At 33.9% G+C, this 72,089-nt stretch overlaps 2 protein-coding genes across 3 annotated transcripts; one reads left to right on the top strand and one right to left on the bottom strand.

Moving 5' to 3' along the window:
* The first annotated feature begins 13,301 nt into the window (after positions 1-13,301).
* Positions 13,302-36,557, top strand: LOC120075366. 2 transcript variants are annotated; one of them, XR_005481323.1, is made up of 13 exons: positions 13,302-13,534; positions 16,513-16,561; positions 16,686-16,734; positions 17,592-17,662; positions 17,804-17,862; positions 18,040-18,126; positions 18,588-18,645; positions 19,240-19,376; positions 19,465-19,521; positions 32,197-32,294; positions 32,803-33,017; positions 33,106-33,227; positions 36,427-36,557. XR_005481323.1 is itself a non-coding variant. In XM_039028689.1 (12 exons), exons 1-12 carry the CDS (start codon positions 13,460-13,462, stop codon positions 33,174-33,176), a joined length of 1,026 nt encoding a protein of 341 aa, XP_038884617.1. In that variant the 5' UTR covers positions 13,303-13,459; the 3' UTR covers positions 33,177-33,587. The 2 variants fall into 2 exon arrangements, 1 of the variants encoding a protein (XP_038884617.1); XM_039028689.1 differs by lacking the exon at positions 36,427-36,557 and having other exon boundaries at positions 13,303-13,534; positions 33,106-33,587.
* Positions 33,948-42,699, bottom strand: LOC120075365 (plasma membrane ATPase 4-like). The gene is made up of 16 exons (XM_039028688.1): positions 42,640-42,699; positions 38,718-38,837; positions 38,374-38,610; positions 37,518-38,279; positions 37,307-37,429; positions 36,979-37,083; positions 36,755-36,899; positions 36,507-36,671; positions 36,033-36,271; positions 35,841-35,873; positions 35,662-35,743; positions 35,417-35,577; positions 35,156-35,329; positions 34,843-35,025; positions 34,444-34,625; positions 33,948-34,325 (listed from the first exon to the last, which is right to left on the bottom strand). Exons 1-16 carry the CDS (start codon positions 42,697-42,699, stop codon positions 34,229-34,231), a joined length of 2,868 nt encoding a protein of 955 aa, XP_038884616.1. The 3' UTR covers positions 33,948-34,228.
* Between the last annotated feature and the right edge of the window lie 29,390 nt (positions 42,700-72,089).

Below are 72,089 nucleotides of genomic sequence, written 5' to 3'. Positions count from 1 at the left end.
AATAAGGTGCTTGGTTAGAAAGTGGAAAAATCCCACTTTTGGTGGGTTTTTCCATTTTCAAAATTTTAATTTCTCTATTAATTTTGAATTCATTTTCAAAATCAAATGTCATTTTCAGTTTTTTTATTTCATAATAAAACTGCAAATTTATTAATTTACAAAAATTAGTTCAAAATTAATTTTTCTAATAAGATTAATAATTAATTAAATTAATTCTAATTAATTTAATATCAAATAATAAATTAATTAATCACCAATTCATCTACCAAGAATCCCTACTCATGAAATTAATATTTAAATCATATTTAAATATTAATCAATTTTCCAATTCTGTTTAATTCCAAAATTAAACGTGTAACTATATCACATATATTTACTCATTCTCTTAATTCAAATTTAAACGTTTCATATCAACTTATCACACGATTCTAAAGCTTATCGTTTATGAGCTAGTAGGGGGACCTAATGGACCTACAGATCATGGATTCCAACGATCCGGGATTAATTGGCTAAACTCTTTACACCAAATTAACCCCCATTCGTTAACTACTGGATCACTCCACTAAAGCCCAATTGTTGCACTTCCTTCACTGTAGATATGTCGTGTCCACTCGATATAGCCATGATTAGTAAGTTAACCCTTCACAGGTTGTTCGTAATAACGACTGGGTCAAAAGGCTATTTTACTCCCATGATTACCTCTAGTTTCTTAAATCCCACTGATTCTCTAATAAAAAATTGGTTTGTGATCCGATCATCAAACGTCCCTCTCGAGCCAATGAGAGGGTGGGGCCCCTTGTTCAAGACATGGAGTCAGTACTTAAGAGAACAACTTCTCTATTATCCCTGAACGCGGGTAGGAGTGAATTCCATCTTACACCCTATGTCCCCACCTATCTACCCGGTCTTACCCCTAAAATGGAAGGTTTATTGAGCTGGCGCTGTTGAGCCAACTCTCACTCATACAAATCTAAGGACAATCTCGAATAAACAGAAGTTCATAGTTAGCTCAGGATTAAGATCAAGTTATATAGGCCATCATTGTGAAATAGTCAGTCTTAAATAGTAAACAACGTTATAAAATAAGAGTGACTTATTTCTTGGTCTGATTTTGCGCAAACTCATTGCACATGACGTCCCCACTCCTCATGTCACTACATGTACGGACTAGGATCACTTCGTCTGAAGCACTTTACAACTCCTTGTAACGACAACAGAGTAGGCCGCATCCGATAGTGTTACTAAAATAAGGCACCCAACCTTATTCATATACTATAGATCATTTGGACTATTTGCTCGAACCTGATCCGCTCTTATGTCTCCACATAAAGTTCAAGTACTCATGTAATAGTTATGGATCTTTTAGTTTATTGGATTTATTTCTAAAACGAAATAAGCAATTCATATATTCAATAACAACTTTATTGAATCAAACTTCAATAACAAATTTGTTGAATTTCATAATAAGTTTATTGTTTACAAACCACGAGTTTTAGGACATAAAACCCAACGAATAAAGTGTTTTTATTTTTAGGAATGGAATGGAGCTAGGCTTTGGTTCAATGAAAAGTAGCTTGTATGTACTAAGGTCGTTAGTTACAAAAGTCGTGCTAAATATTGAAATGTTCAAAATGGCAAAAACTGTTAAAAGACTGAGAATTTCTCCTAAAGAAAATGCCCATTTTTGGCATCTAAGGTTAGGTCACATTAATCTTCATAGGATTGAGTGATTGGTGAAAAGTGAACTTCTAAATGGTTTAGAAGAAAACTCTTTACCTGCATTTGAGTCATGCTTTGAAGGTAAAATGACAAAATGACATTTTACTATAAAAGGTTATAGAGCCAAAGAGACTTTGGAGCTTATACATTCAGATCTCTACGATCCGATGAATGTAAGAGCACGATGAGGATATGAATATTTCATCTCTTTCATAGATGATTATTCTACATATGGGTATCTATACCTAATGCAACACAAGTTTGAAGCACTTGAAAAGTTCGAGGAGTACATGATTAAGGTTGAAAACTTATTAGGTAAAAAGATAAATTAAAGGATTGCCCTCATAAGTAGAAGTTCACAACTCACTCAGGATTAAGGTCAAATTACCTATAGTCATCCTGGTGAAATGTAAGTCTCTTCTAGTAACAACGTTATATGGAGAAACTTAACATTTTGTGGTCCGGTCTTTATGCAAACTCTTTTGTATAAGACACTCTTGCTCACATGTCTCCACAAGAATGATCAAGATCAAATCATTTGTAGTACTTTACTGTCACATCCCGCCCCGAACACGCCTCCTGTGCCCGGAGGGGAGGCGTGAAGGACCACAAATACCATCCTTTTGTGATACCTACTGGCCACCTGAACCTCTTTACTCTCATAAAACTTTAAGTCAAAGATGTAAATAACAACTGTTTGATTAAGCTCATTTTATTTCCAACAGTACAATGTTTATACAACTCTTAGGCTTAACTACAAAGTTTATAATAAAAACTCTAAAACCCGAAAGTGTGCATGTGGCTGTGGCAGACCTTGACCTTAGCAGCACCCTGAAACTTCTCACCTTTCGCTACCTAGGAAGAAAACATGAAAAGAAATGAATGAGCTTCAAGAAGCTCAGTGAGTGATACGCAATTTCTAAAGTCTATTTCAACTCATAAAATAACAAACATATCACAATACGAGGTTAATATTTAAACCTTAGCTTTGAATATGTTCTTAACTCTATCTACACGTACTGTAGATAGTTAAACTGATACTACTTAGAATGAGTCTGTTCTCAACTCTACCTACGCACATGGTAGATAGTTAAACTGATAAATCATAAACGCTTACTCTCTTGTGTTCCCTATGTTTCCTATGTGCACATAGATCCCCGCTTATGGGCTCAAAAGCTAGGCCTATCGGCCCTTTGACCATCCCATACGAGTTTCTTCTCACAGGCTGAGGAACTAGACCTCCCGATCCCCTGACCATCCCATGAGGTTCTACTCCTGGTCTCAGTAACTAGGTCTATTGACCCCCTGACCATCTCGTTCACATATCTCTTCTCATTTTAATTATTCATTCACAACATAAGCATAAACATATACTCTATAAGATATGCTTAAGACTTAAAGGAAATTACCATTCACCTTGGTAAGGTAGGAACCTTTCTCTCTAGAAATTCCTTGGTTTCCTCGGGCTCTCTTTTACCATTCACCTTGGTAAGATAAGAATCTTTCTCTCTAGAAATTCCTTGGTTTCCTCGGGCTCAGATTACTCATAGTTCCAAATCTTAGTTCGAGATACTTCATTCTACAAACATGTTCTAAAATTTCTTAGAAAGCTTACGTTAAAATCTTAGCTCATAACTTCTCGTGATTTGGTTGGAATCCTTAAAACATCAAGACTGACTCAAGCTTACCCGAGAGCTTGACCCTTCTGCCTTTTCCTCACTCTCTAGCATGATTCCCTAGAGCTTCTTTGGCGGCCCTGCCTTGAAAACTAGACTCTCTGAGCTTTCAAGTGGCTTTAGAATCACTCAAAATGCACGAGTATTCTGGGATAAATCCTCGTCCCAAGTTGATGCTACTTCTAGACCTCACTGTCTGACAACATCTCTTCCTCTTGGAACCGCTTGATCTTCCTCTGAATCTGCTCTCAGACCCTCTTCCTACTGTTCTTTGAAGAGAATTTATGTTATGAGCTGAAGAGACACCTTGTGGTGGTATTTATAGGCCAAAGGAACCGATCTTTCTCATTTTTTAAAGCTTCCAATGCAAGACACCTCCTTCTTTAACAACTTTTGGAGTTTGCACCAAGCTTTGCCACCACCTACTTGAAGGAGGTGGTGGCTAAGTGTGAAGTCAAAAAGAAATCATGCATTTGGTGTTAAGAAACATTAACGCATGAGGCTCTAATGAGGCTAAATTTGTAGAGGTTATTAAAGCCTTAAAGCCAAGGACAACCATGCATTGAGCTTATGAAGATTGCCCAACCGTTGGCATGACAAGGGATGTATTTTGGTCGAAGTGTTAGCAAAGAGGCATTGCCCAAAGGTTACTCATGCGTTGGTCTGATGTGATGATGCGTGAGCGGGAGCGAGAGGGCTAGACAAGGAGCGCAAGACGCTGGGCATTTGAGCACGATCGCATAGTTGCATGCAGTGCTAAACGATAGCACTAGACGATAGCGCTAAACGATGGACTTGGGCATTACATGATCAACATAAGCACTAGACGATAGCACTAGATGATAAGCGTGAGCGTTACACGATAGGCAAAGCGTTAGATGATGGGCGTTGCATGATAGACGCAGTGCTAGACGATAAGCGGACTTGCTAAACGATGGGCGTGATGCGTTAGATGATAGGCATCAGCGCTATACGATGAGCGACAACGAGATCGTTAACAGCGAGAGCTACACAATGAGCGACAGATCGTTGATAGCGAGAGCTACGGGATGAGCGACAGTGAGAGCTACATGATGAGGGCAGCGAGAGATCACTAAACGATGGAGCTATGCGATGGGTGCAAGAGCTACACGATGAACTAAACGATGGGCCAAGTGTTTATGTGATGTTGAGGCTTGCGTTACGCAAGGCTGATGAATTCACTCGGATAAGTAGCTGTACTGAGAGGAGGTTGAGAGAGAAAGTACAGCTACTTATCCGAGTGAATTCATCAGCCTTGCGTAACGCAAGCCTCAACATCACATAAACACTTGNCAAGTGTTTATGTGATGTTGAGGCTTGCGTTACGCAAGGCTGATGAATTCACTCGGATAAGTAGCTGTACTTTCTCTCTCAACCTCCTCTCAGTACAGCTACTTATCCGAGTGAATTCATCAGCCTTGCGTAACGCAAGCCTCAACATCACATAAACACTTGGCCCATCGTTTAGTTCATCGTGTAGCTCTTGCACCCATCGCATAGCTCCATCGTTTAGTGATCTCTCGCTGCCCTCATCATGTAGCTCTCACTGTCGCTCATCCCGTAGCTCTCGCTATCAACGATCTGTCGCTCATTGTGTAGCTCTCGCTGTTAACGATCTCGTTGTCGCTCATCGTATAGCGCTGATGCCTATCATCTAACGCATCACACCCATCGTCTAGCAAGTCCGCTTATCGTCTAGCACTGCGTCTATCATGCAACGCCCATCATCTAGCGCTTCGCCTATCGTGTAACGCCCATGCTTATCATCTAGTGCTATCGTCTAGTGCTTATGTTGATCATGTAATGCCCAAGTCCATCGTTTAGCGCTATCGTCTAGTGCTATCGTTTAGCACCGCATGCAACTACGCGATCATGCTCAAATGCCCAGCGCCTTGCGCTCCTTGTATAGCCCTCTCGCTCCCCCTCACGCATCATCACATCAGACCAACGCATGAGTAACCCTTGGGCAATGCCTCTTTGCTAACACTTCGACCAAAATACATCCCTTGTCATGCCAACGGTTGGGCAATCTTCATAAGCTCAATGCATGGTTGTCCTTGGCTTTAATAACCTCTACAAATTTAGCCTCATTAGAGCCTCATGCGTTAATGTTTCCTAACACCAAATGCATGATTTCTTTTTGACTTCACACTTAGCCACCACCTACTTGAAGGAGTTCAAATATATTAATTGAATATGAATTTGATTCAAATTAAAACTATAGGTTAAAATTAATGTGTATTAGATGCACATTAAAACTATGGGTTATGAGAGAAATTCAATTGAATACGACTCAAATGTAGGCTAAATTAAATATTTGATATTTAATTTGATAATTATTTAATTGGAGAATTAAATAGTTATTTAATTTAATTTGATTTGATTAAATTAATTGAATTAAAAGTATAAGTTATGTGAGAGATGTTTCATGCAAATATGATTTAAATGAAATTATTAACTAAATTATATTTAATTAATTATTAAATAGTTTAATTAATTTAATTAATTAATTAATTAAATCATATAACTAGGGGAGTTATCTGAAATGTGGGCTATCTCATTTTTCCTCACTCTTCCTCATTTGGTTGAAAAACCTTCAAAACTTTTTTACATGTTATAAGGATTCTCTTCTCATAATTGTTTTGTGCCATAGAGAGCTCTAAAAAAAGTCTCATTTCCTTCTCCCTATTATTATTTTGGTTCTCACAAACCAATACCCAATAACTCCCAGTGAATAAGAAGGTTGCCCATTGGTGGTGTTCGAGAAATCCTAAGGAGAATTAACATTCAAGTCTTTAAACGAAGATATACTGGTATTTCACATTTTCTAAATTAATTTCGTGTAAGGTCCTAATATTTTCTGCTACATTAGAGCTTTTACCCTACAGATATAATCCTCAAGTATCGAATAGAAGTGTAGTGGAACCTCATAAATAGTCATAGTATGATCTATCCATGGTTGAACTCTATCGAATAACGGTATGCTATTGTGAAAAGAAATTAACCTATATAATAGTTAGATAGATGGATGACTACTTTAGGGGAGGCTCAGTTGGTCATTTGTTCGAGGAGAGGATTGTTGGGAATGCGACCAGGGTTCCACATTGGTTAAACAAGGAGATGATAGTGGGTACATAGGTGTATATATATGTAATTTCAATTGATTGAAAGTATAAAGTCTTTATTTTATTGAACCTATCTAGGATCTTGAAAAGAGAAAATGAATTTTGATCTTTATGGATTTAGTAGAATTTTAGTAGAATTTCTCAAAGGAAATAAACCAGTGGATCTTCACATATTTTGGTGCATATTCTCATATGATTAAACTATTTGAAATAACTACTATAAAGCCTTGATAGCATTTCTATAATACATCAAAAAGATGAACTACCAAATAATGGTGTAAGAACTTTAATAGTACTTTAGTAAATATCCCTTGATACATGTTTACTCAAATTTATTTGAGCTAGTCGTGTGATTATTTGTTTGTATGTTGATGACATACTGATCTTTAGTACAAACATAGATGTAAGTTATAATACTAAGTTATTTATGTCCTCACAATTTGAAATGAAAGATTTAGCTAAGGTTAATGTGATTCTTGGTGTTACTAAAAATGGATTTTCTTTATATCAATCACACATTGAAAAATGTTAAAGAGATTTGATTGATTTGATGAGAACACCTTATGATGCTAGTATGAGTATTAAGAAAAATAAGGGAGATAGTATTTGTCGATCTGAATATGCAAATATTATAGGAAGTATCATGTTTTTTACGAATTATATTAGACCTATTATTGCATATGTTGTGAGAGGATTGAGTAGATATATACATAATCATAGAGATCACTGGGTTGCTATTATCATTCATCAAGACATCTTAAGGGTACTATAGATTGTTGTTTGCGTTTTAATATTTTTTACCATATTAGAAGGGTATTATATCCAAACTAGATAACTTAGAATGGCGAAGTAAACTTTATTAGTGGATATGTGTTCTTATTGGGTAGAGGAGTTACTTCATGGAAGTGTGAATTTATTGCTCTAGAATTAGCAGGCATTAGTATGAGTGACTTAAAAGCCTACTGGGAGATGTACCATTGTGGGGGGCATTATACTAGTCCAAGAATAATGCATGTATTGGCAAAGGAAGCATATACGCCTCAGATATGGAGCTATGAAACAGTTGTTTAAAGGAGGAGTTATCTCCTTGAAGTTTGTGAGGTTTGAGAGGAATTTGGAGATCTTCTAACCAAAAGCCTAACAAGAAGAATAATTCAAGAATCATTGGACTCAAACCCTTATAGTAGTCCATAGCCCTTTATTTAGGTGGTCTTTTGTGATATACTTGATGATCCATAGCTCTTTATTTTGGTAGTTATAGTGTGGACTTGATGGATAGAACTAAACTCTTAAAATTCCACAACCATTTCTTTGGGTGGTCTTGGTATGGACTTGATGGATAATTATAAAATCTTCATAGCTTAGTTTTTTTAGTAGTTTGTCTATAACAGACTTGATGAAGTTGGTTCTAGTACGGACTAGATGATGGAAGTCTTCATAGCTCAGTTTTTAGGTGGTTTATCTCTAACAAATTTGATGAAGCAATTGACGTGATTGTGAAGGTGTGACAACCTTTTATGTAAGAGTTTAAGGGTCTCTTTCTAGAGCTTTCACAATGACCTAAGGTTTTAAGTGTATGGCCTTAACTAGCACATGGTTTACTATTGTTATCGTGGAATCAAGAAAAATACGAGGATTGAAATGTGTTGTGGGGGTTTCATTCATAACTATGGAAAGTTCGAAAGGTAACTTACTTTCTCTAGTCAGATTGTTGCCCTACCTCACTAAGCATTAATTCAAATTGATAAATATTGATGTTTAAGTTTATACTCCTTTCTTTGCTCAGATAAAATATTTTATTAATGTTTTCATTAAAATGCTAGTCATTAGTGGGGAATTGTTGGGAATGATTTATCATTGTAATGACTTCTACATTTAAGTTTGTGACCGTTTTAATGTTACAATTTGAAAATTGCATTTACAATTATTGTAACTTTTTTGTAGTTACAATTCGGACGTTTTAAATAAGCTTAACCGTTGTAGATCTAAAATTAATTTTGGATCTAATATGTTTTCCTACAAATTGAGAAGAAAGATTTTGGTTTTGTAAGATAGTTTTCTTCTTCTTCCAATTTTATATCTATTTGATTTTCTCTAAGAAAGTTATTCTTTGATTCCATTCCTTATTTCAATGAGTGCACGTCTGAGATTGGAGGTTGTGTAAACTGTGGGGAGCAACTGACGATTGCGATTTGACACCAAGGTCGAACCGAATTTTGCTTTTCAATGCAGTAGATCTTCTACTACACAACAATAATCGACATTTGATACCAACATTAAGAACACAGGAAAAAACAAGAATCGAAAAATACCGGAAAATGCTAGTTGGGTGGAGGAACCAATACAAATCCATCATTCTTTGAACAAAATTCGCAAGCTTAGAAGTTCGAAAGATGAAATTTTGAAGGCAAAGAAAGAGATCAGTGAGTTGTGCGAAGTTGAGTAGAGTGAACAAAGCATAAATCCAGAGATATTAAGCACATTGAATCTCGTCAACTAAGCTCAACAACATTTGAACAACAGAGACATAGTGATTGCTTCAACTCTGACCTTTGACGAACTTGACGAATTGAAGAGAAATTGAAGCTAAATGGCTTGGCCTGAATCTTCGGGGCTTTGAACTTTCATTTGCTTTCTCTATGTCCTTCAACCTCTGTCTCTACTCCGTGTCTTTCCTTTTCTTTTTTTTTGTTTGTTTAAATTCTATTTTGGTATATGAATTTTGAATCTGGTTCTATATTGGTCTTTAACTTTAAAAAACATCTATTTTAGTCCCTAATTTTTTTTAAAAAGCGAGTATTTTGATCCTTATTATTAAGATTAGATAAAATATGTTTAAGGATGATATTACATTTAGCATGAGTTGAGCAAAATAAAAATGAAAACCACCAACATGCCAAAAATGTTGAACAACCAAAATCTTGGACGCAAAATTACTTGAAATCTCTAAAGAAAATTGTTTTACCACCTAATTCAAAATTGAAACCCTAGATTTTTTAAAATGACTAATTTATTTGGTAGGCTAGTCATTTAAAAGTACAAGTCATCACACCATTATGTTTAGGAGTTAATAAAATCTTAATAACATAGACCAAAATAAACACTCTTTAAAAGTTCAAGGACTAAAATAAACATTTTTTAAGTTTAGAGACATAATAAGATTCAAAATTTATGAAGCATTTAAACCTTTTTCTCTCTCTTATAATTTAGTTTTTATTTTAAGATTGCTCTTTTTTCTAAAAAAGGAGAAAATTACTGTTCGAGGTTTGTTTCTTCGTAGCTATCTATAATCTGCATTCAATCTCAACTTCACCATTCTTCTTCTTCGGCAGCTCTTCAAAAAAAGGTTTCTCTTTCTTCGTTTTATTTTTTCAATATGCAATTGAAAATCTGCTTCTCTCTTAATTTTAAGTTGTTAATAATTTTATTATGAACCCTCTTCCAACCATTTGGAAAATTATCTTTTGGATTTGATTTTAGTTGGTTTGATAATTGATTTTGTGTTCTTTGAGCATGTTTTTTTTATGTATATATTTTGCATATAATTTATTAATTATTATATATAAAAATCATTTTCACCCTTTAAGGTAAAAACCGCCTTTTTTTTCTTTTAAATTTTTCGAGCGTTAATTTTTTTATCCTATATTGAATTTTGTATTTATAAAGTATGTTATGCATCATTATAACAAGTATAGTTTAGTGGATAAATGAAATACTAATATGAGTGTAAATTTGTACTACAGATCTCGAGTTTTGAGATTTGATCTCCCCATTCGATGCTTTTTTAAAATAGATAAATGAATCCATATTTTTTTTTAAGAAAATAATGTTTTTTAATAAATAATGACAAAAATAGGGTTGGGGGAAGTATTTTAAAAAATAGGTGTTTTGGGAAAGTATCGACAGATTTAGGGTAGTGAAATCGTGTACTCGATACATGATTTCTATGTGGCATATTCGTGTACTGGGTACACGCGTACCATTTAATCCAATCAGCTGATCATTGACCGGTCAAGCGAACTTGTGTACCCGGTACACGAGTTCGCTTATAAATTTTTTTTCTTTTTTTTTTTTAAGTTAATTGTTAAAACTTAATTCCTTCATTGTTGCTTATAATTTTTTTTTAATTGTTAAACTTAATTCTTTCAATATTAAACTTAATTATATATTTAATCTACAATGAAAATATCTTGCACTCATATTAAAAAAAAATACCATGATATTAAATAATATTTACAATTAGTTCTTTTGAGACTTGCAATTTGAAAATGATACAATTTGGGATTTAAAAACGACCCCCTGGCCCTTACTCCTCATGGGGTTGTCTTCGTGTCCCTCTAAATTAGGTTCACTACACTGTCATCGTCGTCTACGACGAATACGTCTTCGATCGGTGTTAGCAACATTGAGTCGTCTTGTTTGTTGAATAATACTTTCTACGTTCGTCAATGTTTGCTGACACATTGAACCTAATTCTGGTAGGTTGTTCTGCACTGAATATTGTTGAACATCGCCGATAAAATTATTATGTAGAATAAAAAAATATATTAAACAATATTCATATTATATATATGGAAAATGTCTGATTTGAAATCTCTTACCATGCAGTAATAGTAAGCGCCGTTTGGTGAGATAAATCGCCTCGTGATCGAATTGTACCAGGAAAAGTAGTCGTCTAATACAGCTGGCTCATCTGTTAATTCTCCTTGTGCACAACGATCACGTCGTCCATGCCAGTAGGATAAATACTCCACATGGATTCGACGTCATTGGTCGTGCTTACCTCTTAAATCGATCTGGTGTAGTTCTGGAAGTGTATAGGACAACGAAGGTATCGTTTGTTGCATCCCGACTTATCTCAGCACACGATCTGGATGATGCCATTCTACTATATGGAAGCATATAAGAGGGCTAACAGTCAACCAGATGTCTTCATCATCACGACAATAATCAGGTAAGGATGACCAAATCTGTGAGTATGACGTCCAAATAACCTGACAAAATATATATATATACATATAAATTTTTTTAAATATTCATTTATATACATATATACTACCTGATTGGGCGTCAGTATGTCAAATGTTTTTCTGTACACGAGCAACATATTTGCTAACTGTTTAGAGGCAGCTAATACACCACTCCATCTAAAATTATAAAAAAATACAATTAATTTATATTCTTACATAAAATGGTAACGAAATAAATATATAAATAAAATAATACCTGACACTAAGTGGTAAATGATATGGAGTTTGTAGTTGGACTTGTGGTGCTACAATTGGAAATTGATTATAAGCCCACATTTGTAATAGTATCAGTGGCCCTGCTATTTCCAACGCTTGTGCATTGGAAGCCCGACAAAGTTCTATGTACAACCATGCAAGATATGCACCACCCCACGAGTACGTACCAACGTGCTCGAAATTAGACAATAATGGGAGGAACATGATATGCACCAGAGTATTTGACTTGTCGGCAAATAAAAATCCTCCAATAAGCTGCAGGATGTATGCTCGTGCGTACCTACGTATGCTGATGAGTCGGCATCGGGAGGTAATTCGGGAAACTGGGATGCCAACCAAGGGATACTCAATCTTGATCCCTTCAGATCCTCTGGTAGAACGCCTAATAGCTCTTCACAGACGTTCTTCCAGTCATACTGTAGTGAGTCTGTCAGTGGTTGCCCGTCCACTATTAACCCAAATTGTACGGCAACATCCTGCAGCGTAATAGTGCATTCCCCACAGGGCAGGTGAAACGTGTGGGTCTCTGGTATCCAGCGCTCAACTAGAGCAGTAATCAGGTGCCATCAAGCTGGATGAAACCAATTTATGCAACCACAAGAAAACCTGCCTCCTAAACGTATGAAATAATGCGATTATCAATGGGATAGTACTTTGTGCAGTCGCCTCCCTCCTCCAACAACTCAACACTATAGTGGCGAACTATCCCATACTGTTGTGAACGATGCATGTTTTGTTGGTACAATTGGACAAGACTAGAAGGACTAGGCTTCATTACCTAAAAAGTTCAAATTATATTATATAATAGAATCGATAACATAAAAGATACATAAAAAGTACATAAGAACAACCGCACTCAGCCAATACAGAAGCTCTGAATATGATTTCTCCCAATCGTCAAACACGACAATTAACGCTTTTCCCTTGTCTTGCCACACCCATCTATAATTGACACTATAGCCACATTGTCTTTAATGACTATTTGAAGTAGAGCCACAGGTACTCCGGGATCAGCTCTAACCAAATTTTGCAAATCAGTCAAACTAGAGAAAGAAATATACCAAGCAAAATTCGCAACAAAAAATGTAGGAAAATCGAGCAACACGACCGCTACAATGAGGTATCGGTAAGGATCAAATGGAGGACTGAAAATCGAGCAAAATTGAAATTTTGAAAGATTTCGGTGAGGAAAAACGCGCGGGAGGGAATAACAATTGACGTTTCAGTGAGGAAGAAGAAGGGTTGGGCGGAAGTTTTAATGCGAGGGAATCGTGTACCCGGTACATGACTTCAATCAAAACAATGATTATTTTCTATACACTAAATCTTATCATAATTATTTTTTAATTGATAGAACTTAACAAACATTATTTGAATTGATTTTTTTCACCTAAAAATACTTTATTAAACATTTTAAAAGCAAGACTTTTAGATGTAATTTGGTCGCGTGTGTCTTAAAGTATTGACCATTTGTATATTTGAATTTTCGTTTTCATATTGAAATTGAAATTACAAGGGAAAAAAAAAAAGAAAAAAAGAAAACAGCGGGCATATTTCAAAGCCCTAATTTATGTGCCGGGAAAACCCGCCTAAATTTCACTGCAGTTCACTGGGCGCCAACGGCGAAGCTTGTCTTCTCAATTTCGGTGCGATTTTGATTCGGATTTGAGAAATGGAGAGCGACATCGAAGAATCAATCAGGAAGAAAGTCAGAAAGAATCCACACCCTGGCGAATCTTCTCGCAAGGTATGTTTATGGTCTCTCTGCTGATTGTTTTGTTCATTCGATAACGCGATGACTCCAAAACTACGTCCATGAAGTAGACATTGAGAGCGTAAGTTTCTGGATGGAATTTGGCATTACGAGAGTCTAATTCTTATGAATTATGATTTCTTCATGTGGCACTAGGAATTAGGATAGGACGTTTAGTAAGTGTCGCGGTGATTTATATTACAAACTTGATGGTGAATATTGAATAATGCTCAATGCTTGAGGTTCTGTTCACTTCTAGAATTGATTCTGTAATTATTTTAGTAATCTGAAGTCTCCAGTAGGGGATCATGCAGCGATTTCCCAGGGGACGACAGTAGTCAGTGATGTGCGAAAATGTAGTCATTTTACTTATAGGAGTTAATTAGTAAAGGTATATTGACTGGTTTATTATTATTTATCATTTTTTTATTTTTGGGGAACGATCATTGATGAAATGAAAAGAGGCTAATGCTTGGAGTACAATGAGACACAATAAGTAAGATAACCAAAAACAATCAAATACAGCCCAATGCTGGACTTGCCTAGGAAATTAAAGCAAATACAATCAAATATAACCAAAATGGAACAAATTGGCTCTTTAAACAAAAGCTCCAAATTCCTCTTCAATTTCATGCTCAGTAAACGTCCTTTTATGACTTACTGTTACTATGCTGTAGTTTGAGAAGTTTGAGTGGTGTTGAAACAAAAGGATTTGAGATGTATATGCATTAGTGCTAAAACACTAAAGTCTGTTTTCACGAGCAATTTATGGTTGAACAATTAAAATTACCTTAAGATATTGTGAAGAATCACCAATTGAAATGGACACGGTTAAATGAGTCAAACTAACTATATTTAGTTTGCAATGCTTTCTGTAGAGTTGTGGTTATTTGATCTGACAAAATGAAATAAAATACTAAATCTATTAGACTGGAACTGAAGATTTTTGCTGAGAACTACCCTCGTGTACTTTTAAATGTAAGTGGAGCTCTATCAGTGTTGTTGTTGTTGTTGTTTCTTTTTTTGTTTTTTGTTTTTTGTTTTATTTTTTTGTTTTTTTGTTTTTAAATAATTCTCTACACACCTCAACATCTTCAGAAGTACCGTCTAAAATTCCATTTTCCCATTTTCCTGGTACTAATTTATTGTCAAGGTACAAGGCATACTGTAACACAATTATTTTATGCCAAATGAGAACAAATGTGGCTATTTCTAGTGAATTAATTGTGCTTACATTCGAGCCAAGGAACAAAAATACATTAGTTTGGGTAATATGTTTTTGTTTGACATGTGTGACAATCGAACAGGTATTGGACACGTATTGTATTCTTGTTAGCACAGTAGACATATGTCAAAGACTCGATGCACAAAACTTAAATATGATGACACTTGTCTTGCACTTATTGAACACTTGTTAAGTCCATTAAATAAACATTCACAGTATTATAGTAATATAAGACAAGAATAATAAAGTTTGAGAGCATAATACATCAAACTCACTTTTTAAGCAATATGTGCATGAACTTATTGATTTTAGATTTCCTTCTTGTACAAAAATAAGGTGTATTCAAAGAAAAATATTTAGCATCATTTCCATGCACGTCTTAGATTTTAAAAAAATGTGCCACCATGTTGTGTCGTGTTGTATATGTGATTTACCTCTTGTTTGTATTCATGCTTCTTTACATTAGAGATTTGTGGATATTGATGAGAAATATTGGTGCCATGCATCTTCCTTTTATTAATTGGTATTTAGGTGTTCTATTGTAGATGACAATGCTGAAATTTAATGGACGTTAAATTGAAGAAAATTTGGTGTAGTCGAGGAGTTGTTTTATGATGAGCTTATTGTTGTTTATAGTTTTTTACTTTTGGGTATAGAGGATTTTTGTAAGTTCTACCAGTAACATGAGGCCTTGTGGAAGAAGGCCATGCTTGTGTAAGACCCCTAGTTATGGAGATAGTAGGATTATTAGAATAATATTAATATGGTTATTAGAAGGGGCATATTAGTAATTATATAGTGAGCTTGTTAGGGCCTTTGGTTATAAATAGTGGGAGTAGGTTGAGAGGAAGGGTGTGAAGAATTTTGCAGTGATTTCCTATGAGAAATATTGGGAGAGAGTAGCCCTCTCGAAAGGCTATGGATATATTGTAGTTTTTCCATTGATATTGCAATATATATCTATCTTTTAGTGTTCTTTGTTTGTTCTTTGTATTTTTGAGTATTCTTGTTAGGAGGTGTATCCTAACATCTTGCTCACTCAATCTTATGCCACAAGAATTGGGTTATAAGGATTAGGGGGCGCACACTAACTAAGTAAGAGGAGCAATGTGCAATGTCAACAACTTTGCTGCTCTAAGTTCTTTTTCTTGGCTCTTGTTCTAGTTACTTTTATGTCAAGAGTGAACACTAATTATCTCAGAAGTACCAACCTCACATTAGTATTGTATTAGAGTTGTTGAGGCAACACCCACTCCTTTCTTTCTTTTCTTTATATGTGTAAGTGAGGCCCATGGTTAACATGTGTTGCACATATTATGATGGTTTTTTGGCCAATGTCTATATTAGGATCCGTTCATAACTCATTGTTGTAGGTTGTGTTGTTTAGTTGTATTATGAAAATGTTTGCCCTACTACATATGTTCTAAATTTATATGGATTGGGGTATTCTTGTTATTTATGCCATCTTTATGAAGCTTTGGTTGGCCCTTGGATCAGTGGTATTGACATGTGTTTCGATCCAAGAGGGTGGAGGTTCAATCCCCCACCCTATAATTGTTGTACTAAAAAAAAAATATTCTTTTCATTGGACAACTGGCATCGTGTTGTAATTCTTCTTTTGTGATGTTTGGTTTTGAGTTTTGTTTATCTTCAATGCGCCTTTCCCTTTTTTTAAAACAAGGTAAAATTTTTTGTCATGGGTTGAATATTACCTTAAATTATTTTAATGTCTCTTTCTCTATGACAGAGTGGACTGGTAGATGAAGATATTAGAATAGAGACTACACGAGCAAGATGTACTTTGTTTTCTTCTATTCTTTTTGAAATTTCATTTACTTAATTTTACTGTTTAATGAAGTAGTGAAGTTTCTAGTTTCTCTCTACAACTTACTACGATACTTAGTAGTAGCTTTTTTGCAGTTTCAAATGTCCTCAAAAGGCACAGTGAATTAACTGAGCGTCTCTCCAGGTGGGCCATCTTTGAAGTAGTTATGTTTGTCTCAGCTTAATTTTGAACATGGTTGAACTTTGTGGGGGTTTATTTATTTATGATTATTTACTTTTAGAATGTTTGGAATTTGGATGGAAATAACATGACTAGACTTTGACCTCTTGTTCCTTTTAATAAAGGTGTAGTGATGCTCTTGAAATTCTTCACATGTTACTCCTTAATGGCATCATATATTTATTTCTAACTCACACATTTTATGACTTGTAAATTGATGCATAGCTGCTTTTTATTTTCCAGGTTTAAATTTGTTTTGTTAATATCTGTTGTTTTTTATTATGAAAGTTAGGGTTTTTCCCTATGGGTTCCTGTTCTCCCTGTTTATGGTGGAGTGTCTTCCTTTTTTGTGGGGCTCCCTTTATTCTGTGTTCTTCAACTTGCTGTAAGTTGGTTTCCATTAAAAAACGAATCAAATGACTTGTAAGTAGGCCGAGTATGGAAAATATATATATGTATATATATCTGGAAAAATTAATTATTGTTTTGCTTTTTTGTTACAATCCTGGTGTGGAGAAAATAATAGCTGCACATGACTCGATTTCTCTGATAAAATTTGCAGCTTATGTACATGCTATCTAGAACTCCCAGTATTTTGCCGTTGCATGCATGATGCATGACCATGTATATAAACTATGTTAGTTGATTCCCGTGAGACTGATGGGACTGGGTATGTGAAAAGAAATGTAGGTTGTGATAGGCCGATGAGATCAATATGTTTATCTTGCATGCATGATGCATGACCATGTATATAAACTTTCGTGCTTTACATCATATAAATATTGGTTTCTTAAATATTAATATTAAATACTCGACAATAGGGACTCTGACAAGATGATATTTGAGCGCTTACAAAAAGAATTTGAAGCTGCTAGAGCATCTCAGACTCAAGGTAACTTTCCGTGGTTTGCATTTTCTGAGATTGTCTTACTAACTTCCCCTTGTTAGTTTGGCATGGTGTCAGGAGTATGACGAGTTAGTTAGGATTAGGAAGTTAAGCGGCTTTCCCCCCTCTTTTTTGTGGGTTGTGCAGAGATATATTTGGATGGTGAACAATGGAACGATGGACTTTTAGCAACAATAAGAGAGCGGGTATGTCATTAAATCATGAAATTTAATTTAATTTTTTCCCCAGATTTTACATTCATTTTAGATAATTTGTTAATTCAAATAAGGACTATTGACGCCCAAATGTAGTCTATGCCTAGCCAATTCATTGATTCATGTTGTGGATGATTAATGCTTATGATACCGTCCTTCCTGTATCAGGTTCATATGGAAGCAGAGAGAAAGGCCATGCCTGAGGATGCAGATATTTTGCCACAGGAAAAAATCACCTATAAAGTTGGAACCAAGGTATGTTTTACGTGACTTATGCATTTTGATGGTTCTTTGGAATTCCAAAGTGCATGTGGGTTTTAGGAATGTGAGAACTGTTGATTGAAGGGGTTCTTAAGAATTTTTTTTGGGGCAAGTCCAGAGGGGACAATTAGATAAAGGCCATTAAATTTAAGGCTTGTCTTTGGCGTTTATTTTCCATTTTTTTCAAGCCTTTCTTTCTTTCTTTTATTTATTTTTAAATTAAACCTGCGGGAGGACTTTTTAAAATTCTTGTGACTTTTGTGTTGATACCTTGTCTCCGGTTGAGTAATTAATGGAAGTGTTTTCCTTTCCAAAACAATTTTTTACTAAACGTTAGTAGCTGTTCTAGAGGATAACTTTTAATGCAGAGTGACAATACCATAGTAAGGTATGGAGGAAATTATTTTCAGACAGGGCATGTGAAGTTGAAGATGAGTATGGTTTTGGTTGAACAGGTTATTTGCTGCTTGGAAGGAGCGAGGATTGGCATACAATATGAGACATCTTTTGCAGGTAACTTGATTCTTTCACGTTCTATATTATTTAGCTTGTGAAACAACAGAAAGGGAATTTGTGATTCTTTCAACAAAAGTGAATGTTATATGAGTCTGATACTTATATTCATTCTTTCAATAAAAGGAGTTTTAGGTGTGAGCTTTTGTGGGCCTCTGGGCCCTTTAAAATACTAGTATTATTTCATTTTTATATGTTGTTTAGGAACTTAAACCTAATGCTACGGTAAATATTGTGGTTGATATTTTGCACGGGATCTGCTAATTTCATGTTTCACGTAGCTAAGAAACTTGGATTTATGCCAGCAAGTATATGTATCATTTAGTGCTAGTATATGGGTTTGAATTGCACATAACTCCTATTATATCTTTTTCTTCTTGCTGAGAAACTTGAATTTTAGTGGTAAATATTTCGGCCATTGAACTACTTAATGCCGTTGATTTTTATTTTGGTGATATGATCCTTCATTATGTTATTCACTTTGGTAAAATATTTTGATCGAATCATTTATTGCTCTGATTTTTTATTTTGATGATATGACAGTTCATTATGTCATGCCTTGGAAGTGGAATGATCTGGTTGAATAATTTGCAGGTGAACCCTGTGAACTTTACCATTGCGTGCTTGAAAGCAAGTCATTCCTTGAAAAGATGACTGTCCTAGAACACACAATTCCATTCTTTCTGCCAGTAAGAGAAGCAGAAAATGATCTTCTCTCCTCTAACGCGATGGTAGAGTTGGCTGCATTTGCATTGATGATTTGAGATTAGTGCAAATAAATTGATTTAACATGTTGCCTTTGATCTTTCGATCCTGCAGAAATTTATAGATTACATTGGAGAACTTTTGCAGGCCTATGTGGATAGAAGGGAACAGGTAAGATATTGGAAAATTATCTTCCCACAATAATTTTGGGATTTTAAATTTAGCATGTTTGCTTCTATCATTCTTCTGTTGTCCACACAACACAGACCCTTGTGCACGTTCAAGTTAAGATAGCATTGAAGGAAATTATTTCTTTCCTTCGGTTTTGGACGTGTTATGTGGGGTGGTTAATTTGATTGTCATCCTGGTAGTCGGTTTAGTGCCCCCATTTAGTATGAGAAAGCCAAAATTATTACACGGATAAACTTCAAGAGAAATATTAGAATTTTTACGGTTTCTTTTATCCTCTTGTTAGCAAATAGAAATGTTGGCATTACCTAGTATGTTGGTTGTACTACATTCTCGGAGGTTGAAGATTCAAATTCTCATATCCCACTTAGTGTGCTAAATTTCAAAAAAAAACAAAGGAAAGTTTTCTTTTATGTTGTCTTGCGCAACCTATACGGCTCATACTTTCTTAACTGTATATCGATGGAAAAAAAAATCTTGAATGGGAGCTAGCTACCTTTTAACATCAGCCAATAGGTAGTTACAAACTTGCAAGCTTTCCAGATGCCATTACCTAACTAAAAAAATAAAAATAAAAACTATTCTTCCGTCTGATACTATTATAATTGTTGAGATATGGTGTATTTGCCCTAAGGGCGTTCTAGTCTTTTATTTTTCTCTGCTATTTTAAGGTTGTTCCAAGTCTATTTATTTCTGAGTCCGTGGTGCTTTGTAGATGTAAGAGATTAATAAGAATTTATCTATCGTGGTTTTTTCTCCTTGGCCTAGGGTTTTCCACGTAAACCTTGTCTTTGTCTTTTCTTCCCTTATTTTTCAATATGGTATTAGTGCAAGGTGATGAAACCCTAGCTGCGATAGAAGAAATTCAATCATCAACCCTAACAAGTGATGGATCTATGGTAGAAGCGACAAATACTGCAATTCAGGCTGCCGTCGACCGATATCTTTGATCCATCTTCAACCCAGTCCAGTCACAACAGTTNCGTCGACCGATATCTTTGATCCATCTTCAACCCAGTCCAGTCACAACAGTTGATTGGGACCAGCCGCTCCGCGCCGCACAAGATCCAATCGTCGATCGGAGCCCCCCTAGCCGTGCCGTCGATTGGGATTCTGCCAGCCGCTCAGTCGCACGTTCAAGCAACCGCTCAGTCGATCGGGACTAACCCAAACACACCGATCAAACCAGGAACCGTGCAGACGACCGGGACTAGCTTCGTGTCGATGCCTCAGCTCCAGATTACCGAGTCGTGCGTAAATCCCTCAACTTTGCGTCGATCAGGACCAGCCATGCAGACGATCACACCAGGCTCAGGTTCCAGCATTGAGTCGTTCGAGCGCCACTTCCAAGCTGGTCCAACCTCTGACGTTCTTCCAGTCGGAGCGTCGCTTTTGTCCAGTACTCTCCAAGTGCCGGTTCTTCTAGTGCCAGCCTTCCAGCCATCACACCAGCCGCCTGTCCAGCCTCAATTTCGAGCCATCGATCATATGAGGGAAGCTTCCTCCTCGGTTTCATGTGGGCAAAACCATCCTACAACAACCCCCTACATACCCCCATCAGCATGGGTCGATTGGTTATGGTGACTTAGGACCGATGAGTCTATCCCTGGTTGGAGTTCAAAAACAATTGGCTAGTCTTCGCAACAAATTGTAGCGCTCGGGGCTGTTTTTGGGACAAAAAATTTCTAGACAAATTCCCACTCAGATTTCTCGTCTAGTCTATCTACCTTTGTATACGAACAATCCGGTAACTGCTTTCCCTCATTTACCTATTGCAAATATTTTATTTGGAACTGTGGGAAATTTTGTAAGGGTAATCACAGGAGAGAAATTGAATGGCCAGAATTATTTCTCCTGGTCACAATTCGTTAAAATGGCTCCCGAGGGGCGACATAAGTTCAAGTATTTAACTGGCGAGATACCGAGACCAAACCCTGGGGACCCTCAAGAGCGTGTTTGGAAGGGAGAAGACTCCTTACTTCGCTCGATGCTGATTATGGAACCCCAAATCGAGAAACCTTTGCTCTATTCTGTTTTTTCTCAGGACATATGGGACACAGTCCAGAAGCTGTATTCTAAAAGGCAAAACGCATTATGCCTATATACATTGCGTAAACAGGTCCATGAGGACCATGGATTTGACTTCGTACTTCAATAAACTGTCTTTACTATGGCAAGAGATGGATTTGTGTCGAGATATTGTCTGGAATTGCTTGTGGAGGAGTTCAATATGAAGATTGAGGAAACTGATCGGGTTTATGATTTCCTTGCTGGGTTGAACTCAAAATTTGATACTGTCTGCAGTCGAATTCTGGGACAAAGGTCGATACTGTCCTTTATGGAGGTTTACTCCAAGGTCAGGTTGGAGGAAGATCGGTCGAGTGCTATGAACGGTTCCGTCGTTACAACTGTTGACTTGGTTGCGTTCGGGGTGAAATCATCTGGATCTGATAGTGACAAGCAGAATGAGAAAACTCCTCCAATATGTGAACATTGCAAGAAACCTTGACACACTAAGGATCAGTGATAGAAACTACGTGGTCCGCCCCTGAATGGCAAACGTCACCCTTCGAATGACAAGTCAAAATCTAGTAGAGCACTTGTGAGTGAGTCTATTGATGTTGCTGCATAGTCTCAGATGACCAACCCAAGTGACCTAGGTACTGTTGGGGTCAGTGCGATTGTCTAATTAGGTACCCCTCAATCTTTTAGTCGCCTTATTGAGGGACAAGAATCATGGATACGAGATTCAGGAGCGACCAATCACTTAACAGGTTCATCTGATTGATTCCTTTTATATTCTCCAAGTGTTGGAAATGAGAGGATTTGGATTGCAGATGGGTTCTTTGCTCCTATTCCAGGAAAAAGTCATTTGTCTCCCTTCCATGGCTTAATCTTACAGAATGTGTTACACGTGCCAAAGATCTCTTACAATTTAATGTCTATAAGTAAAAGAACTAGGGATTTAAACTGCAGAGTTATTTTCTCACATGATGCTGTTTCCTTTCAGGACTTGAGCTTGGGGACGACGATTGACACTACCCGGCATGATAGGGGTCTTTATTTCCTTTCTAATGATGCCACCTCTAGGAGTTTATCTAGGACTAGTTTATTATCTTCATTTACAATTTCTGAAAAAGATTATTTGTTGTGACATTTTCGCCTTGGTCATCCAAACTTTCAATATATGAAGTATTTGTTTCGTAATGTGGATATTTCTTCGTTATCTTATGATGTTTGTAGACGTGCAAAACAGCCCAGGGTTTCCTTCTCCTCTCAGCCTTACAAATCATCCCAACCTTTCCGTTTGGTTCATAGTGATGTTTAGGGTCCTTCAAACGTCACTATCTTATCTGGTAAGCGTTGGTTTGCCACTTTTATTGATAACCACACCCATCTTACATGGGTCTTTCTTCTTACTGATAAGTCGGAAGTCACGTATGTTTTCCAACAGTTCTATAGGACGGTCGAAACATAGTTTAATACGAAGATTTCTATTTTTTAAAGTGACAATGGGTGGGAGTTTGTTAATAACGCCCTGTGCGAGTTTTTAACTTCGAAAGGCATCGTTCATCAAAATTCATGTGCTTATACCCCACAACAAAATGGAGTAGCCGAACGAAAAAATCGCCACCTTATCGAGGTTGCTCGTTTCCTCATGCTTCTGCGTCTCTCCCTTCATATTTATGAGGGGATGTTGTTTTAATTGCTGCACACCTTATTAATCGGATGCCCTCCCGTGTTCTTAAATTCCACATACCCCTTGAGTGTTTCAAAGAGTCTTTCTCATCCATGCGTCTCATCCCAGATTTCCCCCATCGGGTGTTTGGTGTACTGCCTTTGTTCATAGCCACGGTCCTCACCAAACTAAATTTGCTCCTCGTGCTCAGAAGTGTGTCTTTGTCGGGTATCCGATTCACCAACGAGGTTATAAGTGCTTTCATCCATCCTCTAGGGAGTACTTTGTCACTATGGATGTCAAGTTCCTTGAGGATAAACCCTTTTTTCCCGTTCGTCCTTTTAATGGGGAGACCACTAGCGAAGAGACTAACTCATCTACATATTCTATTCCTATGGACTTCATTCCTACGCCTATCCTCGATACAAATGACCCTTCCTACTAAATAAGTACTATGGATAACATGCTATAGGAAGAATCTTAGAAAGGAAATAGTGCCTCCCATTGCTCCACCAAAAACTGTCCAAGAATTGGAACCGGTACCAGCTCAAGTTCAAGGTACTTCTGTTTTTTATGATGGTTTTGAACGTGTAAATGATTGCGTTGGAGGTGACGTGGGTGAGAATGATTGTGTTGGAGGTGATGTGGGTGAGAATGGTGAGACTAATAAGGTTGTCCCAGACAAGGTCGAAACTGCAGGTAGTAATGAGGCATTAGGAGATACTCAGGGGAGTGAGGACTTGCCACAAATGGGCAAGTGTGGTCCCCGTTCTTGTACTGATGAGAAGTCAGATAAACCAAGAGATTACGATGCCACGCTTGATATACCAATTGCACTACGAAAAGGGATTAGGTCATGTACCAGGTACTCTATGCAAAGTTTTTTGTCTTACAGTAACCTGTCGTCTGGGTTTAAAGCCTTCATTACCAACCTGGATATTGTGACAGTACCTACCAACATGCATATGGCCATGGAAATTCTGGAGAGGAGGGCTACTATTATGGAAGAGATGAAAGCTCTTGAAACAAATGGAACATGGGATCTGGTTGCTCTCCCTAAAGACCATAAAACGGTTGGGTGCAAGTGGATGTTCATGATTAAGTATTGAAAATAAAGGGAAGAAGAAAGAAGACAAGATTTTACGTGGAAAACCCTAGATCAGGGAGAAAAAACCACGATAGAGGAATTTTATTAATTTTTGTTACACATACACAACACCCAAGACTCAGATATAAATAGACCCAAAAACCCTAAAGCAGTAGACACATTGTAAAAAGACAAAAATGCCCTTAGGGCAGATACACCATATTTCAACACTCCCCCTCAAGTTGGGGCGTAGATATCAATAAGACCCAACTTGCTAACACGATAGTTTTTCTCTGATAAAGTGTCTGTCAATCTCCATATGTTTGGTTCTATCATGTTGCAACGGATTGTTGGCAATACTGATGGCAACCTTATTATCACAGTAAAATTTCATGGGACCATGACTGTCCTGATGAAGATCAGACAGAACCTTCTTTAACCATATTTCTTCACATATTCCCAAACTCATAGCCCTGTACTCTGCTTCAGCGCTGCTCCTAACAACCACCCCTTGTTTCTTACTTCACCAGGTAACCAGATTTCCCTAGTACCCTAAAGTGGATTTTCTATCTGTAACAGAACCTGCCCAATCTGAGTCAGTGTAGGTCCCAATACATCTTTTGTCATGTTTCCTGAATGCTAAGCCTTTTCCCGGAGTAGACTTCAAATACCTTAGAATCTGAGTAACAGCTTCCATGTGTCTCTCATAAAGAATATGCATAAACTGACTAAAATCATACTAACAACATATGATATATTGGGTCTGATATGAGACAGATAAATCAATTTCCCCACGAGATGTTGATACCTTTCTTTATTTACAGGAACCTTTTCAACAAAATCTCCTAGCCTGCTATTGACTTCAATAGGAGTATCAGCAGGTTTACACCCAGCTATTCTTGTTTCTTTTAACAAGTCCAGAGTATACTTCCGTTGAGAGATGGATATTCCTTCTTTCGATCTCGCTACCTCCATCCCAAGAAAATATCTCAAACAGCCAAGGTCTTTGATCTCAAATTCCTTTGCCATTCTTCGTTTTAATTTGACAATCTCTGCTGTATCATCACCTGACAAAACGATATCATCGATGTAGACAATCAGAACAACTACCTTCCTTGATGCTGATCTCTTAGTGAACAAGGTATGATCAGATGCCCTTGAACAAACCCTTGGGACTTAACAGAGGCAGTAAATCTATCGAACTAAGTCCTTGGAGACTACTTTAATCCGTATGGGGATTTCTTCGGTTTACAGACTCGATTATCAAAACGTGCTTCAAAACCTGGAGGAGGATTCATATAAACCTCTTCTTCTAACTCACCATTCAGGAATGCATTCTTTACATCCGGTTGATGTAAGGGCTAGTCCCTGTTAACAGCAATTGAGAGGAGAACTCGAATCGTGTTTAGCTTCGCCACTGGAGAGAAGGTTTTCGAGTAATCAACCCCATATGTTTGAGTATACCCTCTTGCAACCAGTCTGGCCTTGTACCCATCAAGAGTTCCATCAGACTTATACTTGACAGTGAACACCCACTTGCACCCGATGGTTTTATGACCTTTAGGAAGTGCAACCAGATCCCAAGTTTTATTTGTTTCAAGCGCTCTCATCTCTTCCATAACAGCAACTCTCCACTCGGGAATTTCCATGGCCTTATGCACATTGGTCGGTATCATCACAGTATCCAGGTTGGCAGTGAAAGCCTTAAATCCTTGGTACATGATCTAGTTCCTTTCCGTAGGGCAATTGGCATATCAAGAGTGTAGCATCATAGTCACTAGGTTTTTCTAACTACTCATCAGTACAAGAACGGTGACGAGGCCCATGCTCGTTCTTCTGTTGCAAGTTTTCAGTCTCTTAAGTACCTCATGGTAACTTATCACCATCCACAGTCTTAACCTCCTCTAAAATCATCTCATTAACCACATCACCCTAAACACACTCATTTTTTACTTTCAGACACACCATCAGAAACAGAGATACCTTGAGTTGGTGCCGGTTCTGATTCTTGGACAATTTCCGGTGGAACAATAGTGGGAACTATTTCCTTTCTAAGATTCTTCCTGTAGTATGTTATCAAGGCACCTGTTGTGTAGGAAGGACAGGGTCATTTGTATCTGGGATAGGCTCAGGAAGGAGGTTTATAGGAATAGAATATGTGGATGAGTTAGTCTCTTCACTACTGGTCTCCCCTTGAAGAGGACCAACTGGAAAAAGGGTTTATTCTCGAGAAACATAACGTCCATAGTGACAAAATACTTTCTGGAGGATGGGTGAAAGCACGTATAGCCCCGTTGATGACGAGGATAGCCGAAAAACACACACTTTTGAGCACGAGTGAACTTAGTTTGGTGAGAACCGTGGTTATGAACAAAAGTGGTACACCCAAACACCCAGAGGGGAACATTCGGAAAAAGACGTGTGGAGAACAAAGATTCTTTAAAACTCTCAAGGGGTGTTTGGAATTTAAGAACACGAGAGGGCATTCGATTGATTAGGTGAGCTGTAGTGAGTACAACATCCCCCCATAGATACGAGGGTAGAGACGCAAGAATCATGAGAGATCGAGCAACCTAAATAAGATGGCGATTTTTCTGTTTAGCCATCCCATTTTGTTGAGGAGTATAAGCACACGAATGTTGATGGACGATACCTTTCGAAGTAAAAAAACTCACAAAGGGTGTGATTAACAAACTCCCGTCCATCGTCACTCTGAAGAATGGAAATTTTAGCATTAAATTAGGTTTCAACGGTAGTGTAAAATTGTTGAAAAATAGACGCCACTTCTGATTTATCAGTGAGAAGAAACACCCATGTAAGACGGGTGCGATCATCAATAAAGGTAACAAACCGACACTTGTCGGACAAGGTAGTGACATTGGAGAACCCCAAACATCACTATGAATCAAATGGAAAGGTTAGGAAGGTTTATAAGGCTGAGAAGCGAAGGTAACCCGGGCTATTTTGCATGTATACAGACATCACAAGACAAAGAAGAAACATCTACATTACAACATGAATGGGGAAACAAGTACTTCATATATTGAAAGCTTGGATGTCCAAGTCGAAAGTGCCATAACAAATAATCATTTTCAGAAACAGTAAATGACGATAACAAACTTGTCCTAGACAAACTCCTAGAGGAAGCATCATTGGAAAGGTAATAGAGGCCTCTACCATGTCGGGCAATGCTAATCGTCGTCCCTGAGTTCAAGTTCTGAAAAGAAACAACATCTGGTGAGAAAATAACTCTGCAGTTTAAATCTTTGGTTATTTTACTTATAGACAGCAAATTGTAAGAAATTTTCGGCACGTGCAACACATTATGTAAAATCAATCCTTGAAACGGAGACAAATGACCTTTCCCTGCAACAGGAGCAAAGGACCCATTTGCAATTTGAATTCTCTCATTTCCAGCACTCGGAGAATAGGAGAGAAATTGATCAGATGAGCCAGTTAAGTGATCGGTTGCTTCTGAATCTAGGATCCATGATTCGTTTCCCTCAATAAAGAAACTAAAGGATTCAGTACCTGATTGGACAATCGCACCGATCCCAATAGTACCTAAGTCAGCTGGATTGGTCACCTGAGACTGCGACGCATCATCAACAGATTCACTCATGGGAGCTCGACTAGACTTTGACTTGTCATCCAAAGGGTGACGTTTGCCATTTGGAGGTTGACCATGTAGTTTCTAGCATTGATCCTTCACGTGCCACGGTTTTTTGCAGTGCTCACAAATCGGGGGGGATTTACCATTCTGCTTGTCATTATCAGACCCAAAGGACTTGACCCCAAAAGTAGTAGAGTCCACAGTAGTAACCACGGAACTGTTCATAGCACTCGTCCTATCTTCCTCTAATCGGACCTCAAAGAAGACCTCCATCAGAGATGGTATCGGCCTTTGTCCCAGTATTCGACTCTGGACAATGTCAAATTTTAAGTTCAAGCCAGCCAAGAAGTCGTAAACACGGTCAGTTTCCTCAATCTTCAAATACTGAACCTCGCTGCATGAGCAATTCCAGAAAAATTCGCAACACAAGTCCATCTCCTGCCACAATAGAGATAATTTATTGAAGTAGGAAATCACATCCATGGTCCCTTGCTTATTCATGGACCTGTTTCCGCAACATATACAGACGTGAAGTGTTCTGCCTTTTTGAATACAGCTTCTGGACTGCCTCCCAAATATCCTGAGCAGTAGTTGAATAGAGCATGGGCTTTTCGATTTGAGGTTCCATGCTGTTAATCAGTATTGAACGGAGGAGAGAGTCCTCTCCCTTCCAGACACGCTCTTGAGGGTCTCTAGGGTTTGGTCTCAGTATCTCACCAGTTAGATATCTGAACTTATGTCGCTCCTCAAGAACCATTTTAATGGATTGAAACCAAGAGAAATAATTCTGGCCATTTAGTTTCTCTCCTATGGTTATCCCTGTAGAGTTCCTCACAGAACCAGACAAAATACTTGCAGTAGGTAAATAAGGGAAAGTTGTTATCGGATTTTCCGAATATAGTGGAAGGCCAGAAGACAAGTCTGGATTGGAATTTGTCTGAAAGTTTGTCGTGGTCCCAAAGACCACCCCAAGCGCTGCAATATGTTGTTGAAGACTTGCTAACTGTTGTTGGATTCCAACGGAACCGCCATAACCAATTGACACATGCTGAGAAGGAATATATGGTGTCGGCATGGGATGCTTCTGCCCACATGAACCCGAAAACGAAGCCTCAGCCGTGGGAATGGCATAATGGAGCTGTGGCGCGGCTAGAAAAGAAGAAGATGGCGTCGAAACCAGAAACCCATCGGAGGAAACGACTGAGGCAAGATCACCTGGCGTTGCACTCGGTGTAGTTGGGATGCCCGAAGTCAGGAGGCGCTCGAACGGTTGAGCAGGATTGGACCCGATCGACTGGAAGACGCCTGGGACGCTTGAAGTAGCGCTGGAAGACGGCTGGGACCCGATCGGCTGGAAGGTGGCTAGGACTCGATCGGTTGCAAGAACAACGCAGCTGGAGAAGCTCCCGGTTGGACGACAGCGTCTGGGTGGGTTCCGGCTTGTTGAAGCTCATGTGGCACGGCCTGGTTGATTCTGATCAACTGTTGTGTTTTCATCGGGCCAAGAATAGACTGGAGGTATCGATCGACAACGGCTTGAATCGCATTGGTTGAAGTTTCTGTGGTAGTCCCATCACCTGCTAGGGTTGACGATTGAATTTCTTCTATCCCAACTAGGGTTTTATCACCTTCCTCTGATACCATATTGAAAATAAATGGTCCTAGAAAGAAGACAAAAGATTTTACATGGAAAACCCTAGATCAGGGAGAAACAACCACGATAGAGATTTTATTAATTTTTGTTACACATACACAACACCCTAGACTCATATATAAATAGATCCAAAAAACCCTAAAGCAATAGATATTGCAAAAAGACAAAAATACCCTTAGGGTAAATACACCATATTTCAACATTAAGTATAAGTCTGATGAGATCCTTGATAGGTACAAGGCCAGACTGGTTGCTAAAGCATTTACTCAGACATATGAGATTGACTACTCAGAAACTTTTTCTCCAGTGGCAAAGCTGAACACAATTTGGGTTTTTTCTCAGTTGTTGTTAATAAAAACTGGCCTCTCCATCAACTTGATGTAAAGAATGCATTCCTAAATGGTGAATTAGCAATGAGCCCTCCTCCTCGGTTCGAAGCACAATTTGATAGTCGGGTTTGTGAACTCAAAAAATCCTTATATGGCTTAAAACAATCTCTAAGAGCGTGGTTCAACAAATTCACCACCTTTGTTAAGTCCCAAGGTTTTGTTCAAGAGCATTCTGATCATACCTTGTTCACAAAGAGATCAACATCCAGGAAGATGGCGGTGTTGATCGTGTATGTTGATGACATTGTTTTGTCAGGTGACGATGCAACAGAGATTGTCAAATTAAAACAGAGAATGGCAGATGAGTTTGAAATCAAAGATCTTGGCAGTCTGAGATATTTCCTCGGAATGAAGGTAGCGAGATCGAAAGAAGGAATATCTGTTTCTCAACGGAAATATACTCTGGATTTGTTGAGAGAAATAAGAATGACTAGATGTAAACCCATTGATACTCCTGTTGAAGTCAATACCAAGCTGGGAGATTCTGTTGAAGGAGTTCCTGTTAATAAAGAAAGGTATCGTCTCGTAGGAAAATTGATTTACTTATCTCATACCAGACTAGATATATGTTATGCTGTCAGTATGGTCAGTTAGTTTATGCAGGCTCCTTACGACAAGCATATGGAGGTCGTTACTCGAATTTTGAGGTATTTGAAATCTACTATGGGAAAAGGCTTAATGTTCAGGAAACATGACAAAAGAGCCATCGAGGCTTATACTGACTCAGTTTGGGTAGGATCTATTATAGATCGAAAATCTACCTCTGGGTATTGTACCTTTGTGTGGGGTTATTATCTTGTTACCTGGCGAAGTAAGAAATAAAGGGTGGTTGCTAGAATTAGTGTTGAGGCAGAATACATGACTATGAGTCTGGGAATATGCGAAGAGATATGGTTGAAGAAAGTTTTGTCTGATCTTCACCAGGATAGTCATGAGCCTATGAAACTTTACTGCGATAATAAGGCAACTACCAGTATTACCAACAATCCAGTGCAACATGACAAAACAAAACATGTAGAGATTAACACACTTTATTAAAGAAAAACTAGACAACGACAATATTTGTATTCCTTACATTCCTTTAAGCCAACAAGTTGTTGATGTCCTCATTAAAGGATTGCCAAGGCAAAACTTCGACACTTGTATTAGCAAGTTGGGTCTTATTGATATCTATGCTCTAACTTGAGGGGGAGTGTTGAGATATGGTGTATTTGCCCTAAGAGTGTTTTAGTCTTTTACTTCTCTCTACTATTTTAAGGTTGTTTTGAGTCTATTTATTTCTGAGTCTGTGGTGCTTTGTAGATGTAACAAATTAATAAGAATTTATCTATTGTGGTTTTTTCTCCCTGGCCTAAGGTTTTCTACATAAACCTTGTCTTCGTCTTTTCTTCCCTTATTTTTCAATAATAATCATTGTTTGAGAAGCATTTTTTAATGAATAATTAAAAACAACAACAACAACAACAAAGGAACTTGCACAGATATTTACCAAAGGCAATGCCACCAATGATTTTGTTAAGAACCAAGGTAGTATGGATGCTTTTGTCCCACATTGGTTAGAATGGGATGACCAATGTTGGTACTTAAGTGGCTTAGCTCTCCCACCTCAATATCTAGCTTTTGGGGTGTAGTTCTCTAAGGTGCTTAAGTATCTAACAATGATATTCGAGCTGGTTGTTGATGTTCTTGAGTGGAACTGGCAGAGGGTTCTGACTGGGTGTGGCCGAGTGAAGTACCACCGGAATAGCCACTGGGACGTCGGCTTTCTGAGGATGGGGTATTGTTAGGAACCAAGGTAGTATGGGATGCCTTTGTCCCACGTTGGTTAGAATGAGATGACCAATGTTGGTACTTAAGTGGCTTAGCTCTCCCACCCCAATAGCTAGCTTTTGGGGTGTGGTTCTCCAAGGTACTTAAGTACCTAACAGATTTGTATGCCTCCAATATTTTGCAAGATTCAAGGTTCATATCTACTGAGATTCAGATTGATATCTCCCTGAAGCACCCTCAAGCAGCACGACCTGATTTCAATTTATTTTGGAAGTGCGCACACCTTTATTTTTATGCAAGTATGAAACTTGGCAAGAAAGTTATTGGAAAAGATGATGAATTTGTAGATGTGTTTACTTGTGGCCGTATGGTTTTCTCTTTCTTGTTTGTAATTATGGTTTGTAGGATTCATCTTCTGTACTCACAAAGCGAAGATTTTATATTTTGTGTTCATAAATCATGCAGGTTCGGCTTATCAAGGAGTTGTATGGAAACCAAATCAGGGAGTTGTATCATAGCCTTCCATTCCATATGATTGAATTTGCGCTTGATGATTCTGACTGGTTAGTTCACTAAACTCAGTTGAATATATTGAGTTTAACTCTCTTTATATTTGGCTTATCACCTTACACCCTTTCCCATGAACTCTTAAAAGAAAATGTGAAAAGTGGAATTCTGTATACATTTAGTTAAAAGAAATATACCTTATTTGAACAAGATTTGTTCTATAGGTTAATTGTGTTCTTGAATAGAAAAAAAGGAGAAGCATTTGAATTAGTCAAATTCCAAAAATAAAAACTAATTTTTTTAGTTCTCAAAATTTGCCTTAGATAACAATCTAACATAATAATAAAATTTATAAGTGAAAGTAGTGTTTATAAGTTTAATATTTAAAGACAAAAAATAAAACGATTAACTTAACATTTAGTTTAATGTGAAGAGCTGAATGAGACAATCTACCTGAAATTCTGAGATATTGATCTGTTCATTTTAGTTTTCTGTCAGTGCCTGTTGTTTTATCAATGATCATCTTTTCGGACGATTCTAACTTTAGATTTGTCTTGTTTCCAGCACGGTGACTGTCAGTCTGAGATATGCTGATCTCATATATGTGCTGCCAACTAAAATCAGTGTGCTTGCATGGCCAATGCCTCAGATGAAGAAAAATACCGCAAATTCATCAATCTTGAGCATCAAAAAGGAAAATGGAGGAACTGTAAGTTATCCGATTCCAGCTCGTTTATCATATGCAGAGGATGCTTTACGAACCATGAGCTTACCAGAAGGTTTGGCAAATTCTTCCTTGTAGAATTATTTTCAGGTTAAATTAGTCATCCAGTTGCCATAACACTTTTTTATGCTTTTTCATATCAGCATATGCTGAGATTGTGCTGAATTTACCCCAAGCTATACAACAGATGTTTCCGCCGAAAACTAACTCATAGTATTTCAGCAACTCCTGGAGCTATGCGGAATTGTACAAAGTTATAACAGAGGTATGATCGTAGATTAGTGGCTATTATGTGACTGACTAGGATTTTATCGGTTGAAGCCAACCCAGCTCTTAGAGTTTTCATGAATTTGGTAAGAACATCAAAATCACAAATTGAAGTAGGTTCATTTATAGGATAGTTCATAACTAAATGATCTTTTTTCGTTAACATCCAGTTGTATAGAGCAAAAAATACATTAAGGTTGGCATTATTGTATGAAGTGGTTTTATTGTATCATATCCAATTTTTCTCATTTTAACCTTCCTAAAAGTTATTGGAAAACATATACCAATCCATTTTTGTAAACCGAGCTCATAACCCAAGCTCTATTTGATAAACTATTTAGTTTTTTATTTTTGAAAATTGAGCTTATGAATACTATTTTTTTTACCCGAGTTTCTTTATTTTGGTATCTAATTTTTAGGAGTGTTTTCAAAATCTAAACCAAAGCTTTAAAATTTGGCTATAAATTCAAGTGTGGTATGGGGCCAGTGGAATTTTGTTTGTAAGAAAGGATTGTGGAGAGCCAGGGTATTTAGAAGATTTGGATTGTTTTGTAGTATTCTCTGGAATCTTCCTTTGTTACCTTACTATTTGATTAATTTGATTATATAATAAAATTTACTATTTGATTAATTTGATTATATAATAAAATTGTTGGGCAAGATCTATTGTAGTCTTCAATTGTGATGATTTTGTCTATTATACCATTACTAAGTTGTGAGTTGGGAAGGAATATGCATGATTGGAAATAAAGATAATGACAGTTAATACAAGGAAGCTGTAGCAACCGTACAATAATACAAGGAAAACTATGCAACGGTGTTTTGAATTCGGTTTTGGTTGAACAGAATACCATATTTCTGTTCCCTTACATAATTTAAAATAACAAAGCTAAGCAGACTAGACACTTTGATCATATAAAAGGAAAAGCTACCTAAAGTAGTCTTGATGGATTACACGTTATTTAGATGGATTTTCCACCAGACGAAATTGGAAGTCTTTTAAACTGTGTAGTGTTGTTGGATTGTATCGATGTCTAGTCCTTTCAGCTTCACTACTGATTCAACATGTCCCTTTAGTGTATGCAATTCTCGCAGCCTGCACCCACACATTTTGATTTTTTTTAAAATGGAAGGAAAAAAAAAATCAATGCTTTTCTAAAATGTGGAACAAAAAGAATTTTTTTAGGGAATCTCTGAAAGCTTAGCACACAGACCTTGCGACCTCAGCACGACGTTTGGCTTGCTCGGCAATCTCTGAAAGCTCCCTATAACTACTTTTCTCAGGGAAGAGATTGGAGTTTTCAGGTGGTTGTAGACCATGTAGAGTCCTCTGTGCGGCTGCCCACTGTGCTTCTCTCTCTTCTTTTCCATAATCCTTTTTGGTTGTGAAGGCAGTCTGTAATGTAATAGCAACAGAAGAGGCCAATGTCGATAATCCATAATATGATAGTGGAGAATTCAAATATACAATTCGATGTTGAACTTCCATGTATCATGATATAAGATAAGACTATTGTTGGCCTAGTTCGACTAGTTTAAGCTTTGTGCCTTCAATTCAAGAGGTTAGAAATTTAAATACTTCAATCTACACGTTAAACTGAAAAAATACATACCTTGTTCTCCAGAAGAGTGTCCCAAGCCTTCCCACTGTGAGCATATCGGATTCCAAATTTCAAAATGTCGAGAGGGATGTATGTTACCAAGCTGTACAGCCATATAACACCAGCCCACCCCCATCCCATTCCTTTGATCCTTGCAAAACCCCAATTTGCATAAACAGCTATCACAGTTGCCACCTGTCATTTATATATACCCAAATTCAAAGCTACTAGTTAACCTTACTCTTTGCACGGAGTTGCTAATTAGAAAGTTGTACTTTTTCCAAATATTACTAAGTCATTCCAAACTGGCTCGAAATCTCCTTACCAGCTGAGCAATGACGAAAGCACTGACTAGGAGGAATCCTGGACGTTCCAGGTATGACCAGCTGCGAGACCTCGTGACAAAGATAAGGGCCTGGCTTATTATGCTGACTTGTAGATACAAGGCTGCCATCAATTCTTGAGGACTATCCTTCAAGGGTTTCACATTAAATTTTTCCTTCATTGAAGCAAAATAGTGTAAGGAAAATAATGATAGCCGTCTTTAACGAGGCAGATATGATATTATATATAATAAGATTCTTACTGAGAAAAAGTTGGTATCCTTCACAGCCCAGAAGAATAACACTGTCATTAGTGCTAAGTATCCTCCAAGCACTATACCAGTTCCAAAAATCTCCTTCAGTTTCCAACTATCAGGCTGTGGAGATGGCTTTACTCGATCCTTTGATATTGTCATAATTGTTCCTAGAGGTAAAGCATAAAATCAGAAGCCTGATCATACTAAGCGAGTTGTATATATGAGATGAAGTTCTATTCATATGAATTTACCATCATTCAGAATGGCTATTATTAAAACCATAAAGGGAGCAAAGTCAAACTTCCAAATCAAAGCAATGAACATGAAGCCAAACTGCAATTCCCAAAGATTGTAGGAAGGAAAAGTGTTAGTGATTAGAAACATTTTTGGGCATATAATTAACATCACAACATATTTTACAATCACTTACCACTATACGAATGGTAATTGAAACGGCATAAATCTGCAGAAGATAGAAAAACAATTACACCACTGTGCAATGATCATCCAAGAATTTTTGGTATTTAGCTCATCCAAAGGCTATATTGGGGCGTCTAAGACAGTATGACCAAGAGAACCCACCTCTAGAAAACAACTTGGAAAAAGGAGAAAATGAACTAACCGTGTAATTCTTCATCCTCTGAAAAATAGCCCTACTTGTTAGCACCGCACTAATAATTACACTCAATCCTGGTTCTGTAAGGACAATATCTGAAGCACTTCTGGCAGCATCAGTAGCATCCGCAACAGCAATTCCAATATCTGCCTTCTTTAAAGCGGGAGCATCATTAACACCGTCTCCTGTCATCCCACATATATGTTTCCTTTCCTGCAACCTTTTCACAATTTCATATTTGTGTTCTGCACTATGTGAAAGCATCAAGAAATCAAAACATTTTCACTTCAACAAATTTGAAAGTAAATGAGATTAGTCTCTATGTATACTAATATTGGTCAAAGCCTAAACTGAATTCATGGGAAGTTGACATATATTCCAACTCTTATGATTGCACCAGAAAATTATCACTTCAAAAATGAATCATCATGCCAACAATGCATTCTGTTAAAGAAGGAAGAATATGAACGCAAGGCCCACCTGGGAATACTCCAGCAAACCCATCTGCCTTCTCAATCAACTCATCCACAGGAAGTGAAGCAATAGATTCATCCTTGTCTTGACCAAGTAATGATGAAGAAGGGTACATATTCGTTCCCATACCAAGTCTACGCCCAGTTTCCTTGGCTATGGCAAGTTGATCCCCTACATGTTTCAAAGAACTTATTTGTCAATTAAAGAGTATGCTAAGTAGAAATGTATAGGCCAAATAATTTTTTGATATGTACCAGTAATCATCTTCACATTTACTCCAAGGTTCAGAGCTCTTCTTATGGTTTCTGCACTATCGTGCCTAGGAGGATCAAATAGAGGCAACAAACCAACAAGCTGCCATGGTCCTCCAGGGCTATCTTTTGTTTTTTCAGGTACTTCCTGCATACATGTTAAAAGAGTAACATAAGCATTCAATTCTCGAATGGGAAAACTATATATACTCTAGTTCTAGAAAGACCTGTCTTGCAACACCCAGTGAACGAAGCCCACGCTCTGCAAACTTGTCAATCACTGCATGAACTTTTCTTCTGACGTCTTCCCTAGAGTTGCAAAGATTTAGGATCTGCTTGGAAGAAAGTTGCAAGATGATTAGTTACTTAAGTAACCTTGCAAGAACCACCGTTAGTATTAAATGATTTATATTACAAAATTTGATTCTATAATTTGAAAAAAGTTACAATTACGCTCTTTGATTTTGAAGTTAGAATTTCATCTTTTCTGTATGGCTTGATAAACATAAAAAATTTGGTTCAAAGTTGTAATTTAACCTATTAAAAGCCAGTTACCTGCTCAGGAGCACCTTTGCTTACTCGGTGCCAAATTCCATTAGAGTCTATATAAGTAAGGGCAGTTCTTTTGTCAACAGGATTGAATGGAAGGAAATGAACCTCTCTAATTCCTGCTCGTGCCTGAAAAGTTACAACTATACAAGTAATATGAATCCAACTTCTCAAATCTTGGTTTAAGAAAGAAAGATCAAATGCAACCAAATTTCACCTCTTTAGGATCCGCAAGCATTCCTACTATAGCTGCATCAATAGCATCCTGATTCTCTGTTCTCGAAGCCCTGGCTGCAAGGAGAATAACATACTCTTTCTCGACACCCTTGACAAACACTTCGATCAAGCTTCTATCTACAGTTAGCTTGTTCAAGGTCAGAGTTCCCGTCTTATCGCTGCAGAGGACATCCATGCCAGCCATTTCCTCGATGGCTGTCATTCTCTTCGTAATGGCACCCTGCTGAGAAAGCCTATGAGAACCGATGGCCATAGTGACAGACAAAACTGTTGGCATGGCAATAGGAATTCCACCAATCAAAAGCACCAGCAAGTTATCAATTCCATCTCTATACTTGCGTCGTTGTATCGGGTACATAACTATAAGCTCGATTAGTATTCCAACAGCGATCGAACAAATGCAGAAATTACCAATAGCAGTAAGAACTTTCTGGAAATGACCAACTTGATTGGTGCTATCCACCAAGTGAGCTGCTTTACCAAAAAATGTGTGCACACCAGTGGCAATCACAACAGCTTCAATTTCACCTTGTTTACATGTAGAGCCAGAAAATACTTCATCTGAGGGGTTCTTGGTGACTGGGAGCGATTCTCCTGTTAAGGCAGATTGATCAATTTTCAAAGGATCGCCCTCCAGAAGACGGGCATCTGCTGGTATTATATCTCCAAGCTTAATGCTTATGATATCTCCCGGAACAAGAATAGCAGCGTCTTGCTCACTCCAACGACCATCTCTTAGAACCTACAATACATATAAAAATATAAACAAGAAAAGAAAACAATGAGTAGATGAAGGAAAGCCTAAAGAGACATGAAAAACATGTTCTGTTTTATACCTTAGTTTTAGGAGCAAGACCAGCCATGAGTGCTGCAGCCGCGTTACCAGCATTGTTTTCTTCTATAAAGCTAATGGTAGAGTTGATAAAAAGTAAAGCAATGATCCCGACAAAGTCTTGCCAGTCTGGTGGTCTTCCACCACCATTTGCCAGGACTATAGCCATTAAGGCAGCAGCTTCCATGACCCAAGATAAAGGATTCCACATGAAACCCAAAAACTTGAGAATTTTGCTTTCCTATGTGCGCATTCAAGGGACCAAATGGAAAAATTAACAACGATATTCAACCGTAAGCATTAAGAAAAATACGCTACTTGTCACACCGAGTAAATTGAACCGTGTACCTTCTTCTCTTCTAGTTTGTTGGGTCCAAAAACTTGAAGCCGGTGGGCTCCTTCCTCTGATGTCAAACCTTCTCGTGTACATTTCAATTGTTCAAACACTTCCTCTATAGGAATATGTTCCTGCAGATAACAACATATGCCACTTAACACCTACCATATCGAGCCACTGTAATGATTTCAAGCGAACAAAAAATCAATAACTAGACTTTCAACATATTGTGGAAACATGCCATGCATAACACAGGCCATTGCATCTTATAAGCTTTATTAGCCTTGAAGTTCTCGTAGCTGGTGTTTTGATTTGCATGTCAAGCACGGGCTTTAACCATTTCGCAATGAACATAGCTAACAAATCTCCTTTGTGCTTGAGTTTGTTGCAAAACCCCATTGAGATTTTATCAATAAGTGCTGGCCCATATTATCATTCAGTTTGTTGCAAAACCCCATTGAGATTTTATCAATAAGAAAATCTAAGAGGTTTTAAATTCAAATATCTTGTCTTGAGTTGGAGAATCGGGCTTTTTCATAAATATAACACAAAGGAGGTAAATACTTAATAGGTAATAACTCCATAGGTACATTGTTTATCTAACAAAGCAAGGAACACTCGAACTTTCCAAGAAAGCCACCCTCACTATTTCGTTGAAAATTTTTAACATATCGTGTGTCAAGACAACATGTTTTTATTAATAAGTGAAATTTATTGACATGAATGTGAGGTCTATTATTATTTATAAAGATTGTAGCGTGAAGTGTTAACAAAAGAAATATATAAGATATTTCTGTAATGCTAAAAAAATCATACATCGATGCTTAAAGAAAATTAATTGAAATGCCAAGTTGCTTTTCTAGTCATGTAAATTATGATACAAAAGAAATAGGTTAAATTAAAAAAGAAAAAACATCAAAAGTTGTGGAAATTTGTTTGAATGTTAAATAAAAATCGAGACTATAGCAATAATTTAGAACACCAATCTTTTTACGTTTTAAAGGATTCGTATTTCAAAGATATATTGAAAACATTAATGAAGAGATTGGAATTTTGAAAGAATAAAAATATTTTTAAAAGAAATAACTAAGTTGAAGAGTTTTTTTTTTAATTATTTTTTTAATTTTTTTTACATAATTTAGCCAAATAGATGTGATAAGATTAGTTAATCATCACAAAACTAACTCACGTGACAATCAAGGCCACCACTGACACGTGAAAAAATAAGGTTAACCTTTTTAAGAGAAGTGGCACATGAACTTAGCACGCATCAGCAACAACCGTTTCTATTAAATAAGGTTAGCCACTGTAACATAAAAATGGGGAAAGTATTGATTTATGCATAATATTCATAACAAAAACGGGAAAGTATTGTATCACAGCAGATCGACAATATTCATACATCAGTTTAAAAGACCACACAAAATTTGTGTGGCATCCAGCCTCTTTTATTATTATTATTTTTTGAGAAATATTAATATATATCTATTATAATGAATGGATGATTCTCAAAGTAATCATAATGAAGAATGTAAATTAATTGATTATGAAAATTTAGGAGTTTAATAGATAAAAATTATAAATTTTACACGAAATTAACTAAACGAAATCTGGAGAAAGATGTAAATTGATAATCTAGGATTTTAATTAATAAAGTAAAAGAAAAAAAATATGTGCATAAATTGATATTTGTCCTATTTTTATTTTTTTATTCAAACATCATTGTGGGATGAACGGGAGACTTGAGCCTTTCACCATTAAATTTACAAATCAAAGATAAATCAACTAATTTATTGCAGAAATTCAAATTATTAAAATTAAGGAACTAAATATCTCATTGATTATTTGGAATTGAACAGAACATGCATGATAATAGGGGAAAAAATTAAAAAACATCTCAAATAGTCTATTTTTTTTTATGTTTTATATAAAAATAAAGTAGGATAAAGAATAAAAAATACACATCCAAGTTGGAACTGAGAAAGAAAAACTGCACATCCAAGGAAGCTTCATTATGACAAACTTTAACCTTTTGGAATGTCTTAGGAACTCAATAAAAATAATATGGAAAAAAAAAAAAACAATTTAGAAAACATCCTTAAAAATATAGAAGACCGATCTTCCCACTGTAACTTCAAATATTAAAGAACGTTTAAATTAAAATAATTTTTGACATGTACGATAACATCCAGCTCAGATTAAAAAAAAATTGAAAAGGAAAGAAGCACAATAATCCATGAAAATCGCTACAGATTCCTCATAAAAATTTAAATAAAAATTCGTTAATCCCAATTAGCTTTGTTTGATTCCCAATTCCACATTAAAAATTATGAAAACAACGACACCGAAAAAGGTAAGCATCTTATGCGATTTTTATTCGGCGCGAAATTTCGGCATTTGGCCTTACGAAAACGTAGAACGTAGCCTGTTCATGACTGCCACGCGTCCACAATAAACTGGGCCCCCACTTTGAAAGTTTCAAATGCTTTAAAAAGTCTTGAAAATTCTCATCTCATGTATTATTACGTCCGCCATCTCGCCGGAGAAATCACGGCGTAATAAGATCCGACGCGGCCGTTGGAATTCCGATCTGTCTATTTTATTTTTACTTTTCAAAAATCAAATTCCGAAAATGTTGACAACGTTGTAAGGATTCTACAGAATTACAGAGAAGGGTTCGACCTTAATCAAGTATATATTCTTTTCAAAACATTTTTTTTGAGGTAAATCATATATGTTTAATTTTAAATAGAAAAATAATAGAAAAATTATTTTTAAATAACAAAACTGCTGGAAATATTTATAAATAATAACAAAATATTACATTTATTTGCGATAGATTACTAAATCTAATAGTGTCTTAGTTTATCGCAATTTATTGTAGATAGTAAAAATTTACTATATTTATAAATATTTTAGTTCATTTTTCTATATTTGAAAACAATCTAAACACAAAATTAAATCTTAAAAAAGCATCCAACATAATACAAATATACGGTAGGTTTTTTAGAAAGCAATATATTATTTTCTCTATTTCAAGCTAAATATTTTTTTTCCCTTCCTGATTTATAAAATAATATTACATAACCAATAAGGAGCAACGTAAAATTACTCAAGTAGAAAAAAAGGACATCAAAATAAATAATTTTAATGTTCTATTTATCTTTTTGCTGAGCTAACACCAACATAGCTCAACGTTAAAATTTTTATTATTAACTAATTAAGTTCCATTCCTCCACCTTTTTGTTAAAAAAAAAAGGAAACAAAAAAAGAACATATCTATATCTTTTTAATAGATGATCTTGCTTTTATAAATAGTGCGGTAAAGGATTTCAATTCTCAGTCATTTCTTTTTTTAAAGAAAAATAATAAAAAAGTATTACAAGATACTTATCTCATTAAAAGAATCAATAGTTAAAAAAAGGTATTATAAACTTAATTATAGAAAACCAAACCGTAATCAAACCGGATCATGGCCTTAGTTAAATAGAAGTTAACAAAATAATTAATAAAATCCGGAAAATTACTAGAGATATTAAAATTAATCGCAGACTACACTACACTGTATGAAAAATGTCGTTCGGCCTAATTTTTAGCGCCAAATTTTCAGCCGTGTAAAGAAAGCAACCGATCCAGTAAAGAGAGTAACTAAAACAAACAAACATCCGAATGGACGATTCATCTCCGCTGCGACGAGAATACGATTATCGATCGAACCAAAGAAAACAAATCATTGCACAGAAAATCGTAAACAACTAATGAACCTTCCGCTCTGGTAAGACAACATGCAAACACAGAGAAAAATCCGGCCGAATTCATTCGCAAGCGATTATTCTAGTTATTTTTCTCGGCAACCAAAACACAAAGCGCAGAAGAAACAGATCGAAATGAGCAAGATAGAAGAAAGAAGCAATTAGCATTTAGCGTACGTACCAGATCAACAGCTTCGTTTTTAATCTCCTCGAGAGTGATAGCTTTATGATCGCCGCCCATTTTCGACGAGCAAGGTCGGTGAATAGTAAAGGAAATGAAGAAGATGAAGTCGGATATGAAAAGTATATTTAGAAATACGAGAAGTCCATGAGAATCATGGAAGAATCGTAACGACCGCCATTAAAGAAGAGGAAAGAGAAAAGAAAGAAAGAAGAAGGACGATACGGAAAATAAAGAAATGGAGGGTTTCACGTAGGTGGTGATTGGGGGAAATCAGTTAATTAGGGCAGTGAAGAAAGTCTGTTGAAATCTGTACTCACTTTTATAGTAGCCTTCGGCGCTTGAAGTCACGCTACTGTCGTGGGCCCCACTTACCAACGCCTTTTATTGCCTCCGGCCACGTTCGCTCACTACACGCGCCTCTTATTCAAATGAGATACACGCGTCTTCTTTTTTCGAATAAGTATTTGAAATATTCACATACTCAATTTTTTGAAAACATGGATGTTTAATTAGGGTGTCTTTCCAACCACAATTATTCTAAGACTATAATAACTATATTTTGTTAGAGTAATACTATTTTGTATTTTTCAATTAGTATTAGTTAACACTATTTTAAAACTCACATTTGTTATTATATACACAATTTGCTACCGTTTTTATTATTTTACATTTATCATCTTTTTATTATTTACTACCGTGCTTACTATTTCCTTCTGAACCTCAAACACATATTAGTATAACTCAAACTAAAATAATTTGTACCCTAAATACAAATTATTATAACCTAACTATAATAATCTAGGACTATAATAACAAACTATTTGCCCCAAACGCTCTTTAATATTTTTAAAATAACTATAAATTAAATTACAAAATATTTAATTAATAAATAGCTTATATTTTATTAATGGGTTAAAATGCTTATTTCTTATATGAGATTTTTTTTTTTTTTTTTTTTCATGTGAGCCTTATTTCTATTGGAGAAGGGCTTCAATAAAAAGGAGATCGTGGGATCAAGTGGACGTTCAAAATTGTGGGATTGATTTGAATATTTAACATTTAAATTAAATTGTATAACGTCTTAACTCTCGAGTCTTAACTATTAGTATCTTAAATTTTTTTAAAAGAAAAAAACTTAAATACTTAAATCAAAAGAAATAGATATGTGAACGATTCAACATGTACTATTTGTCTTAAAAATTTTGTGCATATCTTCATACCATATTATTGAACTAAAAAATCATTAATATATTTTAATAATGGCAACATACTTCTTTGATATTGTTTACATGTACAACTCAATAAGTCTTTCGACAAAAGTCACTTGACTTAAGTGGCACATCTATTTATCTAAATAGAATTTAATTTAATGACATAGTTTTCTATTTTTGAATTTTAAGATTTTTTTTCTTGTTTGAGAAATGATTTAATTAAACGTTTTTAAATACTAAGAGTGGATTTTGAGAATGATAAAATATTAGGTACCAAATTGAAAATTAACATAATTTCGACTCTTTAATTTATTTACCCTTTTTACTTTATCACAAATCTTTTCCGAATTAGTTTGAGCAAGGAGAGAGTGAGTGTTAGGGAAACTAGGATAGATGACCAAAACAAAAGGTCCACATGAAATTTGACCTCAATTTTGAAAACAAATGAAAAATGGCTTTTTGCTTACATCATCCACACTTATGAAATTAGTACACTGTAATCCCTAATTATGGGTATACATGGGTTGGGTGGAGGGTGTCTTTTGGACAAACCTAAAAATTACAACCCAAAAGATCCGAACAAAATCTCCAACCCAACCCAACCCAACCTCAAAATTCAGGTTAGATTGGGTTGAATTATCGGATTATAACTCATTTTTTCTTATTAATTTAAAATATGTAAAATTATCTACAACACATTGCTAATAACTAAATTCTCATACAATTAAAATATTAAAAACCAGTTATCTATGATATTTATTACAAACTTTAAATAAATACAAACATCATAACAATTTTAAAAGAAAAATATTAAAAATTCATAAAATTCATTAACCCAAAATAGTCCAACTTTAAACTAAGAGAAATATATATATAATATATATATATTATATATTAATTCGAGCTGGATTGAGATCAGCCGCATTTTACTTAGCCAATCCGAACCTAACCAACCCCAAACAAAAGATTGAAAAAGTTAACTCAACCCAATCCAAGAACAAAACTAACCCGATCCAAACCTAGTTTGGGTTGGTAGTATGGATTGTTCAGGTTGTCATTTTTTTAACATCCTTACCCCTAATGAACTCCTAGGAAAATTACATAGAGCGCCCTTCAAACGAAAAATAACCTCAAGTTTGGAAATCAATGACTTTTGGCCCTTTGCTTATGTCAGCTTCAAATAAATTTACCACTTTAACCCTAAACGGTATACTTCCTCTTCCTTCTTCTTCCATTCATGTTTATTGCATTTTTCTTTTCTTTTTTTCCCCTTTTTCTTTTTGTTTTCTGCATTTTTGTTTTTTATTTTTTATTTTTTGTATGTTTCTTTTCTTCTTGCTTTTCTTCTACTCTTCTCTTCTTCTTCATTTCATTTTCAGCAATTCTCTTCTTCTTCTTCCATTTTTCTGTGTTTTCTTCTTCTCCTTCCTCCTTTTCTCTTGCATTTTTAATTTTTTCTTCGTTTTGTTTTTTCTTCCGCCATCTTCTTCTACCTAAGGAGTGAGATCAAGAATAAGAATCGAGAACCAAGAACGAGTACCAAGAAGCGAGATCTAAAGGGATTTGAATTCCCCGGAGCGGAAGTAGTTGAGGACGGAACTAATAGGATAAACTAATTGAATCTTGAGCATGCTTCTACTGAAATAATATAGAGAGGAAAAGGAAATCGAGACTAACTCTTGAAAAACAAAAACCTTCACATTTCCTCTCGGGTGAAAGATCACGAACCGATCTCCTTCGGTTCTCCCTTTTATAGCAACACGTACACAACAACAAGGTTGGATTCGAACACCACCATAATGTCTTCCTAGATATTCTCGAGGAGAGAGCCACATAGAGTTGTGGCCTTCCGTGGATTAATTTTATTGAAGGGAAGATTGGAAATCTTGAGAGAATTTTTCTTGCAGAGGAGATTAAGAATGAAAAAGAACTCTTTCTATGAAAACAAATTTCAAGTCACCAATCCCTTAACCACTCCTTTGTGTTTCACGTATATGGGAGAAAGGGGATTGAGAGAGTTATCAAAATAATTTCCTCCCATGTTTTTAATTTTCAAAATTCAAAATTGAATCTTTAGTAATAATATATATTAAATAATTTAATATATATCATATCATATAACTATAAACTATAATTTACATTATATCACATATAATATAACCTATAGTTTATTATTCTCTCGTATAACCTATAGTATCAATACGAATCATATTCATATTAATTTTAACTTATAGTTCTTATATGAATCATATTCATATAATAAATATTTGAATCATATTCAAATATTTATTTTTCTCACTAAAACTTTATATTATAATGCATCATATACATTATATTAATTGTATCATATACAACTAATTCAATTTATTAATTTGAACAATTCAAACTAATCCAAAATGAGTTTGATTCTTATTAATTCTTATTGAGCTAACAATGGGACCTTACGGACCTATAGATTGAAGTTTCAATAATACCTAATTAATTAATTAAACTATTTAATTAAATTAATCAATCTTCATTAACTACAAGTCACTCCACTAAAGACCGACAGTCGTACTCTTTACATTATAGATATATTTCTTTGCCCACTGGATATAACCAATCAATAGTGAGTTGACACTTTACAAATTGTTCGCAAATATACTTGGATCAAAATTATCATTTTACCCCTATAGATACATTTAACTTCTTAAGTACCACTGATTTATCTAATGAACAATTAGTCATAATCCAACTATAACTAAACCTCTCTCAGGCCAGAAGAGGGTGTGACGCAACATTGTTCAAGACTCGAAATCAACCCTTAAGGGAGCAATCTATCTACTTACCTTAACAATCGGGAAAGAGTGAATTCCTTTTTGTGTAGTTGTGTTCCCAACTGCCCAATCAAATGAATCCCCAAAAATTAATCTTTTATTTAATTAAATTTAATCATATCAAAATGGAATTCAAAGATTAAACCTATTTTTAATCTCATTAGAAATATTATTAACATAAGTCTAGGTGTAATCAATTTTAAACCATTTAAAATTAATTTAACCTATGTTTGCATACAACTCTTGTTATAGATTTTAATTCAAACTTCATTAACTTATAACACTTATAAAGATTAATGAAATAATTAGAACATATACATGCATCTAATGACATACATAAAAATAAAATAATTACATTTTTCTAAAGTAATGTCATGCTACATGTATTTCCATATTCATTACATAGCATAACAACTATATTATAAAGTAATGGAAAAAAAAATAACAGACATCCATCCTCCACAACTATATATTATATCAATTACAATATAATATGATGCATGGACATGTTATTAATGCATGCATTCATATAATATAACAATTATATTAAATATGATGCACGAGCATGGTTAATAAAATCATGCAACTATATAATATAACACTTATATTAAAAATGATGTATGAAATAATGTTTATCATATGGTGGGATTTTTATACTATATGATATACAATATGCTATATAATCAAATAAATCATACATCACATGTATAAACTAATAAAAGCAACATTAGACCGAAAATTGACATCCTAAACATTAATTAAATTAATATAACCCTTATATTAATTTAATTAATGAAAATAAAAATAATTAAATTAATTATTATAAATTAATAATTAAATAAAGCAAAATTGCCTTCAACTACACACCAGGAGACTCGAAGCTACTATTTGGAAGTGCCTCACGCAGGAGCGAACCGTGCTCGGAGCGTAACGATGTTTGGCACCAGCGTCATTACGTTGACTTTTGCATTGTTGCAGCATTGCTATGCTGGCTTTTGAGTTGACATAGCATAGCTTTACGTTGCATGCAGCACTGCAACACTGCTACTGAGCATAGCTACGCTAGACATTCTGCCTTACAGCATAATGCACGACATCGTTACGTTGTGTGTCACGCTCTAGGGAAGAATGCTTCCTCTGTATCGATCCCTCATCCATTTTGTTCCAAATTTCTCTAAATTAAAGCCGAAAACTCACCACACAAGTGACACGAACTTTTATAAACTCAATTGTAAAAATAAAATGAAAAAAAAATACATTGGATCCTTACAAATCGACTGAATAAAGTAGTAAAGCTAAGCCAATTTTCGAAACATCCAAGTGCCAAATTCAACATACATTCATAATACATCAAAAACATCTACCAAAAAAACTTTGAATTGAAGTTCGAAAATGAAAATCAAAGACACAACCTGGCTTTGATATCAATTCAAGAGATTAAAAGTTCCCAAAGTGGAAGCAATTGAATGCATCATGTCTCTAATTTTTTTTTACAGAACATTACAATGTAGAGGGCGGAAACTAAATAGGATAAACCAATTGAATCTTAAGCATGCTTCTACTAAAATAAATAGAGAGGAAAGGGAAATCGAGACTAACCTTTGAAGAACAAAAACCTTCACGTTTCCACTCTACTGAAAGATCACGAATGGATCTCCTCTAGTTCTCCCCTTTACAACAACATGGATGGAATTCGAACACCACTATAATGTTTTCCTCAATATTCTTAAGGAGAGAATCATAGAGAGTTGTGGGCTTCCGTAGATGAATTTTGGTGAAGGGAGGATTGGAAATCTTGAGAGATTTTTTCTTGCAAAGGAGATTAAGAATGAGGGAGAACTCTTTCTATAAAAACCAATTGAATTCTTAATAATAATATATATTAACTAATTTAGTATATATTATATTAAATCATATGTTATATCGTATATGACATATAACCTATAGTTTACATTATATCACATATAATATAGCTTATAGTTTATTATTCTCTCATATAACCTATAGTATTAATATGAATCATATTCATATTAACTTCAACTTGTAGTTTTTATATGAATCATATTCATATAATTAATATTTAAATCATATTAAAATATTTATTTCTCTTACTAAAACTTTATATTATAATGCATCATATACGTTACATTATTATATCATATGCAATTAATTCTCTTTATTAATTTGAACAATTCAAATTAATCCAAAATTAATTTGATTCTCATTAATCCTTATTGAGCTAACAAGGGGACCGTGTGGACCTATAGATTGAAGCTCCAATGATACTTGATTAATTAATTAAACTCTTTAATTAAATTAATCAACCTTCATTAGCTGTCAGTCACTCCACTAAAGACCGACAACTGCACTTTTTGAACAATAGATATATTTTTGTGTCCATTGGACATAACCAATCAACAATGTGTTGACCCTTCACAAATTGCTCGTAAGTATAGTTGGGTTAAAATTATCGTTTTACCATTATAGTTACATCTAACTCCTAAGTACTATTGATCCCTCCAATGAACAATTAGTCATAGTCCAACTATAGTTGAATCCCTTCTTAGGGGAGCCATTTATCTACTTACCCTAACATTCGGGAAGGAGAGAATTCCTCCTTGTGTAGTTGTGTTCTCAACTCCCCAATTAGACGAATTCTCAAAATGGTAGGCATATTGAGTCAGCGAATCTAGCTACTCTCACCCATGCAGATCAAAGAATTACCCTCATAGGCAGGAGTTCACAACTCACTCAGGATTATGGTCAAGTCATTTATGGTCATTTTGGTGAAATATAAGTCTATTATAGCAATGATGTTATAAAAAGAGACTATTCATTTTGTGGTTCGTTCTTATACAAACTCTTTGTATTGGATACCCTCGCTCCCATGTCTCCACATGAATGATCAAGATCAGATCATTTGTAGCACTTTAAATAATTGTAACAACTATAAAGCGGTTTGTGTCCATAGTGTCACCAGGATAAGGTACCTAGTCTTATCTATCTACTACAAAGGTTATTATTTAAACATGATCTACTTGTATGTCTCCACATACATGTTTAGTAACCTTGAATCTTAGTTTATTGGTTTTGGGTTAATACAAGTAAATATCAAATAAAATAATATTTATTTTATTAAATAAATAATATGTTTGTACAATACAATTTACGAACTACAAGACCATGAGATTTAGGACATCTATTTCAACAAGATTGAGAATCGAGAATCGAAGAAAAGCGTTGATAAGGGAAAAAGTTGGAAAAGCGAGAAGTGAGAAACGAGATCAAGAATATAGAAGCGATATCGAGAAGCGAGATTAATTTTGCTCTCAATCCATTTGCAGGTTGAATCGGTAATTTCATAGTGCGCTTATGTTAGCAGAAGGTTGAATTTCATTCGATTTCAAATCGTGGGCCGAATTTCATTTACATCCTTGTAAAAGGGCCAACCATATGAAGATCCCTGAACTCTTCTTCCTTCTTCGTTTCCCAGCTTTTTTTTTTTTTTTTTTTTTTTTTTCATGTTCTTCCTTCAACTGCTTCTTCTTCCTCTTCTTCCGCTCGTTTCTTCTCCTCCTTTTCCTCCTCCTCCATTTTTCTTCTTCTTCGTTCACCAACTTTTTTTTCTCTTTCTTCTTCGTTCTGCAGTTTTTTCCCCAAGAAAAAAATTACATAAGTGCTTGGTGAGAAACAAGAGGAATGAACGATAAGCTAGAGGAAGAATTTGAACAAAGGAAAAAAAATTGAAGAAAAAACATCTAGGATTGTGCCTGATGGGGAACAATAAAAATGAGCGAGAAATGAGTAGTAGGAGTGAGAAACAAGAGGAAAATTTTAAACAAAGAAAAAAAATCGAATAAAAAGTTACAATTATGTTTGATGAAGAACAAAAAGAAGGGACGAGAATTCGTTTGAGTGTAAGGCCTTCACATACAATTTGGGGACAATATCATATTTTTACATGCACCTGACCAAAACAATATCATCTTGAGCCAAAATTCGTTTGAGCCCCTAAAGAGGAGCTTTTCGTACAAAAAAAACCCATAAGTGTTAAAACAACAAAAAGGTATTATAATGTTTGTTAACGGTTACAATCTTCACATTTTTCTAGTACATAAATCACAATGTTTATGAGTGGAAAAATTGGCCTAATTATTAGAACGTGCCAACAAAATAACTACTTAATTCAATAATTAAAAGATCGAACTAGTAACAAACTAGCTAAAACATCATACATTCGTCTTACATAAAAATGTTCACTCATTAGATTATAAAAAAAATCTCGCTCATTAGATTATGGAACTAAAAGGAATAAAACAATTGAAAATAAAATAAAGAAAAATATTAACTTTATTATGAATATAATAATAATAAATAAATGTTCATTGTTTAGTGTTCCAAAAGTCATGTATCACCCTTTATGTTGTCCATGTGCCTTATAATTATTCATGTTTGGTGTCCATGTAAGTCCATATTCTATTTGTCATTTTATCTATAAATAGTGACATTTGGTGGATTTTAAAATTATACACATTTTTGGACAAATTCCATACAAATTAAAAGTGGAGATATTTGAGAATTTTCTCATTTCTCATTTTATTATTTTATTTTGTTTTATTTATTTAATATTATATTATATTTTATTACAATTCTGGTTATGTCGTGTTTCTCAAATTCACAACAAACTTAATTATTTGGAGAGAGTTAAAAAATTAAAATAAACATGTTAAATGCATGATAATTCTAAAATTTAGAGCTAAATAAAATTTAATCAAACCCAATAGAAATACTTACACCAAAATAATACAATTATAGACCAAAATACCATTTTGGTTTCATACTTCCAATAAAATTTAAATTTAGTCCTTTTAAAGTTAATTTTTATTTAAGTTATTTAAATAATTATAATAATTTTTTCAAACAATGACATATATTTTTTAAAAAATCAACAATAAACTAATTACATATAGATGCAACCTGTAGTGTCCATCTCAAAAGGGATAAAAAATCTCCCGATTTGATGGGAAATGGGATAGGAATAGAGAGAAAAAAATTTTCATTGACTAAGCGAAGATGGGGACCGAGATTATATTCCTTATTCCGGTCCTCGCCCCGAATTTTAATTATATATATTTAAGGTTTTAATTTTTGTTTTATATATTCACACACACCTATATAATTCACTATACAACTCACAGTAGGTTATAAAAGAGTTATATATATATATTATTGTATTATTTAATTTTAAATTTTTAGAAATTATGAAAATTTTACCTTTTTAATCATATCTATGTCATATATGAATGAAATATTTAACTATTTAAATAATAATTGTATAGTGATGATTTAGATTAATTAATCTTTTTTAAAAATTCAAACAGAAAAAAAATTTCTTCCTGAAACCCAATCTCTATGGAAAATTTTGTGAGATAAAGAATAAAATTAGTAGTAGGGACAAGGATGGAAAACTCATCCCGGCTCCACTCCGTCTCGTTTCATGGACATCTTTAACTGCATAGATTAAAATTTAGATTTATTAAAAGTAGATAGATTAATATTAGATATCTAAAAATAGAGACCAAAATAAAACAAAATCCAAAATATATATATACCAAATGGGTATTTTAACATAAATTTGTACAATGGAGCGTGAAATACACGCTATTGAAGGTGAAACGATTCAAAACCCAGGAAAAAAAAGAGAGAAACAAAACACTGAACCAAAAGCAGCAATTTCCTCTATTACGCTTAAAACGCTGTCGTTTCCAAAGCAGACAACGTTGATCCTAATTAAAATTGGTGCGACTTTGAAAAATAAAAATAAAATAATGGTATGACTTGGACGGGACGGGGTTACGCTGCGCTAATTCCAACAAAGTACATTGCTAATTTACCGTACAAGTGGCTGATGGAATTTATTTTTATTAAAAGTCAACTTTACATTAATATATCTATGTTGTATCAATTTAAACCTTTCTAAATAATGATATCAATTTGAATTTTGAACTTTTACAAGTATATTAATTTAAACTCTGAATTTTTATAGATATATTAATTTAAACCATGAACTTCATAAGTGTATTTAAATAAAACATAATTGATGGTTTAAATTGATACATTTGTAAAATTTCAAGTTAAAATTAATACATTTATGAAAATTCATGGTTTAAATTAATACAATTATTAGTTTGTAAATCGATACACTTATGAAAGTTCAAAAGTTAAATTGATACAACTATTAATTTAGGGTTTAAATTGATACAATTCAGATTTGTAATTTGATATTTTTCCTTTTGTTTTTTATATTTGTTCTCATAGTTTTGTAAAATTTTATAAATTATCAGTATAATGATTACTTTTTAATTAACTTATATGGTCATGAGAGGATGTTTTTCGTTTGGTCGACTATTATAGTTGATAAGAATTAATCTAGAATTTTGTCTAAGGACTTCAATTCAATCAAGTTAATTTTCTTGCAATTTTGTATAGTTAAATCAAAGAAAATATCATTTTAAAAGTTAAATTTGTAAAAGATGAAAATTTAAAGTGTATAGTCAATCTAAGCCCAACTCAATTGATTAATATATATATAAAGATGTTAGAGATTTGAATTCTCCTTATTCCCGATAATTTTTTACTTGATATATATAAAAGAGATGTGACAAGGACGTTTCCAAGTAGATTATGGCTCCACTACAACATTATGATATAAGGTCGAGTAAATAAACATTAAAAAAAAAAAGGCACATTTGTTGATTGTGATTGTTTTACTGGTAGTTAATTTACTTAATGACAAAGTTGTCAATTTCTGTAAAATATTTTTCATCATCAATGAGACTAATTAGTCAAAGGTGCATAATTCAGGTTGTATCCACCATTTTCTCTTATTCATCGTTGTCACAATGTTTTAGGGTGCTCTCTTGCAAAATTTGGCTACGGAGGAGGATGTGTCTACCCTTCTCCATATCCCTTACCTTAAATGGTTTATTTTACTTGTGCCATGTAATGAGATTATGTTGTTTGTTCTGTTGTTGTCCATTTTTTCAAAAAAAAAAAAAAAAAAAAAAGAAAAGAAAAGAAAAAAAGACTTATTGAGAATTCGAAATTAAACTTCTAATCAATTACTCGTGAAACAAAACATTTATTTTCTACCTATTTAACAAGGCCAAATATTTTTGCTTGAATACGAAAAGATCTATCCTACATCTAATCAAATATGTATTATCATCCTTTTAGCCATGAATATTATGAACTAAAAGCATTCAATGTTTTGTCGAAACTTTCTTAAAAAGTAAATTGTTGTCATGAGACTCAAGACGCATTATTTTCAATTTCATCAAACGACTCAATTTTAACAAAGGCATAGCTTGTCAAATTATTGTTTTTCTACATATTTATTTTGTGAATAAATTAAAATAAAATCTCACTTAAGACGATCAACTTGTTTTGTTGGCTCGAAAGGGTATGGGAGGTCTTTTCAACATCTTGGTAGTTGAATCTGAACTCACCTTTTGATAAAAATGTAGGTTATATATATAATTAAAAAAAAAAAAAAGGATGGATGTGAATCATTCATTACTTTCCTTGGAAAAAATTGAAATTTGAATTTATGGGTGAAAGGTTTTCACTGGTCAATGCTTGGGTACTTGGGGACTCAAAAGGACTCAAATTTTGAATATTGTACAGCAAAGAATCAATATTAGATATGGATACGTCAAGATACGTGGTTGGTACGTGATTTAAAGTATATAATTTTTGAAATTTTAGATACACGTTTTGATTCCAGGTAGGTGAAAGGAATATACAAGTACTCAAAAAGCCCAACCTACAACCCATTTAATTTAAGTGTATGTTTGAGAGTGATTTTAAAATCGTCAAAATCATTTTAGTCATTTTTAAAATCACTCGGAAACACACTTTTAATTTCTCAAAATTAATTCAGTTTTCAATTTTATACTTTTAAATGCAATTTTCATATCATCAAAATTAGTTTTGAAAGACTAAACATGTCTCACGGTGATTTTAAAAATGATAAAAGTGATTTTAACCCTTTTAAAATCACTCCAGAACATAAAAATCCATTTAAATCGAGCAATAAAAACAGAGATTAAAAATGATAAAAACGTAAAAAGTTAAAAGAAAAACCCAAAACATAATTAAATATTCATTTTCCATTCTCTCTCACTATCTAAATCATGATTCACACTTCTTCATCTTCAACTCCATCCTTCAATCTTAATCTTCAACTTTTTTGTCATCTGCTCTAGTTGGAGCAACCACCACTAGATGTTACTGGATTTTTTTTTTCAAGTTTTCACTCTTTTCTTCAATCTATTTTAATCTAACTTAAAAAGAAAGTATTATAACAATTAATTGGACATTCATAGTTACAATAATTGGGCGATATCATATATATAACATTTGTATTTTAATTTTTTAGAAATTGACGTATCATCTTATCGTATCGTATCCATATCCTGTATCCATATCTGTGTTTATGCTTCTTAAATTAAGTTACTCTGTTTGAAAATAAATAAATTAAATATTTGTCAGGAAACTGAAAGAACATAAATAGCCAAAAAGGAAAAAAAAAATTAGCCAAGAAATGTAAAACAATCTTTTAAAAAATGAATTGGTCTACCAACAACAAGATGTGAGTATAGTAAAGATGCCCTATAATTTGAGAACTATTATAGAACACTTTAAATAATCCATAATATATATGTGAAAATAAGTTTAACTAAGCGAAATCGACATATATCTTTTNTATAATTTGAGAACTATTATAGAACACTTTAAATAATCCATAATATATATGTGAAAATAAGTTTAACTAAGCGAAATCGACATATATCTTTTTTCTATATAGTTAAAAATTTGATCTCCATTCTTACTATTGTTGAACTAAACAATAATAACAACAATACATAGTTCATCATCTTATTCCATTTCACATAAAAAGAAAAAAAAATCATGTCATCCTCTTTGAACTTACCTACTTTGGACTTCATCTTTTCTTTTTCAAAAAAGAAAAAAAAAATCAAAAGATTCTTTTATTTTAAAGGAAAAAAATAATTTTAACTATGGTTGTGTTATATCAATTTGAATTTTAAACTTTTAATTTCATCAAGTTGATCCAAACTTAAATAAGTGTTACAATATTTTTCCTCTCTATTCAATTTTCACTAATTAGCTCATTAATTTTGACCAAATACAGTGTAAAGATTTTCATAAACTCACTTATTTTAATAAAAAAAATAAAATAAAATTTTGTACAAAAGTAAACTTGACACGATGCATAAATTAACTATCGAATAATTTTATCAAATAATTCAAAATTTTCAAAAAAAAAAAAGTAATGTTTTTTTCTAAAAAAAAATTGTATCAAATTTTATACATATATCTTTAATAATTCATTGAATAAAAGAAAGATTAAAAAATTTATCAGTATTTGAAACAATGATTTACTAAAGGATTAAAAATGTAATATTTTTATTAGAAGTTTACAATTAAGATTGTAACAATGATTCAAATTTGAAGCAAATTGAAAGTTTAGAATTAAAATTAAAATTTCTCAATTTTAAAAGTAGATAATGATTTATAATTTGGTGACCCATCACTGAAATGGAAAATTGCACTTTTTAGTTCATTATTTTTGGAATAATATTAAATACCACTCTTATTTTTGTTCCTTCTTACCACCCCTTGTTCACTATTTCTCTCTCGACCTCCACTTTTCTTTTTCCTTGTAACTTTCACCATAATTTTAATTGGATTCTCATTCCAATCAATAATAAACAATATCCTCATTTTATTCGAATTCTAAAATAAATTTTAACAACAAAAACGTAACAATATAGATTCAATTCTCAATATTATTGTTCATCTCAATCCTCCATGTTTCTTCTTTCCGTTAAACACGCTAGCACAAATTCATCATTTAATTTTCTCTTTATAGTTTGACTTATTCTATTTGATTCTTATATATTTTTTTTTAAAAAATAATTAAGTTAAAAGTATTTATAATCTCTGACCATTTGTGAAAGTAACAATTAAGTAATTGCTAAGAGCGTAGCTCAATTGACATAATACTTATACTATCAACCTCGAGATCTAAGGTTCAATTCCCCCACTTCACACTTTAATTATAATACATTAAAAAAAAAAACAATTAAATAACTTCAATCTTAATTTTGTAATAATTTGGTCTCTATATTTTGGTATACATTGACTAAAAGCACTTTAAGCTACCAAGTTTGTTTGGAGTGATTTTTTAAGTGTTAAAAGAATATATATTTATTTTTTCACTTATCTTAAAAATTCACTTCAACCAAACTTATTACATAATACAAATTGATACCTAATTTGATGTGATGAGATTTTTCATGATACATATTGTTATAAATTTTAAAGTGTAATTAAAAAGATTAAATTATTGTATCTTAAAGTTCAAAGATTAAACTGACCTAACAAAAAATACAAAAGAATAATTATTGTCACATAAAAAATGTGTTATTGAATGGTTGTAAGAGCAACACCTAGGTCTAAAAAATGGTCCATATGATTTATTTTTCTTAATATAGGGTATTTCAAGGGGACCACTTAATTATTTATTTATTTTATTTAAAATTGATATATTACCAGTTTGAGATTTCACTCATACCCTCTTAACATGTGATAGCAATAAGCAAAGGAGTGTAGAAAAGCAAAGCAAAAGGAGAGGGCAAAATAAAAGAAGGGCAGAGAGAAGAGATGCCCGTGTGTTAAAAATAAAAATTAAAATGGATGCCTTTCTATTTGTGCCTTCGATTTGTTTTAGAACCATTGCTTTTATTAGTGTGGATTCTTTTATATATATATATATATAGCTGATTGTTTTTTTTTTTTTTGTTTTTTTTTAAAAAACTAAATTTAAACCAAAAAAATAAGGTTAAAATTTAAAATTCATTAGTTACATGTAATAATATGTGAGATCTTGTTTGATAATCATTTGAGTCATGTTTAGTAACTATTTGATCTTAATTTTTGAGTTTTCAAAATTAAGTATGTTTTTTCTCAATCTCTTATGATGATTTTCATCCTTTTTAATTAAAAAAATTAAAAACCTTAGTTTGATTTTTAAATTATTGGAAAAAAAAAATCTAGGTAACAAAACAAGAAATTTAGATGGGACCTTAAAGGTTTAGTTTTAAAATTTTGACTTGGATTTTGAAAACGTTCCTAAAATGTAGGCAATAAAGTAAAGAAATCTATAGAACCACAAAAATAAAAAAATCAAATTGACGTTAAAAATGTTTAATAAATCTTTAAACATCTAATTTTGAATTTAATTAGTCTCTAGACTTTATCATACATCACGTATTTTAGTAGACATATAATTGGAAGTATACCTCTAAGATAGTTTAGAAAACAATTAGATTTTTTTAAAAAAAAAAAAATTGGTTAATGAGTTTATTATATATAATCTTGCAATTTTTGGAACCATATTTATAAAATAATATTCGAAATATTTTTAAAATTCATTATAATGTTTGGTTAGTGTGACCATTAAAAAAAAAAATATAGTATGGCAGCCTCAACCTGTAGAGTTGAGTATTTGATTTTTTTTTCTTTTTTTTTTTTTTTAAACTTTGTTGTTGAAATATATGCATTAAGTCAAGTTTAAAAAAGAATATTTTTAGTATTCTAAAACACATAAGACAATAAATCCTTAAGTAGAGTTTAGTATTTTTTTTTTCTTTGAAAAAATACAAAAATAAAAAATCTATTTGTAATTAAAAATGATCTCATTTCTCAAAAGTAATTTATCATAATGCAAGTACTTTAAATGCTTGATTAATATTTTCCCTCTGAATATTTAAGAAAAACGGTCCATTGTATTTTTTTTTTTTTTTAAAAAAGCTAATTTAATGTATATAGAATTAGGACTTGGGAGTTCAAATTCCTCGACCATGAACTAAAATAATAATAATAAAAATAATCAATTTCACCAATCGCCTTATATATATATATATATTCTTTTTTAATTTTTTAATAGCAACATATTATCGAATACAAAAGAACCATATTATTATTCTAAAAACAGGGAGCAATTTCACACCTCTCTTAACTTTCTTTTCTTTTTTAAAAATTGCACTCAATTTATAGAAAATCAAATATATTTATATTCATATTGAAGCCGTGTTAAAATTTGGTTCATTCACTCCCCATTTGTTTATATAAGGAGCAATTATAGAACAACTAAGATTTTTTCTTTTTCATTGTTCACTTTTCAGTATTTGTACCCAAAATTTTTTTTTTTAAAAAAAAAAAAGAGTAAAGAAAGTAGAAGAATGTTGAAAAGCATCAAAGAATTGGTAAAGTATTTTAAGCTTGCAACCTTGTAATTTTTCCATTGGCTTAAAATTTTGGGATTAGGGATAATTTTTTAGACTTGTATTTTTGAAGACTCGCTTCATTGATGATGACACTTCTATGGTAGTAGCTTTCTATTTAATATTCTATATTATTGTAAAAAGTTATAAAATGAGGCCACATATATCACTCTTAAATACAAATTCGAATTACTAGTTAATGATTATTACTATAATATATAGATTCAAAATACATTTTATTATTTCTCTTTTGTATGTTGAGTAGTGTAAAATTATCCGCCAAACTATCAACCACACGTATTATGGCGGCTTTCTCCAATAATTTTTCTCACTAATTTTTCTATGTTTAGTACTTTTTCTTTTTACTTAATATTATTTCATCTCAAAAGCATATGAAAAGGAAAAAGTTATGTGACCTCAAAGTATTAATTTGAGCTTGAGATACAAATCATCAAATTTGTACCAATTTTTTTAGTTAACTAAAAACACTTTAAACTGTCAATATTATTTTTTAATAGGATTAAGTTACTTTGAATTGAAAAGGCAACAATGAATAAGGGAGATTATATACCCTTCTAAGTTTTGACCAGACAACCAAAAGGGGAATCCAAGTAATTTTCAAACTTGAACTCCTCCCCAATAATATAGATGCCAACGAGTAAAATGTTATCAAGTGGCTATTTGGTGGCCGTCTAAAATACCTTGACCAAACAAAGAGGTAAAAGGAAATATAAATCAATCTTCAAACTTCAAATTTGTCGTGTTCTCTGGTAAAATTGTATATCCTTATTACTGTTAAAGATCTCATATCAAAAAAGGGTAAAGTCCTAACCATCTTCATAAAATATTAATTTTGAAATTAGAATCTATCTTTATTTAATAATATGGTATATATTGGTACTTGGATCTCGTTTACGTTGGGTTACGCTGCGACTGTCCGGTGATCTTGACCTCTAGTCCACTTCCCTCTGATCTGGTCTCGATCTTGTTCAAGCTGACCTATGTAAAAAATCCTCGCACCGATGTGGTGCAAAGCCTACTACATTATGATGCTCAAGTCAGTATTAGGAGTAGATCATTGAACGAAGCATAAAAAGAAGTAAGGTCGGATTTCTCCGTTGGATATTACTTTCTCTCCTTTTGAGGTGGTTGAATGAGGTTATTTATAGGTCAGTCTTCTCACACATAATCATGGCTACGTATGACGGCAGAAGTGTCAAGGACGTTTCTGGTACTTGAGGTTGCAGGGCGTTGTTCAATCTTAGATAATTTATTTTCTGATTGGTATATATTCATGGTTCGGCTGGTCGGCCCAAACCCCGAAACACTAACATTTTCTTTTTGGGACGTGCAGTCCCCTATGTCATTTTTCGGTACCCTTTGATCTTACCTTGGACAATCCTTAGCAGTATACATATAATTCTTTAAATAAAAAAATTAAATCAGATAGTAAAGAAGTTTTTAATTTATTTATTTTTTTCATTTTCTAAATTTGGTTAAGATGTCAAATGTGTTTTTAAGAATGGTGAAAAGTTAATTAGACTAAAAAAATAAGTGAGTATAATTAACTAAATGAAATCATGATCAAACCCCTCTTTAAAGTACATGTGCCAATTAAAACCTTAAATTAGTAGTTGTATTAATCTAATCCCTACATTTTCACATGTGAATCAATTTTAAATCTTGAATCCATTAAAATCAATTAGAAATATGTAATAAATTTGGATAGATTGTAAATTTAGTTTCCATAATTTGAAGGTAATTAAAATTTAATTTTTATGGATTTATAAGTATTATTCTCTATGATTTGGTAAAAACTTCACAAATAGTCCATATGATAAGGTCTATTTTAGAGAATTTTACCAAACCATTAGGACTATATTTTAAGTATTGATCAAATCATAGAGACTATATTCTAATTTTTAAAGTAATAGAAATTGAATTCTAATTTTATATATCCAAACTATAGGGAGGGATCAAATTTACAATTTAACCAAAATTTATTCTTCTCTCAAAATCCTATTAAAGTAGCTAAAAAAACGATGACATATTCTCCCTAAATAGTTCGAGAAAATAAGAAGAAAAAATAGTTATTATATATCCATTTAACTCCTTAATCTCAATATTACATTAATCCATATATTTAAGAAGATTTGCTCCAAATTTTAATTGTTATAATTGTTAGTTTGATGTTTTAAAGTTGCACAATCCAAATTTATGGATATAAATTGAGTTTTACCCAACATTTTTAAATGTAAATGAAATTAAGAGAGGACAATTAATTGTCATATTTCTTTCTTCTTTGCTCTCCTCTACGGTTCTGTGGAAGCAAATTTAAAGATTGTTCACGAGTTTCAATATCTTTGTAACATTTTCCATTTTTGGGAAGAGAAAAATAAAAGGGTTTTATTTCAGAGTAATCATGAGAGGAAAGAGAGGGAGCATGTGAATAATTTTTTTAAAAGCATATCAAAGTAAACATCCATCCCAAAAGCCAATTTCCAAACATGATTCCTCGTGAATAATAATAATAATAATATATATATATATATATATTATGAAATTATATATAGAGAAAGATTAAAATCTTATTTTTGTCTATATACTTTGAGATTGGTTCAATTTTAATTCATATGCTTTTAAATATTCGATTTTAGTCATTTTACTTTTAATAAATCTTAAATTTAGGTCCTCAAAATTAATTGGCTAAATAATAATTTTATGCAAGAAAATTTAATATGTAAATATGTTTTCAAAATCTATAGTGAAAATGATAATAGATAATAATTTTTTTTGAAAAAAATCAATAATAAACTAGCAGAAGGTAAAATTTCAAAATTTTTAAAGTACAAAAACTAAAATTGAACAAAATTTAGAGTATATGAACCAAAATTATATATATATATATATATGTATCATTTTCATTATGGAATCTCATCTGCCACAATAATAGAGAAAAGAGAAGAAACTAGAGAAAAAGTGTCATGAAAGTCATGACTATGAAAGAATCACTAAATGAAACTTAAAAATGAAGTTGGGAAAAATAATGTTGAGTTGCTTGTAGGAATGTGACTAAGGGGAAAGGATAATGTTGCCCTTTGCAATGGTCGAGATTTAATTTGATTGGTGTAATTCTGTTTTGTCTTCATTTCATATATTAAAGGTTAAACATAAACTATAAGTTTACTTGTCTCAATAATAAATGTTGGGAGAAAATTTATTTTTTTCAAAGAAAAAAAAATCAAAAGGAACCAATCTTCCATTGGAAAATTTCACATTAGAAAATTTTAAAAAGGAAGTGTCCATTTTGTACTCCAACCTTGAACTATGGATTTGGGCCCTGAGGTACCCATGTTTTGGAGGGAGGGAGGAGATAGACCAATGTGGGTTCGATGGACGTCCCACACGCGCATCGCCTTTCGCGTGCACGTTCAGAGGCTGACCGCGCTTCTGTCTCGCGACAGTTCACAATTTTTTTCTTACACTTCCTTTCCATTCCCATCGCTCTCCTTTGCTTATTTTCTTTCCTCACTTTCGTTTTCCGAGCATTGTCAGAAGGGTGTGTGTTTCGGTCGATAATAGTACATTTTCGATCGGATTTTCTTTTTTGGACTGTTTTATCCTAGGGACGACGTGGCAGTATTCCTGACTTGCTTGCACACTTGGACAGAGTCGCGAAACATCTTAAAGAGAGCGAGCTCCGCGACTTAGCCTATAACGAGCTTTTGTCCTGCAGGTTCCGTTCTTTGTCCGACCGCCATTTTCTGACCGTTTGCAGCTGTCTTGTTCGTCGTCTGAGGGTTTGTTTGTTGCCCTGTTTATGGATTAATTCAATCATTTTTAATTAATTTAACATATTCAATTAATTAATTTAATTTAATATCAAATATTAAATTAATCACACACCTAATGTTAAACACGAATCATATTCATGTAATTAATATTTAAATATTATAAACTCTCCAATTTCGTTTAATTTCAATAAATTAAACGTTAAATAATTATATCAAATATAATTGTACAAACCCTAATTTGAATTTGAACTTATCCAAATTCAAACCTTAATTTCAATTTGAACATTTCAAATTGATATCGTTCCAAATTCACTCAATTTAATAATTCAAGGTGTTCATGTTTTATGAGCTAGTAAAGAGACCTTATGGACCTACATATCATGAGCTCCAACGATTAAGATTAATTGGCTAAAACTCTTTAGACCAAATTAATCAATATTCGTTAACTAGCAAGTCACACCACTATAGCTCGATAGTTGCACTCTCCTCACTATAGATATATTTGTGCCCACATGATCTAACCATAACTAGTAAGTCGACCCTTCACAGGTTGTTCATAATATCGACTGGGTCAATGTGCTGTTTTACCCTTGATATTATGTCTTATTCCTTAAGTTCCAACTGATCCTCTAATGAACAATTAGTTTATGATCTAATCACTAAACCGGATCCCTCTCGAGCCAGTGAGAGGATGGGGCCCCTTGTTCAAGACCTGGATTCAATACTTAAGAGAACAACCTTTCTCCTATCCCTAAATCTGGTAAGCGTGAATTTCATCTTGCACCCTATGTCCCCAACTATTTACCTGGTCTTACCCCTGAAATTGGAGGCTTATTGAGCGGGCACTGTTGAGCCAACCTTCACCTATGCAAATCTAAGGATAATCCCGAATAAACAGGAGTTCATAGTTAACTCAGGACTAAGATCGAGTTACCTAGGTCATCTAAGCGAAATAGTCAATCTTAAACAGTAAATAACATTTATAAAGTAAGAGTGACTTATTTCTTGGTCCGATCTTATGCAAACTCATTGCATAGGACACCCCCACTCCTCATGTCAGTATATGAATGAATTTGGATCACTTCATTTGTAGTATCTTTACAACAACTTATAACAACTACAGAGTAGGGAGCATCCAATAGTGTTACCAGAATAAGATACCCAATATTAATCATGTACTATAGACCGTTTTGGCTATTTACTCGAACTTGATCCATCTCTATGTCTCAACATAAAGTTCAAGTATTCATATAATAGTCATGAATCTTAGTTTATTGGATTTAGAGTATGCAATTTATAGAATCAATAATAAGTTTATTGATTATAGAATAAGTTTAACTTTTATAAATTGCAAGTTTTAGGACATAAAACCCAACAAGAGCCGCGAAACATCTTAAAGAGAGCGAGCTCCACAACTGAGCCTATAATGAGCTTTTGTCTTGTGGTTTCGTTCTTTGCTCGATCGTCGTTTCCTGACCGTTTGCAGCTGTCCTGTTCGTCGTCTGAAGGTCTTGCCGTTTACAACAATAAATCTACGAACTTTTTAATTTTGTGTCTAATAGTTCTTTGTCATATTTATATCGTTTTTTAAAAATTAATCTGTTAGATTTTGAAAAGTTTTGTTCTTGCTTTTGAACTTTGTTTCAAGAATTATTTTGATTAAAGTTTTTCATTAAAATTAAATTGAAATTGACACAATGATTAATATGTAAAAATTAATATGTTACATCATTTTCAACATTGTTCACATAAATTGATTTGTCAAGTGATGTACAAAAATGAATCTCAATGGTATCATTCTTTTATAACAAATTGGGACATAGAGATTTGAACATCGGGTTTCTTGGTCTTAAGCATACACTAATATAACCATGGATTTTAAGGGTATCATTTAGACGATATAAATGGTAACAAAGACCATTACAGTCTCTTATGTATTTATAAATAATATATTTGTATGTTTTCTATTTTTATACATTAATTGTCACTTTAACTTTGATCGTTTATGTTATGAAAAAAATATATTTATTTATTCAATTTTAAAAGTTTAAAAGTTTTTTTTTGTTGAAAGAATTTCAAGGTTTAAAATCAAAATAAAACTTTTCAAAATTTAAAGAGGTTAAATAAGAACCTTTAAAGTTTAAGAGTATTTTATATAATTTAGTCAAAATATTGTTCAAATGTTTATTAATCATATCATATAATATAATATTTCTCGAAACTACATGTCGCATTATTTTACTAGTTACGGGTTGCTTCAAAACTTTAATGCATAGACTCTAATAATTGCAATCATTAGTGATCCTAAATTTTCTCATAAGAAAACCAATAAATAAATAGTACTTATTGGTAAGTTTTAACGGAAGGAATCGAATTTTGATTTCGAAATTCGTTTTGAAAAACTTAAAAATAGAGAAAAATATAAAATATAAGGATAAACATGAATTCATATAAACATATTTTTAAAGGTAAAGAAAAGACTAATCTTTGAAAACCGTCTTCAATACTTCATTCAAAGTGTCACGAACACTTCGCACCACGAACATCTCCCTCAAACTTCTATACATGAATTCCAACAGACTAAACCTTCCTTGCTATTATTCGACAAGAATTGAGATGGTGGGATCTCTATTTTAGAGAAGGGAAAAACGATTTTTATAGAAGAATTTTCTGTAAAAATCCTTTTGAGAGAAGAAAAAAATTATATTGTAAATAGGAAATTGTGAAACTCATCTTCATTCTTCAAACTCACAAAATCATTATATGAAGAAAAAGGTGAGAGGGGAGATAACCCGCCTCAATCTCACATTAACTCCCCTTACTAACTAGAGGGGAGTTAACTTTGATATTTAATTTAATATTAAATAAATCTTATTTAACTAAATTAAATTAAACTAATATCAATTAATTTAGTAAATTAATATTAATCAATTAGATATCATATATTTAATTAATATCATATTTGAATCATATTCAAATGTATTTTCTCTCATTTACTATAGTTTTAATATAAATCTCATTCACATTAAACTTAACCTACAGTTTTAATATGGATCTCATTCATGTTAAATTTAACCTATAATTATAATATGAATCTCATTCATATTATTTATACTTGAATCTTACTCAAATACATTATTCTTTCAAATAACCTATAGTTTTAATATGAATCTTATTCATATTAATTTTAACTTATAGTTTTATATGAATCTCATTCATATAAATAATATTAAATCTTATTAAAATATTTATCTCTCTCATATAATAAAGTATAATTTTTAATCTCATTCAAAATTAATTTTTATATTATAATGTATCTATATAAATTATAATAATTGCATCTTATTCAATTAATTCCCTTATTTAATTTAAAAAATTCAAATTAATCCAAAATAAATTGATTCTTATTGTACCCTTAGTGAGCTAACAAGGAGATCTTATGGACCTATCGATTAGAAGCTCCAATGATATGAGATTAATTAATTAAACTCTTTAACTAATTAATCATCATTCATTAACTGCAGGCACTCTACTAAAGACCCCCAACTACATTCTTTGCACTATGGATATAACCAATCAACAGTAAGTCGACTTCACGAATCGCTCGTAATTATAGTTGGGTCAAAATTATTGTTAAACCCCTATAATTATATCTAACTTCTTAAGTCTCACTAATCCTCTAATGAACAACCCGTTTATGGTTCTACCATAAACAAAATCCTTTCAAGCCAGTGAGAGGGAGGGACTCAATTGTTTAAGACCCGAAGTCAGTATTTAAGAGAGTAATTCATCTACTTAGCCTAGAGATGGGAAGGATAAAATTCCATCTTGTGTAGTTCCCAGCTCCCTACTCAGACAAATTCCCAAAATGGTAGGCTTATTGAGTCGGCAAATCTAGCCGCATTCACCCATACAGATCAAAGGACTGCCCTCATAGACAAGAGTTCATAACTCGCTCAAGATTAAGGTCGAGTTACCTACGGTTATCCTATAAAATGTTAATCTTTTCATTCGACAGTGTTATAAAGAAGGATTAATCATTTCGCAGTCTGATTTTATACAAAACTGTTTATATAGGATACCTCCACTCATATGTCTCCACATAAATAATTAGAATAAAATCATTTGTACACTTTACAACTTTTGTAACAATTAAAAAGTGGGTCGTATCGATAGTGTCAACCACATACATGTTTAAGTTACATAAAATAACTTTAGATATTTCTTCAATTGATTATTGCAAATATAAAATAATCAACCATTATGTCAAATAGCATATTTACACTTTAATGCGTTAAATATTTCAAATGGCACATCTCTATCTCGTCAGGGAACTTTAATGCGTTGAAGATATTGAATTTAACTTCTTGATCATCTACACGCATTGTTAGTTCTCCTTGATGTACATCCATAAGAATTCTTTCCGTAACTAAGAAAGGTCTCTCAAGGATAATGGGGATGTCTCCATCTGCTTTGTAATCTAAGATTATGAAATCTGTTAGGAAAATGAACTTATCTACCTTCACCAGTACATATTCCATTTATCCTTTAGGATAGGTGATGGATCGATCCGCTAGCTGCAATGTTACTATGGTCGATTTAACTTTCCTAATCCCAAGTTTCTTAAAGATTGATAAGGGCATTAGATTAATACTTGTGCCTATGTCACAAAGCACTTGTCCCACGTCGATTGCCCTAGTCGAACAAGGGATGGTGAAACTACCAAGATTTGCTAGCTTCTCAGGAAGATTTTTCTTGAACGACGCACTGCATTCTTGGATTAGTGTCACGGTTTCAAATTCACCAATCTTCCTCTTCTTACATAGAATATTCTTCAAAAACTTAATGTAACTTGGTACCTGCTCCAATGCCTCAAGCAGTGGAATATTTGTTGGATTGGTGTCCTAATTCTCCCAGAGTCTCATAGTTTGTAAACAGTTTTGTACACACATTGTTCTTAATAAAATAAATGTTATTTTATTTGCATTTACTCATATCCAATAAACTAAGATCCGTGGTTATTTCATGTACACTTAAGCATGTATGTCAGACATACAAGTGGATCATGCCTTAAGTAATAACCTAAATGGTATGTATTATAAGGATAAAGGAGGGATACCTTATCCTAGTGACACTACGGATACGACCCGCTTTGTAGATATTTACAAGTGTTGTAAAGTGCTACAAATGGTCTGATCCTGACCATTCATGTAGAGACATGCGAACGAAGTGTCCTATGCAAAGAGTTTGTATAAGACCAAACCACGAGATGATTAGTCTTTTTATATAACATCGTTGATAATTGAGACTTACATTTCACTAAAATGACCATAGGTGACATGACCTTAATCTTAAGTGTTTTGGGAACTCCTGCCTATGAAGGCGGTCCTTTGATTAGTATGGGTGAGAGTGGCCAGATTGCCAACTCAACAAGCCTACCTTTTTGGGGATTCATCTGATTGGGGAGTTGAGAACTCAGTTACACAAGATGAAATTCACTCCTTCCCCAAAGTAGGGTAAGTAGATAAAGTGCTCCCTTAAGGGCTGATTCCGAGTCTTGAACATAATAGTCACACCCTCTCTTTGGAAAAGAGGACTCAGTCATAGTAGAACTATGACTTATTGTTCATTAGAGGAATCAATGGTACTTAAGGAGTTAGATATAACTATAGGGGCAAAATGGTAAATTGGCCCAACTGTACTTACGAGCGATTTGTGAAGGGTTATCGCACTGTCGATTGGTTATATAGACACATAAATATATCTGTAGTGCAAAGAGTGTAGTTGTCGGTCTTTAGTGGAGTTCTCGACAGTTAACGGATGGTGGATCTTGTGACTAAAAAGTTTAGTCAGTTATTCACGTACCATTGGAGCTTCAAGCTACAGGTCCATAAGGTCCCTTTAGTAGCTCAATGAGTTCAAGTTGAGAATTAGATTTTGGGTTAGTTTGAAGTGTTCAAATTAACAAGAGAAAATTCAATTATATGTGATATAATTGGTGTGATGTATGAGATACATTATTTGGAGGAATTAATATAAATATGATTTATATTAAATACCATAAAATAGAAAAAGAATATGGTTTATATGTTTCATATGATGAAATATTAAAACTATAGGTTATAAATATAATATGATAAATTGGTTATCATATTTAAATAATATAAAGTTTGAATAACTCCCTTGAGAGTTATTCTACGCATAATGGAGGGGAATTATAACTCCGTCTCATTCATCATTTCTAGTTACGTAAATCTCTCACAAGAATTATGTAATGGTTACAGAATACTCTCTTAATACTGAAATAAACTCTCTCAATCTCTCTACTTATTCCTTTGATTCTTCAAAAATAGAAAGGATCCCACCATCTTATTCCTTGTTATGAGAATAGCAAGAAAGACTCAGTGATGGTGTTCCTGTACGTTGAGTTCGAGGGGAATGTTCATGGAACGAGGTGTCCGTGACGTGGAGAGGAAATCATTGAAGATTGTTTTCAAGGGCTAGTCTTCTTCCTCTTCTCTCTGTACCAACATGCGTATCTACAAATGTACGTTTATCCTTGTGTTCTGTATGTTTTCTCTATTTTTCATAAATTTTCAAAAATAATTTCAAAAGCACACACATTCACGCGCTTCCTCTAAGGAATTCTATTCCTTCATAGATGTTTCATCAGGCCTTCATTAAATGGACATTCATCACACTGTGACGTCAGTATCAAACCACATGCCCACTTTCCTCTATATAAACCCTTGCCCTCTTTAATTTCTCACTTTTCCCATCTTCTCCGGCTTGAAGCTCTCTGATTTCCCTTTGATTCCTAGAGATCTTCAACCTTCAAGCTTCAATTTCTTCTAAATTTCTTCAATTTTTTCCTTGCCGGCATCAATGGCTCACCAAGGAAATTCTAAAAACTCTTCATTTGCCCAAAACCAAGCCTCTTCCTCTCAGCCTTTGTCGTGAGCCTAGGTTGACATTGAATAAATCTGTTATGCCTCTCTTCCAACCTTATCTTATGTATACAATAGGTTGGACTGATGCCACGGATGTCCATTAACGTCCATCCAATGGCTTTGCTGTGTTTTCTTATCACTTGCAAAAGAGATTATTCGTCAGATGCATTTAGCTGGGATTATATTATTGGGATGGGTGTCCTAATTCTCTCGGAGTCTCGTTATTTTGTAAAGATACACATTGTTCAATGAATAAAATAAGTGTTATTTAATTCTGGCATTTACTTATATCCAATAAACACATCTCCATGGTTATCTTATGTGAACTTAAGCATGTATATGTGATATATAAGTGAATCATGCCTTAAGTGATAACCTAAATCGGTCTGTAGTATAAGGATTAAGGTGGGATACCTAATCCTGGTGACACTACGGATACGGCTCGCTTTGTAGAGGTTTGTAAGTGTTGTAAACTACTACAGATGGTATATCCTGACCATTCATGCGGAGACGTGGAGCGGGGGTGTCCTATACAGAGTTTTTATAAGACCTAGACCATGAGATGACTAGACTCATTATATAACATCATTGATACTAGAGACTTGCATCTCACCTAAACGACCATAGGTGACACGACCTCAATCCTGAGTGTTTTGTGAACTCCTACCTTTAAGGGCAGTCCTTTGATTAATATGGGTGAGAGTGGCTAGATTGTCAACTCAACATGCCTACCTTTTTGGGGACTTGTCAGATCTGGGAGCTGGGAACTCAATCCACTATATGGAATTCACTCCTTTCCTCAAGCAAGGATAAGTAGAGAGATTGCTCCCTTAAGGGCTAATTTCAGGGCTTGAACATAGTAGCCACAGCTTCTCTTTGAAAGAGAAGATTCAGTCATAGTAGGACTATGACTTATGTTCATTAGAGAAATCAGTGGTACTTAAGGAGACAGATGTAACTACAAAGGCATAATGGTTATATGCCCAACTGTACTTACGAGCGATCTATGAAGGGTTGTTGCACTGCTGATTGGTTAAGATGGACACATAATATATCTGTAGTGAGAAGAGTTCAGCTGTCGGTCTTTAGTAGAGTGCCTGGCAGTTAATGGATGGTGGATCCCGTGACTAAAAAGTTTAGTCAGTTCTTCATATACCGTTGGAGCTTCGGATCTATAGGTCCATGAGGTCCCCTTGGTAGCTTTGATTCTGTTGAGGATCAGTTCTTGATATTGATTTGAAATGTTCAAATTGGCAAGAGGTATTTTGATTATATGTGATATAATCAGTATGATGTATGAGATACATCTAGTGGAGGATTGATGTAAATGAGATTTACATTAGGTACCATGGAATAGAAAAAGAACTATGGTTTACATGTTTCATGAGATGAAATATTAAAACTATAGATAAATACAGTATGATAAGTTGGTTATCATTTATATTTATAATAATATTAATTATTAGATAATTAATACTTTTTCTTTTAAATAACCAAATGTAGTGGGTGGTTATTGGATCATGGTAACTGTGAGTATAAAGGAAAGTGGTTTCCTATTTTTTGAAAAAGAAGAAGTTTTCACAAAAGTTTGAAAAGGAATTTGAGTTTTCTCTCCGGCGACAAGAAACTCATGGAAGTCGTCAAGTAAATACAGATTTACTAAATGACGGTTGGACGAGCTAAACGATCGTGCAGGTGCGAGCTAAACGATCGTGCAGTGTTTACTAAATGATCGTGCAGTGTTTACTAAATGATCGCATAGCTTTGCTAGACGATCGCTGACCCAAGGTAAACGATCGTGTAGAGTCTGTAAGCAAAAAACCGAGCTAGACGATAGAGCTAAACGATCAAATAGCTTTTGCTAGACGATCACATAGTTTTATCTAAACGATTAGGCATCAACCTATACGATAGATCTCCGACTTCTCCCACTTGCCAGTCGTATATGCGTCGTTGTTTCCATCCTGCGCCTGCCTTACACCAAGTCCGAACAGAGCCCACCCTCTGGATTCTCACATCAAGAATACCAAGGTCGCCTTTTTGGTGGTGTCAGACTCAACTCGACACTGTTGAAGTTTTCTAAAGGTCGTTCGTGGTGCTGCGGAGGAGTTCGTGTTGCGGTGGAGATCGTGACTGAGGAGATCATTGAGGACGAGTGCGAAGAGTTCATGCTGTGTTCGTGCGGTGTTACGGTCGTGTAGATCGAGTGTTCGTGGTTGCTGTTGTTCGAGCGGTCACGCATCGGAGCATGAAGATGTTTCTGCCATTGTTAGTATAGTTTTCCCTCTATACATTTGTATGT

The sequence above is a fragment of the Benincasa hispida genome, chromosome 4, assembly GCF_009727055.1.
Source record: "Benincasa hispida cultivar B227 chromosome 4, ASM972705v1, whole genome shotgun sequence".
Taxonomy (NCBI): Eukaryota; Viridiplantae; Streptophyta; class Magnoliopsida; order Cucurbitales; family Cucurbitaceae; genus Benincasa; species Benincasa hispida.
The sequence above is the reverse complement of the archived record's forward strand: the minus strand, read 5'-3'. Positions and strand labels throughout refer to the sequence as shown.

What these genes read in the sequence shown, in the direction of transcription:
- LOC120075365 (XM_039028688.1), bottom strand. Translation starts at nt 42,699, where the DNA reads ATGGGCGGCGATCATAAAGCTATCACTCTCGAGGAGATTAAAAACGAA. An exon ending in GCAAAGGTGCTCCTGAGCAG is followed by an intron (nt 37,084 to 37,306) that starts GTAACTGGCTTT and finishes TCTTCCAAGCAG; the next exon opens with ATCCTAAATCTTTGCAACTC. An exon ending in ACACTCTTCTGGAGAACAAG is followed by an intron (nt 34,626 to 34,842) that starts GTATGTATTTTT and finishes ATTACATTACAG; the next exon opens with ACTGCCTTCACAACCAAAAA.
- LOC120075366 (XM_039028689.1), top strand. Translation starts at nt 13,460, where the DNA reads ATGGAGAGCGACATCGAAGAATCAATCAGGAAGAAAGTCAGAAAGAAT. An exon ending in TTCTCTCCTCTAACGCGATG is followed by an intron (nt 19,377 to 19,464) that starts GTAGAGTTGGCT and finishes TCGATCCTGCAG; the next exon opens with AAATTTATAGATTACATTGG. An exon ending in ATGTGGATAGAAGGGAACAG is followed by an intron (nt 19,522 to 32,196) that starts GTAAGATATTGG and finishes TAAATCATGCAG; the next exon opens with GTTCGGCTTATCAAGGAGTT.